This window comes from Vigna umbellata, chromosome 1, assembly GCF_029865625.1.
Source record: "Vigna umbellata cultivar VRB3 chromosome 1, Vumbellata_1.0, whole genome shotgun sequence".
NCBI classification, from domain to species: Eukaryota; Viridiplantae; Streptophyta; class Magnoliopsida; order Fabales; family Fabaceae; genus Vigna; species Vigna umbellata.
This window is the reverse complement of record NC_142165.1, coordinates 67,782,750-67,843,697: the sequence shown is the minus strand read 5'-3', so window position 1 is coordinate 67,843,697 and position 60,948 is coordinate 67,782,750. Positions and strand designations below refer to the sequence as shown.

Here is a 60,948-nt window from a genome sequence, read left to right as displayed (position 1 = left end):
AGTTTTGGTAGAGAGAAGGGAGAGCTGTTTAGAGAGAAGGAGGAGAAATGAAGATCAGAGTTTTGGAGAAAAAAAGTACATGCAGAGAGAGTGACGCGGATTTCAGAAAGATCAATTTTATTTTAAACGAACGTTCGCTCTCCTGCCGACACCTGCATTCCACTATCTGATTTTCGGATCCTCGTTTCTTGACACTTGGCGTTCGCGCAGAGGGGTTTTCGGTGCGTTTTTAATGATTCTGACATGAGAGGTTTGGGTGTGTTTTTCCGAGGTCTGACAAGTAGGAAAGTGAATTCTATAATTTTCGTATATTTATTTTATTTCAATTATATTGTATCTTTGTTTTTATTTTTTTCATTTTTATTTGAATTCTCATCTGATTTTTAATTTTAATTAATTTAATTTTATTCTTATTTTTATTGTAATAATTACAAACTTAAATAATTATACATTTGTGATTTTCACGCATAAGTTTTTATGGTCACGTTCTTATAATCATATCATTGTCCGATGTACGGGAATGGATCGTGTCAATTAAGTTTAATAATCTTTTACTAAAAGACCATTTCTCTAACAAAGTTGTTACTGCGTATAATGACTTTAATACAATAAAATTTTATATAATAAACGATATCATTAAGAGAGAATTCGTGTTTATGTGTCGCCACTTGACTTGGATTTTATGAAAAAAAATTCAAGTTTGACAAGTGAGTGATTCTTCTTACACCTCTTTATTTTATTCCTTAACCTCCAAAATTTCAATTTTATTTTTTTATTAAGAATTAATCGATTTTAAAAATTATTAAAAAATTTACATATTTCGAAACTTGTTAAAACTAGTTGACAAGATTTTAATCGGTTTTTTAAAAGTTAGTTAAAAAAATTCTTTATACTTTTGAAAGTTAACTAAGAAAAAAAAATTAATCAATTTTTGAAAATCGATTAAAGTTTTTTCTTCAATTTACTTTCTTATTTATAATAATAATAATATTATTATTATTATTTTAAAATATTTTTTGCTTTTAATTTTTTATATTATTATTATTTTAAAATATTTTTTGCTTTTAATTATTTATATTATTATTATTTTAACATTATTATTAATTTTTTTTGCTTTTAATTTTTTAATATGTATTATTTGTTATTATTTAATATTATATTTTATAAATTCAAATATTAATGTATATTAAATTATATAAAAAATACATAATTAAATAATAATTTATTAAATTAAAAAATATTACTATTATTATTATTACTATTATTATTAAATTAGAAAAGATTATTATTATTATTATTAGTATAAAAAAAAGTAAAAACTAAAATAAAAAAGTTTAAAAAAAAAATAAGGAACCTTAACCGGAAATACTGGTTAAGAAATTTTTCTTAACCGACTTTCAAAATTCAGTTAAGATAGGTACTAACAAAGTATTTCTTTTTTCAAAATTGAGTAAGTTTTTGTTCTATCTTTTTTTAGAGTTAAATATGTGTTTTCAAATTTTGTATCCTTTGCGGTTGCATGTAATTCATTTTTTTTTCTTAAATGGACTTCGTGCATGTTGGTAAATTTAGTCCTCTACTCAAATCACTTATTTGATCTCTTTTGTGTGTAAAAATAGTGTTTTTTTTTTGGGAAGGGTTGCGAGAAGGTATTTAGGATCTTAGAAACTTCAATTTTTGGTGAATAAGCTAAGTTTGTCATTATTTTTTTATTTTTTATTTTTTATTGTGGTATTGACTATTGCATGTTTAATGTGGTTGAAGATGTGGGTTGGTATTATGTAGACAAATTGAGAGTTTATTTGATATCTTAGTATTACGGTGTTTCATCAATTTATATTATGAATATGTTTTGAGAAATGATGTGTGAATTTTGATCATGTAAAATTATAAGTTTGAGTGTTGTTGTAATTATGTTGTTCTTGTAGATGTGGTATGTTATGCTAAGATTTTGTTTGTTGATCAAGTGTGGATTAGCAGCAGTGAGTTGATGTGAATGATAAGGAGTGAATAAGAAATTTTGGTTACTGAAATTGATCAGCGTAGTATCATTTAGAAAATATTTTAAAATAAGTTTGAGTTGAGAATTGTTAAAGATGTCAAATTAAGTAGTTGAACAAGTTATAATCTTATTTTCATGAAACATTTGATGTGGAGTTGAATAGTGGTATGGTGGCGGTGAGGGCCAACTTAAAAATCCAAAATTAGTGGTAAATTTCGTGACAGGATGTTAAGCGGTGGTTTTTTCCACTAAGCGATGGTTTCTGCCATTAAGCAGGCTCAAGTCAGTTAGCTCCAATGACCTTGACGTTGAGCATCAGTTTTCACTGTTGAGCTCTCTCAAATTAGAGAGCTCCAGGGGTTGCTAGGGTTGAGCATCAAGCAATCCCTAAACAGTGAGCCTTTGTGCACACTAGCCTTAAGCGTGCCCTAGTATAATTGATTGTCAATTTGTGTTGTGTTATGCTTTGATGCTTTTCATTGTCTATGGTTATGTAATCTTCTGATTTATGATTTTCATATGATTATTGGTGTGATTCAAGGTTGAAATGTATGATTGATAGTGATGTGGGATTTCTAGGAAAAGAAATCAAATCATATTTGATGTAATTAAGTAATGTGTGCATTGATGTAAGGAGTCAGTATTGGAGGTTTATCCTGATACTCTATTAATCATTCAAACTCATATAAAATATAATATGTGGTGAGAGTGACAGGATGTCCTAGTTTAAGACTTTACTTTGATTATAGACTGTGTGTGGTAGGGTGAAACCCATTGACAATGGTTCTACATAGTAGTAGAGGTCACCACACGTGCGAGACCACTAAGAATCATACGTCAATGCAATATCTGGATAATTGAGTCTAAAATTTTCCTTTGTTTGTGAAATGTATGTCTTCATGAATGTTTGGTGTATGAATGTGGGATGAAAATGTAATAATAATAATGTTTGATGTTATAATTTAGTTTTGTTGTTAATCTTTTGAGAGACATTTGTACTACTTTTGAGAGACATTTCCTAGAGTTATAGTTTTTGACATATGTTGTGATGTTATGGTGGTACATGGGATAACTTGATAATTGATAATATCATTTTTTTTTTGTTTATTTTTATCTTTTATTGGTATTTTTATTATTATGTTTTTAAATGATTAAAGATTTATTAAATAATTGTAGAAAACATAAGTATTTTATCTTTTATTAATATTTTGATTATTATCTATATAAATAATAAAGATTTTATAGATACATTTGGAAAAGATGAGTATTTGGTTCATAATTTTGTAGATAAGTGAAAATCACTAGAGATTAAAAAATATATCAACAAAATCAGTTATCAGCGGAGTTGGTTACTTTAATTATAAATTCAAATACAAATTTTAAGCCTAGTCTAATTTTGAAAGTCTTTAAAGAAAAGACTCTAGGAGTTCAAAATTAACCTCTCTTTTAGGGAAGAGATCTTGATCTTTTTTTAGGGAAATACACATTATGGAAGCTCGAGGCATTAATTATTATTCTTTTTCTAGTGTTTATGTATAGGAGTAACTAAGTCCCTTGTTTATGGGGTTTGGATGCAATGTATCTTAATTCTTTGTGATTTCTGCTATTTAATATATTTATTTTCTATTGGTCTCATGTTCTATTCATTGATTGCATATTTGTGAGTATTTGATAATTGGATACAATATTAAAACCTAGAATAGAATAGAACAAGGTATCTAGACATAAAGTTCATTATTAGTTATTTTTAACATTTGAACTCATTGCTTAATGATGACTATTCATAAAAAAAAATATTTAAGACATTAAATATTTTATTAATAAGTTTAGACTTGTCTTTAAGACATTAGGACCTGTTAAATAGTGGTGTGAATACTAAAGTAGGAATATTAGATGTATCTATTTTAGTGTTTCCATGTATAATTGGTGAATGAAATCTAACCTAGTCAAGTCTTTACTGAATTTGTTAATTTCATATTTAAATGCTTTCTATAATTTAGAATTTAGCTTATTAAAATTTTATTCCTTTTATTATTTTAAATTGTCTGAATTTATATTATGAAAAATTATATCTGAATTTATATACTATTTGATATACTTATCAATATTATAAGTATAATAGAAATTTGTAACTTATGAATTGTAATGGACCTATAAGATAAGATTTTGTTTTAGTATAAATACTATGTTAAGATGAGATATTACATATATAATTTCAATGTATCATCTATTTAAGTTTGTATTATTTAAGTTGATATTAAAATTGACTTCATACAGATAATGAAAATCATTTTTACATTTATCATAATTTATATATTTTATCAAATACTTATAGTTTGATAATTTCTGCTAGAAATTGGATTATAGTAAAAAAAATCCTAAAAAATTCAACGTAACTTAATACAGGTTTTTTACTTAAATATGAAAGAATAATTCATATGTTAGTAAATTAAAATAAAGAAAAGTAAAAAAGTGAAGTTATCAAGAATTGTGACGATTTTCTTTAAAAAAAGTCATTAGAAAATCATAACTTTAAACTATATTTGATTATTCTTTTACTTTTTATGACCTTATACCTGCATCAATGTTTATTAATTATTTTAATTTCTCAAATAAATAAAAAAACTAATTGTTACATCTATAAATAAAATAATATAATCATGTTTTAGTGATTATTAAAGAAGAACTTGTTTATAACTATTAAAAAAAAGAAGAAGCAGAAGCCAAGGTATGAAATTCTTCGTTATCATGTCCTTCCATACTGTAAGTTATTCATAAGATGAGTTAGGGAGATGTAATTAGTACAATGATTACAAAATAGGGTTGACTATCCTTCAAAGCTCCACACCTTTTAAAAAATTATTGAATAATTTATTTTACATTTTTCTAAAAATGAAATAAAATTTAAAAATAATTTTATTGATAAAATAAAATTGCGTGATCATTTTCAAATCTCAAGAAATCGGGGAACATGTCGGAAAACAAATAAACCCTACCATTACGTACCGATTTATCCCATATATATATATATATATATATATATATATATATATATATATATATATATATATATATATATATATATATATATATATATATATATATATATATATATATATATATGTATATATATATATATATATTTTTTAAGAGTGAATAAAATTAATTGTATTAAACTGTTAAAAAATATATTAAACTCAAAAAAATAATTTTGAATTGAAGATTAGTTCTCATGATGATCTGAACTAGACTACATTTCATTCTAACAAACTAAATTATTATTTAAAATTTTAAAAAAAAATTAATTAAGTTGATAAGAAATATTTATCTTTACTTAAAAATATAAGTTATCTTAAAAGTAGAAAAAATTAAAAACTTGAAACGTATCAAGTCAAGCAAAAATTCAATCAAGTCAATTTTGACTAAAAATTAATAAATTAAATTAAAAAATCGTAAATAAAACTCAATCAAATTAGTTACCAAAATTTAATCGTGTTAACTCTATTAAAAATCGAACAAAATTTGATTAGAATGATAGTGACTAAAACTAGATCGAGTTAGTTTTAACAAAAAAATCAATCAATTTTAACGAAATTAAACCCAACTGATCGATTGATTTCAACCAAAACAACTGTGATCGAAACTTAACTGAGTTAATCTCAATTGAAATCGGCTAACCGAATCCATTCTGATTACAAATTAACGAAATTTGATGAAGACTACCACGGATTATCGAGACACTTTTTATTTGGAAGAAACGAATTCATATCTTGTGAAAATTGTTTGAGTTTTGTCAAAATCTTGGAGAAGAATAAAGTTTATCATATATTTTATTCTTTCTTAATTCATGTTGATGGTAGGATAGACATGTGATGTGGTTTCTGAAAAGATGTATCAGCTTTTTCTGTTCGTAAATGTCATTGATGTGTTGTTTTCTTCTGGATTTACTTTACAACTCATGCATGTTGTACATCAGGCCTTGTCCATTTGTGTTTGTAGGGTTCCTTTCTCACATTTCGAATTTGTTGGTTAGTGCTAAACCAAGACATCTGTAATAAATCTTGAAATTTTGGTGAAAAAAAAAATTAAATAACGGTGGTCAGTGCTATGAAGAGTGAACCCACTGCATTAAATTTTCTTAATGGTACATTTTTTTATTATTACCAACTCTCTTCCAAATGCTAATTTAATGAAAAGAAGTTTAGGTTATATTTAATAAGCAAGTTAAATGTTTGTTTAAATATCAGATCTTACTATGAGAAAATATATTTCTTCGCATATTAGTAATGTTTTTTTCTCATTTACTCTTTAAGTATATTTGCACTCTTATTATACTATTTTATTTATTTTGAATGAAAATTTAATTGTTGTAATAAATTTTGTTATATATATCAGTTTTAAATTTAATATATATTTTTATGATGTTTTGTTTAATTTTGATATATCAGTAATAAATCATAAATAATTCTACAGCGGTTAGACTTTAAATAGGTATGAAAGTTCATTTTTATACTGACTACACTTAAAATTGGTATGGAATATTCTGGCGCGTTTTCACACTGTGCACATCTTCACTTTCACAATGAACTTCTAATTCTTCCTCGACAAGCTCCTCTATTTTCAGCGCAGAGTTCAAACCGTCAATGTCTGCAACACCGTGACCCTTTCCAGTTCACCAACTGATTGCTTCACTTCCGCGCCCGTCTTCACTTTCACGCTGCACTTCTTCTCCTTTGCTTCTAATTCGCCATTATCATCGAATGCCACCACCGTGCCTTCCAAAACGCAACAACAACAAGCACAAGAGCATGCCTCTTTATGCGAAGAAGCTTTTAGAAAGTTCCCTTCTCTCATCGCTGAATCCGCGATCGTCACTAAAATCATCCATGTCGACGACACCGTCCCCCTTATTAGAATTGCTGCAACGAAATTATTAGCGTGGAACAAACTAAGAGGGGGTGAATTGGTTATATACTTTTATTGTGCCTTTTATTATTTTTCTCTTAATTTTTCTTACTGGGCAGATAATTAAATATAAATGACAGAGTAAGGGAAAGAGAAAAATTGCACAGGTGATTTTATCACTACAAGAAAAAACGCAATTACATACGACCAAAATTCGTATGTAAGACCTAAAATCCGTATATAAAATAGTGTTACATACGGATTATATATGGACAAAAATTCGTATATAAAATGATCGTAGCTAAATTATATACGGATATATCCGTATATAATTTATATACGGAAAAATCCGTATATAATTTATATACGGAAAAATCCGTATATAATTTATATACGAAAAAATCCGTATATAATTTATATACGAAAAAATCCGTATATAATTTTTATATAATTATATACGGATAATCCGTATGTAATCCGTATAAAACTTTATAGTTTTATAAAAAAAAAATTAGATAATTCCACGTTTACACCTAATACCTAAAAATTTCATATAATTGATAAGAATCAAACATAACTCTTAAATTGCCAGAAAAATTGCCAAATATATTCATAATATATAATGTATAATATATAATTACAAGATTACAAATGTAACAAATTTACATATGATTGTGCTTGAACCAAATAATTAAAATATGAAAACTTTATTAGATAATTCTATAAATAGAACTAAAAAAATACAACTCTTATTCATAAAGACAATTACAAGAATGATTTTACATTTTCTAACGATTTCCTGACTAAGTAAACACTAGCTCCTATAGCCTTAAGCAGTGCCTGAACCAAAAATTAACAAAAAGTTTAGTTGAAACACATTTCAATATATATGGACAAATAAAATATTTAAAGAAAATTTCAAAAACCATTAAAAGTTCTCTAACAGATGATGGCTTAGAATTAGGGGATAAAAAAGATCAATCAAATTGAACCACAAATCTCAGCAAATTTCAGAAACCATTAAAAGTTCACTGACAAAATCTTCTTTAATTTCTACTATCACAAACCACAAATCTCTACTTCCTTTCTCTTGAAATGCTACCAACAGGCTAACATGGTTGCTATAATTGAAACATAAATAAATATAATATAAATATACCACTGGAAGGATTTCTACGCCCCTCAAAATTTGGATCATCACATACAATTGCTTCAAGTCCCATGAAAGCTTGCCACCAAAAATGTTCCAAACACCATTTGGACTCTGAAACAAATAAAAGTTGTTGATTTATATAAAAGTCACTTGATGGTCTTCATTATGAACTGTGACTTTAAAAAAATTGCCCCAAATTTCATACGCCAATGTAGTGCTAGATACAAAAATTGCATAATACTTAATATTAACAAATATAAATATGGGCATATATAGTAAACATTTACTAAAAAGTAAATGCCCAAAGGTTCTATAATATGAGGTAGCGGAACCCACCTTGATTACAAGTTCCTCGAAGAAGCTTTCAAACATATCCCTCTTCTAAGATCACGTCTTAATGATAGTAAACTAAAAAAAAAGCTTAGTATTCTGAAGTTGTATTAATGATTTAAAATGTGATTTAGGAGAAATCAATTAAAAACCCAAAATTTCAAAACAGAGCATACAAGAGTATAAGATATAATCAATGCTCAATAAATGGATGAAAATCAATGTGTAGTAAGATAAACACATATAATGCAAAAGTACTTTTGGAACTACTGTAAGGGATAAAATAATTAAATTCTAACAATTACATTCATCCCAAGCCAATATCTACATTCATATTTAGAAAGGCATTCTCCCTTTAAGTATTAAAACTAGTTATTGATTTTCGTTAAAACTTTATTAAAACTAATTTGGAAAACATTATACAAAGATACAGCTGAAGTTAAGACATTAAATTTTAGCAAAGGAAGTGGAAGACAAGTACTCAGTGGGATTTTATGAATTCAAAAAAATGGTTCCTGCATGTTATCCTTTTATCCATTTAGCCAATATACAAATTTGAAATTAAATGATAATCCAAAATACTTCAAACTTAGGGAAATGCTTCCAGGTACAATATGAAGGATTTTTTTAAGAAAAGTCAAAACACATAACACAAACTATGCAATGTATCATTGACTCTTAACCAACCCAAAGATCCATGGCAGGAAAATTGAACCCTTTTTTCAACTTTATAAAGAGTTGATCATCATAAATTTCATGAATAAATTCCTTGTAGATACCCAAAATAATGTTGTTAAACATGCCATTGTTCTAACGCATATCATCTTGCAAGAAAGGATATGGAATGTGTGAAAGTGTATGCGTGGCCATATATTATAAATGGTGTCATGATGCACACAAATTGGCTCTAAACACACATACACCTTCTTCCTCACCTCTTTGCTTGTTCTCTGCTTCAGCTTCCACAGAAAATTGTGCCCTCTTCTGTGATGTTGCAGGTTCTGCTCTCTTTGAAATCCTTTGTTGCGGATCTCACAAATGAACTTATTTATGGCCAGAAGACTCTTGGGGGACAAGGCCATAACTTCAGCATCAGGGTCTGAATAGACACATTAAAATTCATATAATTAAAATGACTGCTTTCATCTCAACGAGTTCCAGAAATTTGAATAATTTAAAATACCTCCCAAGACTTCTACTAAACAGATTTAGGTCTTCTACAATTTTGCAAATTCATAAACTCCTAAACACACATATACAACCAATACGAACCAACATCATGAAGAAATCACACAAATGGACACACAAAGAAATAAAAGGGAAAAAAATTAAAAACAAGAAAGATGCTCCAGTCACATCGCAACAACAATATATTCTACATAGATGCAAATAATGTCTCAAATTTAACCACATTTCAAACTTAAAGCATAGAAATCACTTTATGTAGATAATGAACCCTAAACCAAAACAGTATCACTGATTGATATGATGAAAAGATTGATGATTCAATATTCCTCAATGTTCATACAACTAACTAACACATCCAGAGCATTGATGTCTTCATCTAGTAAAAGGATTGATGGATTCTTAACTATGGCACGAGGTATTGCAATCCTTTATTTTTGTCCCCCGGATAGTTCTATCCCCTCTCACCAACCTGCAAAAGAAATTGAATATCATGTGAATTTCCTTAGTTCCAGGATCCTACTAAACAATATTCTTAAAGCAGGAAAAGAAATTTCTTTATGCAGAGACAGTGAATAAAATTGATAAAAACTGGCCTCGTGTCTTCTCCGCATTGCAAGCGATCTCGTGGCCTCGTGTCTTCTTCGCACTAACCCTAGACACAAATAGAAGAGGGAATTTGAAGGAGAACAAACCAAATCAGAGATAGGACTCACAGAAACCCTAAATAGAGTAGGAACCCTAATCTGGACCGAAGGAACCCAAGAAAGGGAGGAAACTCAAAATGAACCGATTAATCGGTTCAAAAACGAGATTGAACGGTGGAAAAGAGTTTTCAATCGGAGGAAAAACTTTTAAACGGAGTAAAAGAGGATTTAATCGGTGAAACTTCAAGAAAAAGGTGAAAGGATGACGAAACCCTAGAAGGAGATGAAAATAATCGGTGGAAGAGGAAATTTGTTGTTGAGTAGGCTGAGGCAACGAAGAAATATGAAATAAGATGATGAATTTGTGAAGAGAAAGGAAGCTTACGGTTGATGGTGAGCTCTCGAGAAGAAAATGCTCTTGCGGAAGAAGAACGCGAGAATGAAGCTGCTCTCTCCAATGCGCAAGAGAGAAAATGGACGTGGCTGATGATGGAGTCTGAATGAAGACGTGGGAAAGGAAGAACGCGTGGCTACAAGGAGGGAAACAAAAACATGTGAGGGTTTCTTCTATCCGAGGAAAGAAAGAAGAAAGGATTTGTGGGGTTTTTCTTTATCCGAAATGAAGGAAGAAGGAAGGGTCACTGAGTGAGTGAGGGATTTGTTCAGGAGAGTTGTACTTAGGGTTTTTATTTTCAAAGTTACAAGAAGTTCCAGGTTTTTTCTAAATTTTTCTAGTTAATAATTAATTAAAAATCCGTATATAATATCTGTATGTAATATGTTTAATACATACAGATTAAAATCCGTATATTATAATCTGTATGTAAAATGCAATTTTCTTGTAGTGTATCCTGGTTAAGATCACTCGGATCCTAAGTCCAGTCGCTTATCTCAAACAAGATAAACCTTTTTCACTAACACAAAACAGTTACAAATATTAATTACAAAGAAAAACAATTTGTAAGAGTTTAAAAATACCACCTCTCTTGAAACCACAAGAGACGAACTTACACTTCCTTTGAATCTGCACAAAGGATGACCACCTCCTTCGAATGCTTCACGAAGGATGATTCTCTTTCAGGCACTTCCTCGGATACACTAAGGATGAACAAGCTATTCCTCTGTCACCGCAGTAGCACTTCAGGACTTTGCAGACAAGAGTTTCCTTAGCTTCAACAATCTCACAGAGTTCTCAAAGAGTTCAGAGATGTTTTTCACAAGGGAAGAGTTGTTTTTGAGATGAAGAGTGAGCCATCTTATAGACTCAGCCTAATACCCTTCCATTCTTCGAAAACGGGCCATCTAACGCATTTAATCGATTAACACAAGTATTAATCGATTAAAATGAGTACAACGGCTAGTTTTTCAAATCTGAAACCCCCAACGGCTAGTGTTAATCGATTATTCTCAGGAATAATCGATTAACTAATCGATTATTATTAGCTTTAATCGAGTATTACAGGGGCAATTGGGTTTTCAGTGCCAGCCTCGTTTTAATCGATTAAAACTGGGTTTAATCGATTAAAACAGCTTGTGGATGATTCTCAACAGTAAATAAATCAAATATAAATTACAAGAATCAACCCTAATACATATTTGAGCACTATTACATCAACTTTGATTATTATAAAAGCTTTATAAAATACAGAGATCTTCAATTTGTCTTTATGGGTGTGAATCCGCCTGTCCGACGGATTTCTTAAGTGTTAGAGTTTATTTATGGCATGAAACAACTCGAAGCATGGGTCTAGCTTATTGATACGTTTCAAAAAGAACCGCATACAAGTACTTTTTTTTTACTGGCAAAAATCCGGGCTAAAAATATTTTTTTATTTTTAGCCCGGGTTTTTGTAGTCTAAGTATATCTTATTTTTATCACGAATTATTTTCCTTGGTTAACAACAATTGTAGTTTTGCCAATAGTCGGAGGTTCTTTAATTGTCTTATTTCCCCATAAAGGAAATAAGACAATTAAATGGTATACTTATTGTATATGTTTCATAGATCTCCTTCTAATAACCTATGTATTTTGTTATCACTTCGAATTGGATGATCCACTAATCCAATTGACAGAAAATTATAAATGGATCCATTTTTTTGACTTTTACTGGAGATTCGGAATAGATGGACTCTCTCTAGGACCTCTTTTATTAACGGGATTTATCACTACGTTAGCTACGTTATCAGCTCAACCAGTTACTCGAGAATCTAAATTATTCTATTTTCTGATGTTAGCAATGTATAGTGGTCAACTAGGAACATTTTCTTCTCAAGACATTTTACTTTTTTTCATCATGTGGGAATTAGAATTAATTCCCGTTTATCTACTTTTATCTATGTGGGGTGGAAAAAAACGTTTGTATTCAGCTACAAAGTTTATTTTGTACACTGCGGGAAGTTCTGTTTTTTTATTACTGGGAATTCTGGGTATGAGTTTCTATAGTTCTAATGAACCAATATTAAATTTTGAATCATTAACTAATCAATCATATCCCGTGGCACTGGAAATAATCTTCTATATGGGATTTCTTATTGCTTTTGCTGTCAAATCACCAATTATACCCTTACATACATGGTTACCTGATACCCATGGAGAGGCGCATTACAGCACTTGTATGCTTTTAGCCGGAATATTATTAAAAATGGGAGCATATGGGTTGGTTCGAATTAATATGGAGTTATTATCTCGCGCTCATTCTATATTTTGTCCATGGTTAATGCTATTAGGTTCCATTCAAATAATCTATGCAGCTTCAACATCTCTTGGTCAACGCAATATAAAAAAAAGAATAGCTTATTCCTCGGTATCTCATATGGGTTTCTTAATTTTAGGAATTGGTTCTATAAGCGAGACAGGGCTGAATGGGGCTATTTTACAAATAATCTCTCACGGATTTATTGGTGCTGCCCTTTTTTTCTTGGCGGGAACTAGTTATGATAGACTACGTCTTCTTTATCTCGACGAAATGGGTGGAATGAGACTTATGCAAATCTGTTCATCATCAAAACTTCATCTTTGATTTTTGCTAACACCCCTTTTCAAAGGCTTCAGAATTTGGCTCTCCGAACCTTCGATGCTCTCCTCTTCTCTCTTCCCCGGGTTCGATTGTGTCGGTAATCACCATTATGTTCGAATTGATACAGTTCATTTCCCTCAACACAAATAAATCCCTAGGGTTTTGCCCTTCTTTTAATTAGAAGTTTTTGAGAAAATTATGTGGTTTGAAGTCGTATTTTATGATTTATTATTGTTTTTGTAGAATCGCGATGCTCAGTCCCTGCTTCTCTAATAGTGAAGCAAATATACGATGCGCTTCAAACAAACGATGATAAAGCCAATTTGATTGTTGACGGTGTGGACGTTAATAATGTACGTTCTCCTTGAATCTCTGTTGGTTAATTTGGTTAAAGTTTGGACGTTCTAACAATTGGAGTCCAAGTTACTCTTATAGGAAGGGTATGCAACAAAGCCGAACGAGTTACTGATGTTACGTTTGTGCTTGATGATGGTACTGGAAGATTAAATGTAATAAATGGTAATTGTCGTTAAATTTGTTATGTCTAGATCATAATTATTGTTTTAATTTTTTTTTTCTTTTGCGCCATTTCTTTTGGCAATGACGAGTTTTTGTTCATGTGCAGGTTTCATGAAGCTACTGATACAAATGAAGCAGAGGCTATCTTGTATGCTACTGCAATATTGTATTTGCTTTGTATATTTTCATTTTGTATTTAGGTTCTGTTCGAATAAAATTCTAAAAAAATACTTATAGGAAAGTAAAATAAAAAAGATGAAATTAATTGAATTTCTTTTACTTATAGATGATAATTTGTGTTCTTAATCTTAGGCATACAAGTAACAAATATATCAGACTTGGCATTTGAAGCAAGATTTTGCATGGTGAGGAATAATTTAATTGATATGAGCTCTGTTTTGTGAGTTTAGCCATGAAATGGATTATATGAGAAGTATAAGGTGTGGTCTGATTTTATTTTATTTGTTTCTTTCCAATAGGAAAAAGACTACCCCTAGATGGCATGTATACTCTGTAAAAGGGAAAGCCTTTATGATAGATATCCATTGGTAGTTATGATAAAAGGGAAAGTCTCAACTATCTTTTACTTTGAATGGTTGGCAGACTAAAGCAACTTTAAAACAAAATAAAATCTCCATCGTAAAGCATTTTGATAGCACTGATTCTGTTTTAAGAAATAAGCATTGACACTATCTTTGAATTGAGATTGGTAATTGAAAACCAGTTATTCATATATATATATATATATATATATATATATATATTCTCTTCTTTGACTTTTATATTAAGGGATTAGATTTATTACAGATATCTATATATACCAAAGGAGTAATATGCTTCCAATTCGGTTAGTATCTGGATCTCAGTCTTACATTCTTCTCACCTACAACTTTAAAATATTTTGGTACATATTTTCAAAAGGGCACAATTTAATTATTAATTGTTTTGTTGTTAACTTGATAACTGAATCACAGTGTCAAGCTACAAATAAGGAGGAAGTCTTCAAAATTCTAAATGAAAGATCCCTTTATCCTATAGGATGGATTCATGTATGTCTTCCTATCTTTGGAAGGGTTTGTGACTGTCTTTATCTCTATAGGAGTAGGATTTGGTGTGATTGATTACAACTTGTCATCTATATTGAACTCGTCATCTATACTGAAAGACTAACCCGTGCATTAGAAATTTTGAAGAAGTTAATTGTAGACTCCAGTGGACACTTTATTTTCGTTAACGGCTCAGATGTCTCTCCATTTCAATGGTCTAATGAGCATTCCTTTTTTGTTACTATTATTCTATTACACATTACTATTAAAACTTGGTGTTGACAAAGTTGAAAATATTGTTCTAAAGGCATCCTTTTTCTAGAATTCACAGCATAATCAAAGAACCCTGCAATCATTTGTGAGGGAAAATTCCTATAGAGGAAGAATTACCACTCTAACATACCTGTAAGTTTATAAATAAGCTTGCTCATTTAGTTATTCTTTGAAACTAAATGTATGGATCATATTTGATTGTGTTTGTCTCCTTATAGTTTATGAGTACTGATGTTACTGCATAATGAGTTATACCGAAACTAATATTCCTACTCTGTATTTTGTATTGTCAAATCTTATACTACACTTCATTGCTTTTATTTTGATGTGAAGAGACGATAATGAAGGCGGGGAGTGAAAGTGCTGGTACTGCCTGCCTCACCTTTTCAGATCCAAAGGTCACTGCATATAATAAAGGTCTACGAATTTTCTATGCTATAACGTGCTTCAACTTCCTTCTATTCTGTAAAATGTCACTACGCACACTTTTTCAATTTTTAATTTTAACAAAGAAATCTTTAAAATCTCAATTTCATAATAAAAAATTATCCCTTTCTTAAAATTATTATAATATTAATTAATTTTTCTTCTCAGTTATTAAATTTCACTTAATCATTACGAGGTTATGATCGGTTATTATTTTTATATCTCATATTTAAGAAATAAATAAATTATATCTATTAGTTTTTTCAAACGATGGTTTCTCAATAAGCATTTGTGATTATCTATTAGTTTATAATATCTATTTTAATTGTAATGGATGCAGGGGAGATGCTGGTTTCTCAAGTCAAATTTGCATTTGTATCTGGATTAGCAATAACCATTTTGTTCATACCAGGTAGAAATATCACTTAGATTTTTTAAATTACTGTTTGGTGACATGTTCCAAGTTCAACTTAAACATTTCCTCGGTGTTATAATTTGGTCAGATATAATTGTTCTCTCTCATTCATTTGGACCAACTCAGTTTTGGGATTGACGCCACATTGTAATCTTTATTTATTATTGTAGGTAGAAGATGTCGAATATCTGTTTTGTAAATTCAGTATCCAAAATGGCCTATAGATAATATAGTACTTAGGGTAACACTTTGATTTGGTCTTTTTCTTGCAGGAAGCTTAAAAAGTTAACGTAAAACATGTAGCATTGGAGATTGGCATTTCACCATATACATTAAATGCAAATACAAATGTAACAAGTGGAATTTGTCATGCTTTCTGTTTGGAAAATTATCATTCTTAGTATAATATTAGTTTATTAATTTTATGTCCCAATCCTTTTTCTGGTAGGAAGCTTATATGGCCCTGATGTCCGATATAAAATAGTCAATTGGCTAAAAGACCATGTATATTATGGTGCATTTCAGAAGGGTTTAAAGGTCAATACCTTCACACTTTCAATATGTATAATTAAAATATAATGCTTTTTTAAACTTTCTTTTTCTTTATATTCTTCTACTGTTTTGTTTTACTACTCTGACCCTTTTGCATATATAGAATCAACATTCGGTGCTTTTTTATAATTTTATTTCTACCTCCAATTTAAAGGTCTAATAGAAGTGGAAAAGTGGGTGATAAAAGACTGATTTGAACTATTGACATGGCTGCATTTGAGCTTGATCTACTAGAAGAATATGATTCACGTTTTAAGAAGTTGAGTCTAGGTGATAAATTGCCTATCAAATTCTCCAAGTGATTAATTGTTAGAAAGACAAGTTATTGAATTATAGATAATGTAATTGTTAATTTTTTAAGTTGGATGACAAACAATGTAATTTTCAATTTCTCTGTATAATCCTTTCTAGATGATTAGATGTTTTAATATTACATTTTAAGTTGAGGAACTATTTTATGTGTAATTATGTTATATAAATATATTTAGGAACTTTGTTCGGTAAATATTACATTGAGGAACTATTTTGATGTGTTAATAATAGAACCAATATTGATTATTTTTTTTGTTATTGATTATTTAGACTGTATTATGGAATTGAATTTTATGTAGGTCTGAATATGATAGTGATACATACAAATCAAATATTCAAAAACAAAACGTCACTTTTATACTTGTTAAAGCACAACAGTTATAAAAAGTCTTATTTTTATACTAGTTATAATAACGACATGTATAAAAGTGATATTCTTCTATACTGTTGTGGAATAATCAAGTATTAATAGTGGTTTTTCTGATGCTTTTTTATACCTGTTCTCGGAATGGCAGGTTTGAATACAAACTTTTATACCTGTATAGATAAAATCGGTGTAAAAATTTGAACTTTTTACACCTGTTATAGATTGAATCGGTGTAAAAGTTGAACTTTTTACACCGGTCCTAAAATTGGTGTGAAAATTCGAAAACTTTCTATACCCCCCACTTCTATTCCTACTTGAAAATAGGTATAAAAAGCTTTTTTTTAATAGGTATAAAAAACTTATTTTGCACTAGTGTGGGTGATATAAAAAAACAAAAAATTTATAATATCATAATTCACAAAACTAGCTCGTTCGAATTCAGGCGTCTTCACACAGAAAGGAATCTCTGGTAGAAGTTCCTCCAAAGCATGTGGGCCCAATTCATTAATACGATAGGGTCCTGCAACATTGAATAAAAAAATCAGATTTTGAAGATCACCCAGAATTCAAAACGAAAAGGGGGAGTAAACCCCAAAATCAATTCCCCCGAAGTGATCAAAAGAAATGCATGTGACAGAGTAAAGAATTCGAATAAAACAGAGTGAAGATGCAAGAAGTTATTAACCTTGACGTTTTTGGTTTCTGAGTATACAAAGAGAAAGAAGCCCACGAGGACTTGAATCATTTTTGGTTTCTGATTAGACCTTTATACCAGAGTCTCATTTTTTTCTTGTTCATATGTAAAATGTTAAAATAAAATAGATGCTACCTTCTAACTAAGGACCTAATGGTGCGCTAGCTCATTTTTTTCTTGCTCTCTTAAAGTCACTAAGCCTTCTAAACAAAGTGTCTTTACCAAATACAAGGCCCAAAAGTGAGCTATATTCCATATTAACAAAAATTGTTTTAAGATAAAGAAGAAGACTAAAATGTGATCCTTCACAGCAGTAGAATCCTTGAAGTTTCATCTTCCTCTTCTATCTTCTTTGACCATGACTCTTTATGAGAGGTTCTATGTCTTCTAAGGCTTAAGGGAAAGCAAGAATAAGCGTTAAAGTTCTTCTTCTTCTTCCAATCTCCTAGCCTTAGTGATAACTCCCTAGTTTTTCACTTTTATTTGTGTTTAGAAGTCTAGGATAGCATATTTTTGTCTTTAATTTTGTAGAATAAGATTAGTTTTAGGTTTTTCTATTAATTCTTTAGTTTTATAGAATTTTAGTTAAAAATAGGTTTTTAGATGTAATTTTTAGTCTTTGTTAATAATTAGAAAATATATTTTTAGAAAATCTTTTAAAAAAAGTGTTTTTCTTAATTAGGTTTAATTTTTCTTTATTTGTAAAAATTTCCCTTTCTTTTGTTCTAATTGCTGATTGAATTTTTCTGCAGATTGGGCCATTTGATAATTGGGAAGTGCTGAACTAGGCTATTGTTGACTGGATATTGGGCTGTGGAGATATGGGCTGCACTTTAGTTGAACGTTGCCGTTTTGGCTGGGATTTGCTGCTGCCTACGATTGGGCTGATTCTCCTGGTGACTTTTGGTGGCTGGAGTTGCTTTTGGGGGTCTATCTACCAAGCAATTCATTTGGGGCAGAAGCACTCTCTTGAGCATTTGAGGAAAAAAAAAAGGAACGCAGAGCTAGGGTAGAAAGCGAGAAATGGGCGAAGTGAGAAGAAAGGAGAGCTCCACTGGTGCGATCTTCCCCAGAGAAGAAGAACTGACCGGAGTTGCCACGTGGAGAGAATGAAACGGTCAGAGGAAAGCAAGGATGCAAAGTGAAGAGGTTGGTCCGATTGAAAGGGAGCTTGAAGCGTCGAAAGCAAGTTTTCTTCTTTCTTTTTCCCCTTTCTTTTCTTTTTTCTTCTTTGACCCTATAAAAGGGCACATATATACTTTTACACACACACTTTTACACTTTCAGACGCTATGCAAATTTTACATTACTCTTTAGATTAGGTTTTACACGCTTTCCATAGAGTAGGTTTTCGTTTCTCTAAGCTTTTGGAGCGAACACTCACAGTGGTGACATCCCGTGGTGGCTTCGATTGCGTGTTTTGTTCGGTACCTTTTCTTGTACTTTGTGTTTTTCATTAATAATACGTTTTTTCTTGATGTTTCTATTTGTCGAGTGTTATATGATTATGTTATTTTGATTTTTTTTGTGTTCTTGTGTGATTGTGTTTCTTGTTTTTCATTGAAAATGAATTTGGACTCTGTAACTCTGCATTTCTATGGTTCCTTTGGGAATTATACGACCCCGAGGTGGGTGTACATTTTCGAGATGTCTTCTCGAGTCAGAGATGAGTTCAATGCATAAAGATTCATCCAGATTTATGTTTCTATTCTTTTCTTTTTAGTGTATATCAGATTTAGATTTGCATTGATTGAGAATTAGTGAAATTGCCATTGTAAGTTCTGAAATATGAACTATAAGACCCTGTGATGGGCTTACTTTAGTCAGAATGTCTTTCTGAGTGTAATTGAAGCTTTATCCTCAATCATTTGCACATTTAAATTCTGTTTGTGAATTTTAGATTGATGAATAGGCAAATGAACATTGGTTGGACAAATGAGTGGAAAAAGTTAAATTAGGTTTTGAAATATGACCTGTATTGGGATTCAACTTCATAGGATGTCTTCCTAAGAACTCTTTTATTCACTCCAATGTACATTCACCTATGAAATCATTTTTGTTTTTGAGTTTGTTATTTTGCTTTTGACTAGTTAGGATTTAGGCACTGATTTTACTTTGTTTCAATTCTAAATTTTGTGCTCATTTGCTTTTTGATGATAGTTGGACTAGGTTAGATTTAATTTTTGGTACTACTTTTTTGATTGATTTCATTTATGATTTCTTGAGAGTTCAGCGTAGTTCAATGTATTTCAAATTCATATTGTAGTGTAGCATATGCATACTACTCATTTGTAGGTTTAGTTGCATCATTTAGATTTTGCATTTATAGCTTTTAGGTTCTGTTAATAGGTTGTATAACAATGTTCATTAGTTTATAATCATTTTGGTTGCATTTAAATTTTCATATTAGCTTAGGACATGTTCCTGTTTCTATCTTAGGAAGTTTAGATTTCTACTTTCTTTTATTTCCTTTTATTTCATATTCTTTCCTTAAACATATTTTGTTTTTAATTCTTTTATTTTTCATTCCATTATTTTTAATTTTCCCACCTTGTCTTTTAGTTAGTAAATAGAAAATAAAAGTAATAATTAACCAAACACTTTGAACTTAATATTACCGAGTCCAAGGATTGATACCTAGGTTGTCTCTATACTTCATTAGTGGGGAAACTTAGTTTGTCTGATTTTGTGCGACCAAAATGAGTTTAACACTCAGCTTAAGTTGATGCTCCCTTCACGGATCTTCATTTAGTTCTCAAAACAGATTCCATCAGATACCCTTACCCCTATGACTAGGATTTCCTCCATTGAGTGTTGTTAGCCTTAATATTTATCCTTAAGCTAGTAATACATCAAATGGATGTTAAAACTGCCTTTTTGAATGGTGATTTAGAGAAGGAAATTTATATGACTCAACCTAAAGGTTGTGTTGTACTTGGTTAAGAGAATAAAGTATGCAAACTTTTAAAATCTTTATATGGGTTGAAACAAAAACCAAAACAATGTCATGAAAAACTTGATAATGTATTGTTATGTGATGGTTTTTCACCTAATGATGTTGATAAATATGTGTATTTTAAATCTGAAAATGGTGATTGTGTGATTTTATGTTTGTATGTGGATGACATGCTAATTTTTGGTACATGCAATAAGATTGATTGTCACTAGAACTAAATTATTTCTAGAATCAAACTTTGAAATGAAATACATGAGTGAAACCAATGTAATTTTAGGTGCTAGAATCATAAGAAAAGAAGATAGTATATTACTATCCCAAGAACAATACATTGAGAAACTTCTTAAGAAGTTTAGGCATTATGACTTCAAACCCGTGAGTACCCCTTATCGCAACCGGGGTCGTGAAGGGACGGCAAACTGAAAATGAAACGGGTTTAAGAAAATATTTTGGGAGTCGCAACCATAATTTATTCTGGAAAAACTGTGAAAAACCATAAAATAAGACATAGTCTACGAAAACTAGATTTTAGGTTCAGGAATTGGTTACGCGTAAGAAAGGTATTAGCACCCTCTACCCAAAAGCAGTACCTTTAATTAAATGTATAAAGTTGACATCGTTTTTCAAAATATTTAATTTTCGCTAAAAAATAATAATATAAAGAAACTATTAAGAAACAAAAAAAATATTTTTTTATATTATGAATCCTACGTATATCCATTTATGATGGACAATCAGGGATCACATAGTTCTTTATCTAAAAAACGGATTGTGAATTTGTTTGAAAATTATTATGGATTGTTTGAAATTTTTGAAAAGTGAATCCAACAAGGATTGACATTTTTTGGTTTTAAAGATTTTGTATTTTTTTTATTTCAAGAACGGTGAGAAGGAGGAAAGAAATCAACCATAGGCCGATGCGTACTTGTACTCCAAAATTTATGATTTAAAAAAAAGACGTTATTTGTGTGTAGTAAAAATAAATAAAACCTTTAGAAAACCTTCAAAGTACAATAAAAAGAGAAAAAGAAGGTGGTGACATACCTTTTTGGCTTTTAGTACATCCCTAGTTCTTCCTTGGTAGTTTCTGTTGGCAGAGTTCCTCTAGCGTGAGCGTAAGAACTTATTTTCCTCTATACTCTCTCTCACCCTTTCTATCTATTATTTTTTAGTATCTCTCTATTTTTTCCGTCCCCCTCTTTCTATGACAGAGTGCGTATTTATATACACACATTGTAATATTCTGGTAATCTTGCCTTAATTGTAAATTAATTGACAATTAACAAAATAGGGAAAGAAATGGTCTTTGCTGCAAGAAAAATAAATCAAAGAATATTCAAGATATTGATTATAATTATTGTTAGAAAATTTTGTCCATTTAAAAATCATAATTTTCTCTTTAAAAAGAAACTAACGCAACAAATTATATCAATATATTATTTTAATTATTGGCATAATATTGATTCAAATTATTACCATATTAAACTAATAATTCAAAAATACTTTAAAGTTTGAAAATTACATATACATTGTTTAGGAAATTTATTTTATTATTTTCTTCTTCCTTTTTTTTCTTTACCCACCATTAATTATTATTCTCTTATTCTTTATTTTTATTTATTTACTTACCCAGACGAAATTGAGTATTGACACCCCTTATGATGCTAACTCTAAATTAATGAAAAGTATAGGAAAATTTATATCTTAGCCTCAGTAGGCCCAAATAATTGGGAGCTTACTGCATTTGATGAGCTTTTCTAGACTTGATATTGCATATGCAGTAGGTAGACTAAGTAGATACACTCAATGTCCAAATCCAAAATATTGGGATGCACTTGCAAGGCTTATGAGATACTTAAGAAGTTCAATGAATTATGCCATTGAATATAATGAATTTCCCGTTGTACTAGAAGGGTACATTGATGCTAACCGGATCTTAGATTCAAATGAGACAAAATCATCTAATGGTTATGTATTCACAATTAAGGGTGGTGCAATTACATGGAGATTAGCCAAGTAAATAATTATTGCAAGATCAACAATATAATTTGCGTTTGTTTCTCTTGAGATGACTGATAGTGAGGCTGAGTGGTTGAAAAACTTCTTAGTGAACAATCAACTAAGAATGAAGCCATCCTCTTCTGTTTCAATACATTGTCATTATCAATCGACAATAGTTATAGCTAAAAACAAGAATTACAATGGAAAGAAAAAATATATATAATTGAGACACAATTTAGCTATGTCGCTGCTAAAGAGTGAAACTATTTCATTGATTATATGAAGTCATAACATAATCTAGCATATCCTTTAACTAAACCCTTGGGAAGAAATTCTTAGAAACATTGAGGGGAACGCGACTTAAAGCACTAGCAAACAAACAAGTGATGATAACCCAACCTTTGTGATTGAAGATCCCATAAATAAGATTCATATGGATAAAAAAAAGTCACTTGTTAGTTCTAATATACCAATTGTCAGAGCGGCTGCAGCGAAATTGTTAGAGTGGAATAACAAACCAAGAGGGTTTTTAATACGAACGTGTGCCTTTTAATTTCTACTCAATTAAACTTACCAAGCAAATAATAAAGACAAATAAAGAGAGTAAGGTTGAGAGAAATTTGCATAGATGATTTTATCCTGGTTCGGATCTTACCAATCCTACGTCCAGTCGCTTATCTCAAAACAAGATAAACAGTTCACTACTCACAAAACAATTACAAATTACAATCACAAAGAAACAATTTGTAAAAGTTTAGAAACCACCTCTCTTGATACCACAAGAGATGAACCTGCACCGCCTTTGAGTCTTCACAAAGGATGAACACCTCCTCCGAATACTTCACGAAGGATGAACTTCCTCTTCCGAACACCTCCTTAGACACACCAAGGATGAACCGACTATTTCCTCTGTCACCGTAGCAACACTTCACCAGCTCCACAGACACGAGTTTCACAAGTCGAACAAAAACACACAAGTCTCAATGATTTCTAAGTACTAGAGCACAAGGGAAGAGTTGTTGTTGATGGAAAATGAGAGCCTATTTACAGACTCACATAAATACTCTTCCGTTCTTCGTTTCCAGCCATTTAACGCTTTTAATCGATTAATACAAGTGTTAATCGATTAAAATGAGTACAACGGCTAGTTTTCAAAAGTCAGAAAATTCCAACAGTCATCTTTAATCGATTATTTTAAGAATTAATCGATTAACTAATCGATTAAAATAGGTATTAATCGATTAAAATAGGTATTAATCGATTATTTCCATGCCAGTTGAGTTTTCAGCACCTGCAACGTTTTAATCAATTAATACTTGATTTAATCGATTAAAACCGTGTGTTTCTGATTCTGAACAACAAGTACAAAGTATGAAAGTACAAAAATCAAAACCTACTACAAATCTAAGTTCTAAACCTTAAACTATAATTATTACAAAAGCTTTTTATAACAAAAACAACTCTTCAAAGGATCTTCATGAATCTTGATATATCTTGACTTGATTTGGACATCATCAAAACTTCATCTTCATCATTTTACTAACGTAATTGATTTTAAATCAAATGTCTACTCCTATGGTGTGTGTGTGTGTGAAAGTGCTAGAGACTACATTATTGAGATGTTAACTTTGTAATTAAATTTTATGTAGTGAAAGAATTTTAGTTTAAACAAAATTTTTAATGATCTTCTTATCGTAAGGGTGGTGTATGATTTGCAACATACACTTGATGAAATCACCTATATGAGTGTCAAGTGGGGCCGCTTGCTTGAGATCTTGACATGATGTCTAAAGCACTCATGAATACCGAACACACACATGGCTTAGTAAGCGCAACCCAGGGATAATAGAAAAGATTGTGGGAGTGTATTGTGATTGATAAACTTCTAACACATGTCAAGTGTCCTTAGTTCATATAATTTGTTATACCAGCTACATTGTGTGTTAAGTTCTCGATCTAGGACTAGTTCATGTAGCATGTTATACCTGCTCTGATGCACTACATCTTATAAAATATAGGAAATTTCTTCTTTTCTTTCTTTCCATCTTTCTTTCTCATCTTTTACAATATGTAGGGGATTGTTATAAAATTTGAAAAAGTATTGCAAAATCGTGCATATCTTTTGCCAAAATTCTCAATGATTTGTTATTTGGTTGACGACTAAAAGTCTCAGTAGTAGTTAGTTATGTGGTTTTGTGAACGTTGGTGGCTAGCTCACGAAACTACCAATTTGTACCCTAAGTTTTGTTTCTTCTCCACTTTCATAGGGTCTATAGATAGATTTTGATTTACTCTTCCAAATACACACTTCTCTCATTTTTCTTTCTTCTTTTAATTTCTTCCTTCTCTCTTTTCTTTCTTATATGAGGTTATTATTTTACTTTTTTTAAAGTTCTTTAATAGTTTTGATATCTTCTAAAATTTTTGCAAAGTTTTTATTATATTACGAGGGGATTATGCAATACAATGTGAATAAATTTTTAAAGAAAATAGATCCACACTTTAAGTAATTTTGTTTGTAATTTTATTATATTTTTGTTCGTAGTTTTATTTCGTAATTTTATTATATTTTTTGTCGGCACTTTCAACCTTAACATTGTGCAATTCCATTAGACACAAATTTAAAATAAGTTCTAAATTCATAGTGACATTAAAATTATGATAAACAATTAATCGATTATGTTCGAAATCTGTGGTTATAATTGATTATAGAGTAGACACATTCAATTACTTTTATCTTACTTTTTTTCTATTTTATTATTTTAAAACTATTCTTTAAAATAGTATTATAATTTTCAGCTTTTTGTTAGTTGTTAGGATTCTATTAACTAGTACTTTGGTAAACCATATTATTTTATAAAAATTTTAGTTTATTCCTTGTAAATATATCCTTTTTTTTAGTATGTCTAGTATTTGTTTTAATTTCTAACTCATTATTCACCTCAATAATTAAAAGCCACAAAGTAACCGGAGAGAATAATGCCAAAAGGAATTGGATACTATATGTGCTAAAATCAAATGATAAGTATATTATAAGAATTTAAACCATATTTTTTAAATAATTTTATATTATAATTTAAAATATAATTTACACATTCGAAATTTGGATTTATTATAAATTTTTAGTTATATCTATAAATAATTATTTATTACAAATTTTAATTGTATTAAAAGTAGTGGTTTACTAAAACACTATACTTTTTGTTAAATTCTAAAAACAAACCAACCAACCAATAATCTGTTTAAAGCAAAAGGGGTCAGTTTATGACATAGGATTTAATTATCTAAATAAAACTGTTCAATGTGTATTTAGCCATAAAAACCATAATGAAAAATAGAGTTGAACTCGCTGTAGCAGCTAAGAAGATAGAAAGAATCTTATCCACATCCGCAACGTAGGAGAGGATCGAAGTTTCATCTTAGAGACACAACATAGCATTACACACCACAAATATGCAAAAGCAGTAACCAGAGAAAAATGGCTTGTGTCTTTTCTGCATGTTCAGGTTCTGCTTCTCTTTTTCAAGGCACAAATTTCTTCCCCTTTGCAACCAAAGGGTCTTCTCTGCACCTCAAAAGATCACTCTCTGCCAAATGTGTAGCTTCTCTGGGAACTGAGATATCAGTGCCTCCAGCAGTTGATACTTTCTGGCAGTGGCTCAAGGAAGAGGGTGTTGTCTCCAGCAAAACACCAGTGAAGCCTGGTGTGGTGGCAGAAGGCTTAGGACTGGTTGCACTCAAAGACATTTCTAGGAATGAGGTTGTCTTACAGGTGCCCAAGAGGCTGTGGATTAACCCTGATGCCGTGGCAGCTTCAGAGATTGGGAAAGTGTGTAGTGGATTGAAGCCTTGGTTGGCTGTTGCGTTGTTTCTGGTAAGAGAAAGGTCAAAGGATGATTCTCTTTGGAAGCACTACTTCAGTATTCTGCCCAAGGAAACTGACTCTACAATTTACTGGTGGGTTTCTTTTGGTATGCTTGTTTAAACATGCTTAATGGGTATTTTGTTTGTTTTCATATGGTTGGTTGATTTAGTTGGTGTTGGTTATTCCAGTGCAGGTCAGAGGAGGAGCTCTCTGAACTAAAAGGTTAGTTAGTTACTTAATTGTGTCAATGTTTTAATGCATAAGCATGTAAATAAATGATGAAAAGATTGTGTTTTGGAGTAGTTGCCTTTGGAAATGCTTGTTTTGTGCTGAGGTTTTCAGCACTGCTGATTGAACTAATTTGTGTAGGGACTCAACTTCTGAATTCAACACTGAGTGTTAAAGAGTATGTGAAGAGCGAATTTAGGAGGCTGGAAGAAGAAATTATACTCCCTAATAGGAAGCTTTTCCCTTCTCCTATTACAATTGATGACTTCTTCTGGGCATTTGGAATTCTAAGATCAAGGGCATTTTCTCGCCTTCGCAATGAAAATCTAGTTGTGATTCCATTAGCTGACTTTGTATGGTCCTTTTCATTTTCTCTCTTTCTGTCGTGTAAACAGAGATAAACATCAACATATCAATTGTTTTGAGATAAAATCAAGAATAAATCTGTCATTTTAAGAGGATTAACTGTCAAAGCTGTAGATATTACCGGAATGCCAACTTTTACCCCTTAAAACGTGCACACTTTACTTGTTTTGTGTATGATATTGTCTTTTCCAAATTCAATTTCTGGATCAGATAAACCATAGTGCCAGAGTAACTACAGAAGATCATGCTTATGAAATTAAAGGAGCAGCAGGTCTTTTCTCCTGGGATTACTTATTTTCCGTAAGGAGTCCCCTTTCTCTCAAGGCTGGTGACCAGGTGAAGTGCCCTTGCCTCTGATTGTTTTTCTCTTCTCACGTTCCGCATGTATCTAAGAAGTTTATACATGAACTAACAAGCCAGTTCTTATTGATCAAAGCGTGTTATGAATTAAATAAGAACATGTTGAACAATCTTTTCCGTGAGAACTTTTAGGAGGAAAAAGTAAGAAGAAAATGAAATGAACTTCTTCACAAGTTAAAATTTGATTATCCATGAACTAATTGTGAAAGTTCTATCATTAGTTTCTCTACATTTTTAATGTTTTACTAGTTGCATAAGCTATCGAGAAATTCATTCCATTTTTTCTTTCTTTTTATTTGTATTAGTCCTTTCGGAGAAGTTTCTCGACGTTGTATTTAGAAGAACAAACCGTGCAATTGGTGACATAAAATACAATGGTAATATATGCTTACACATAACAAAGGGAGGAACTTTTTACTGCAGGTGTATATCCAATATGATTTGAATAAAAGCAATGCCGAGCTGGCTCTGGACTACGGTTTCATTGAACCAAATGCAGACCGGAATGCATATACCTTGACACTGCAGATATCTGAGTCAGACTCCTTTTTTGGTGATAAATTAGACATTGCTGAGTCCAATGGTTTTGGTGAGACAGCATACTTTGACATCTTCTACAACCGCCCACTTCCACCGGGGCTGCTTCCATATCTGAGACTACTAGCTCTAGGGGGCACTGATGCTTTCCTTTTAGAGTCAATATTTAGAAATTCCATTTGGGGTCATCTTGAATTGCCTGTGAGCCGTGACAATGAGGAGCTAATATGCAGAGTGATTAGAGAGACCTGCAAAACTGCCCTTGCTGGTTATCATACAACCATTGAAGAGGTATGATTTGTGTATTACTTTACGGGAGGAAAACCATGCATTAAAACATTTCCCTCTAGTTTATAGGTATAAAGTATCGATATATCCCATTTATAGGTATAAGGTTTCCTTATATGAGTATCACGGATTCTAGAGGAACCGCATGAGATCTTACAATGCACATTAATAGTGTGTGTGGAAGAGAGGAGAAAACAATGTATTACACAGCATTTTCATTTGTTTGATGCGAAAGAATATGGAAGAAAAAGGAGCCAAAAAATTGTCTTTTAGAAACAAAACTTAAAACTTTACTTCCACTTTCTCTCCAATTCAAATGCATTTTTTTTTTCACATATCATTTTCTTTCCTCCCAATCAGAAGGAGCCTAAATTGTGAAATTTTTTTTGTGCTGATTGAACTCAACAAATAAGTAACAATGCACGTGAATGGCAGGATCAAAAGTTGAAAGAAGCTAAGCTAGATTCAAGGCTTGCTATAGCAGTGGGAATTAGAGAAGGGGAGAAGCAGCTCCTGCAGCAAATTGACGAGATCTTTAAGGAGAAAGAATTGGAATTGGCCCAGTTAGAATATTATCAGGAAAGGAGGCTCAAGGACCTTGGACTTTGCGGGGAAAGTGGTGATATCCTTGGGGACCTTGGAAAATTCTTTTAGGAGGAAGAAGCAGAAGCATTAGCAGCAGTTAAGGACAAGCTTTTGTCTACGTTTCCAAAGGACGAGAAAACCTAAACTCTTAGTAAATCACAGAAGAAGGCTTCCAAGACCAATCTATGGCATGCATCCAGTTTATCTTTGAAGAGGATCATAATCAAGTTTTTTGACTCGCCCCCGTTTATTACTTTGATTGTTTGTGTAGGAAGATGCAATGAACTTTTAGAATGCCTAATCTGAATTAAAGACCGCAACATGAACAATTGTTATATAACTATACTGAACTCAAATTTGGATAAATAAATAAATTAAGGGTGAAATTGAAGATACATCTTTGCATGCCTCAATAGAAGCAGATATTTCCCTTTCTTTTTTTCCTTTTTTTTTTCCTCGTTACTTTCTTTTCCATGGTTCTCTACAAATTCATGTGTACATGATATAATTAAAAAGGCCATCATCATGTGTACAGCACTCGAGTAATTAAGTGGGAAGAAGCACTTCATAGATTCCTCTTTAAACTGGTTGTTGGAAAGAAAAGTTCATTTTGACATTATGCAGCTTGTCCTCATTGTATATGACTCGAGTTAAGAGCACCTAGCAAGTCATCACACTTGGATACCTCGCAGAGGCACTCGTAAGGGTTGGCATAGAAATAATCCTCTTCCTTTGGCTTGTCTGCTTCAACTCTACGACGAGTTGGCTGTCCCATTTTTCTTTCATGAACCTTTCTCACAGCATTTGCAAACTCATTCCATGAAAAGGTTCCATTTTGATGCATATCAAGTAATTCTACAAGCTTTTTCCGATCCAATAAGATGGACTTTTTAAAGCCAGAAAACCTGCAAGAGGACAAATTAGAGATTATTTTGTGGATTTTTATCAAGGCCACTATAGTGGAGTAAACCATCATTTTGACTCCTGGAAATTGTATTACTGATCACATTAGTCCCTGAAATTATAGAGATTCCAAATAAATATGAAATTTCCAGTTGTTTCATTAAAGTACTTGAACTTAATCGCTTCCTGTTGATTTAGTTCCTAAAACTATGTTTATGTTATTACTCAAGTCCCATTTTCTTAAAAAAGTTTGGGTTATACACTTTTAGGGACCCAAATGGTGGTTTACTTGCTTGGCCTTCTAATATAAATCAAATTGCAAGTAACAAGAGAGAATGCATGCACACCTGCGGTGGCCTTCAACAAGTTTTGCCATGTTACCGTAATATGTCGGAACAAAGGTGTTACTCGCTACAGAAACAATAAAATCCAAAGCTGCCATTTGTGATGAATGATTCCGAAACTGCAGCAACTCATCATTGGCCAGCAATGTCTCTTTCCTAACCTAAAAGTCAAAAGAATATTGAGACCAGAAGAAACCATTGTAAGAGAGAAATGTAGATCAGGCAGGTAAAGAATATTAAAATTTCTTTCACAAGTATTTTATTGAATTTGTAATATAATTTTTGTTATATGAACTGTAAATGGACAATTCTGCAGAATCCCCTGGAATCCATTATAGCATTTTATTAAATCCGAGTTAAAACACGTGTCAAATCATAATATATCACTATCTTTGCCACGGTTTGCAATCCTTATCTCAGCTTAAAGCTTCTGGTGAATCAGTGGGATTGTCAAGTAAAATAGTAGGATTCGTGGGGTCGTGTGATCCTACTGTGTTACAATCTGATCCACTTTTTTCACTGAAACTGGAAAAATCATGGGAAACCTGTTTTTGACCCAGTTCCACTGAAACCCGAATACTTTAGGCCGCGTCTTTCTTCTAGTTCTTGTGTCTGTCGTTCTGCCTCGTGCATAACTGCTTCTGTCTCTTCTCTCTCATCTACTCTCCTTCATTCTTTGATTCTGATGATATTTTGTGTTTAGAGTTGGTAAATTAAGCTGTTACTAGTTTAAATTTTTTTCACTTATTTATGTTATTTTGTAAGCATTACATATAAATTCATGTACACATACATATATTACGGATTTGGTAGGTTCTTTCAAACGGTGTAATGATCCAATGATTTATGATCATTAGCTCCCTTCTAGATCCTAAGTAGCTTCTCAATTTCAACTATTTAGATTATATCAAATATAGAACAACAAAAATAAAAACAGAAATGACGTGGGGATAGGGTATTGGTGAACCTACAATTCTTGGAAAAGCAGCTCTCAGTTGTGCTAATCTACGTTCACCACCATAAATTTCACCAGCTGCAATATATATTGGTGTCTCCCTAGCAAAACCCAAAGCTTGCAGAACTAAGGCTGCCTCCTCTGGTGTCAAAGGACAGAGACCCTGTGATCTCCTTTCTTCAGACACTATCTCCTTTTCTCTCCACGAAGGGAATGCATACCTGAATTACACAAGCAAGATAAAAAATTTTGAGATTGACCCTTTTTCTGCCAGCTCATTATAAATAACACTGACAACAGGAATATTTATTTTTTATGGAGGTAACTAATGTGTATTGTCAAAGTATGCAAAAACCAACATGTCAGGTTACTCGTGAACTACATAGACAGTTCCTCCATCAGCCCATGCAAATAGCATAAGGGGCTCTCTAGGATAGAACTGGAGGCATAATTAACTATCTAGAACCAATGACAACAGCTGTGATAGAGTAAAAAAAATTCTAGTGATCAACATCTTCCCCAGCAACTCTCAGATAAGAACCTACCTCTCACAAAAACCTATCCATAAATATATGCATAGTAAAACAAGAAAAATATGATACCTCATCCGCTTGAGCTCCTCAGCTTCTTCATTAGTGCAACCAAGCGTACAACCTGAGAAAGCCAGCATGTCCATTTCATATCTCAGATGCAAGGCCACAAAGGGTCCATTTTTACTAAGTATCCGAATCAATTTTTGGCCCAAATTCTCAAGTTCAGGAGTGAATTTAAGTGCCTGGAAATTCACACGACACCTAAGTTTCTGTAGATCAAGTGGGAGACCATTATTTGCTAGACGCGCATCTGTTTTGTTGAAATGTACCACCTTATGCTTGTCAAAAAGCGGAAGAATCTGCAGTGAGGAGTCAAGAGCACCAAATTAAACACAAAAAGACATGTACAACTCAATGAAAGAGGGAGGAAGAGAATATAATCATGATTCTGATAGTACAATCAATACAACCCTAAATCTGTCTACTGTATCCTGCATTTTCCTGTCCATATTTTGTTTCCTCTCTAAAGGACAAGTCAGTAATAATGCATCTAGTAATTTACAAATTACCAATTCACAGTGAAGAAGATCATATAGCCAAAAATCCAATGGGTATTGATAAAGAGAAACAAGAACTTTAAAGTTGTAACATGGAAGAAAATCCTTAGTTACCTTTTCTCCATTCACCCACATGGACATGTGTAAAAAATTAGAGAATCAATTCATTACTGAGAAAAATATTAGCAATTTTGTGGAACTCCTATTTTATATACAAGTGATCCCTGCTTTTATAGTCTAGAAGCATCTAATAACAAAATCAACAGTACAAATCTACAACATAAGTGCATAACTGGCAATCAACAACAAAATTATAATTCAGATTACACATCCATAATAATAGATACTCCCATATTTAATTTGGCAAGAATACAATTTCTGACATTTGTCATCTGCCTTACAATCATGATCATATAATAAAACTTAGAAATAAGATGACCATTATGATAGAACTGATATTGGAATAAGAAAAGATACAATCTTGAATTTTATTACCCTGCTTAATTCCAATCTTGTACCAGTGTAGTACAAATAGAGTCAAACGAAAAAAAAAGAAGGAAGACTGTAGTACACAAACAATCAGAGGTTATTTGAGAACCTCACTCTCCAACTATCGTTCTATTTCTGTTTTCTCCAAAAGTCTTTCCTCCTAACTCTCCTAGAACTATTATAAATAGTTCAGATACAGTTATAGTAACTACAATAACTTTTCCTTCTTTTATACTACCATAAGTTCTCCTTCTTTTACACATTACCGAACCTACCACTACACCCTCCATGAAGAATCATCTTGTCCTCTTAATGCAGGCAGCCCATTCCCAACTATTCTCACTTTCTCGAAGTTGTTTCCAGTTGAGAAAAACTTCTAACTCCCCTTTAGTATTAGTCCAGGTGTCCTATAGTTGTTCAGGAGTCACTTCAAGAGTATAATCTTTAGAAATCATAGGAGGTGGGGTTGTGAAGAGGTGGCTGGTCGTATTGCTGGTTTAAGTAAAGATACATGAAAGACTGGATGGATATGAATGTGTTCAGGGAGCTCCAACTTATATGCAACCAGCCCAATGCGTTCCACTACTTGGTAGGGTCCCTAAAAATCTTGGACTAAGATTTTCATTAAGCCTCCTTGCTAAGTAAGGATCAAAGTCATGTGGCTATAATTTCAAGAAAACCCAATCCCCTACTTAATATGCCACATCATGTTTGTCTTTATCACCTTGTACCCGATTTTTATCTTTTTCCTTCCACAAATTTGTCTTCGGTTCCCTTCAATATTTCATCTCGTTGCATCTACATCTGATTCACACTTTCCACTATAGATGGGATAGTAGTTCCCTTCAAATGTATAGGAGGATTACTCTCATAAAGTGCTTTAAAAGAGTCATTTTTGTTGAGGCACTATAGTTTGTATTAAACCATAATTATGCCTAGGGTAACCAATCTATCCATTGCCTAGTCTGAGTTTCAAGTCAGTGATTGACAACTTTTGTTTGATTGATGATGGTAAGTTGTCGTGTACTTTAATTTATTCCCAACCTGTTTAAACAATTCCCTCCACATTGCTTACATCTTTGGGAATTGGCCACCTCCACATTGCTTACACCTTTCTTGGGTCAGCTTATACTCCTTGACTTCAAATAATATGACCCAAGTACTCTAGACTAGGTTGACCCAAACTACGTTTCTTTTATTTATCTTTAGTCGTTTTTCTTGAAGCACCATTAGTACTTTTATTAAGTGTTGAACATGAATTTCAAAAGAGTGGCTTTAAACCAGAATATCATAAAAAAAAACAATACAAACATTCTTAAGAAAGCCCGAGTAACTCATTCATCAGTAATTGAAATGTGGTGGGTGCATTTGACAACTCAAATGGCATGACTAAGACTTCTTAATGACCATCACGAGTCCTAAATATGGTTTTCTCAAGATCTTCTTCTTTCATGAGGATTTGATGATATTCAGATTTCAAATCCAACTAGAAAATATCATTGCTCCTGTCAATTCATCTAACAATTCCTCTATAACTAGAATGGGAAATTTGTTACGAATTGTTAATACAAAACCTCCATCCACCATTCTTTTTCTTTAGCAAAATAATAGTGCTTGAATAAGGGTTCATATTGGGTCTGATGATTCCAGCCTTAAGCATGTCATTGACCAACTTCTCAATCTTATTTTTCTGATATGGAGAATACTTACAAGGTTTGAGATTTGGAATGGAAACTCCCTCATTTAAGTGAATAAAGTAGCATGGTCAAGTTTTCTACTTGCGGATAATCCAGTTGGATCCTGAAAAACTTCTGTATACAATTCCAACACTTTTACTATCTTAAATGGTATTATCTGGTGACTTGCTGCTTCCTTTTCTCATATCCATTCTACCAAATACCCTGTACCTTCTTGCTTCAACTCACTCACAATCACTTTTGACAAAGTTTCAGTTCTGGATAAAGTGGGATCTCTTATCAAGGACTACTCCATTTCACCCTTTCCAATAGTTAACCTTAATTTCCAAAATCAACCTTAACTTCCCCTAAACTTGCCAACCACTACAAGCCCAAGACCACATATGCACCACCCAAATCAAAGGTGAAAAATATGATTGAATATTCAACCCTCGTAACATCAAAACAAAACCTTATAACATTCCTTGGCAGCGCACCTTGTGTCCATCTCCTACTTCAACTACATAAGGAAGAGTTTCTTCCATCTCTAGCCCACACCTTAGTTATAATTCTTTAGAAATGAAATTGTGAGATGCTCCACAATCTAAACCACCACCTTCTCATTCTAAATTCTTCCCCATACCTTCTAAGACTTCTTGGTGGTATGACCAGCCATAGTAAACATAGATAGCTGCAAGCCTTTCTCTACTTCGCCATCTCCATCTTCTTTGCCCATGGTGTCATCAAGAATTTCGTCATATTCACATATGTCTTCCTTGATTATAAGGAGCATGTGTAGTTGTTTGTTTCCGCAAACATGGTTAGGCCCAAACTTCTCATCACATCTGTTAGGTTTCTTGTTAAAGAAATCCTATCTCTCACTCAACAACTCTCGGAAACAGTACAGAAAGTATGTATAACCTCTGATATTATTGACTTTCAAGAATGAATGCAAGAATAGGAAGAACAAAGGAAGCTTAACCTTCCCCAACAAGGATAACCAAATCCTGTTTTAAAACTACTAACAGTCCAAAAAATCCCTCCCCTTATTCCCCTTAACTATTTATACAACAATAAGTGTTCCCCCTTCCTAACTGTCAGACAGTTAGGCCAGCTAATGCAACTAACTACTCACATACTCTTCTTTCTCCTAACATACACCCTCATCATCCTATCAACATCTGAAACATAATCCTTTCTTGATCTTATCTTGCATCTCTTCATCAAATAATTTCATAACTAGCCCCACGGTTGCGGTTCCATCCCTGATTATTTATCAAGCTATTGGTTATTTATGTTCTTTCCCCTTTTCCTCTACCATTGTAAATGGTAGTAATTGGATTTCCATCATCTCGAGAAAAGCTACCAGTCATCAAATACGGCCTATACCCATTGCTTCCTTTGTTCTCAATCAGCACTCCCCCTTTTGAATTAATAATGATTTTGATAGGTTTCCGAACAAGAAACCCAACCCAGAACTCCCTCACAATCTCTCACACCAAGAAAACATAGAGATATATGATGAATTGTGTATTATTAACAGAAAGAATAGTATGTGTTTACAAGATGCAGAGGCATAACCCTCTTCACAGGTCTAAGGCCTGTCAACAAACAATGTACTCAAAAAAACTGCTTCTAACTATCCAATCAATCTATTTATACAATTCCTCTCCTTCTATCCTAATCCCCTTTCCCATTATATCCAAATACCCTATATCCTAACAGATTTTCTCTTCAATCATCTAAGCCTTCGTCATCAATTCAGCAAGATTGTTGGGTTCATTTATCTTCACTTCTGCATTGATTTCCTCTTTCAAGTCACTCAAGAATATTACTATCAAATAATCTTGTTCAATGTCTTTTGAGAATCCTGCACATTGTTCAAATTGCTCCACGTAACTTTCTACAAAACCCGTTTATGTTAACCCAATCAAGATTTCAAGAGAATATTTTAACATATTGGATTCGAACCTTCTTACCCCTGCAACTTTGGAAGATTCCCATGTTGGATTTGGGTTACAAGTCTCCCACCATTCCAACTAGTTTAATGCCTTTCCCTCTAAAGCAATCCTCCCTGATTGCATTCTTTCCTCTTCTATTACCTCTTCCAAGCAAAAATACTACTCCAACCTATTTGTCCAGCCATATGCTTCTTCTACCGAATAAACAGAAGTCTCATGTTTCCGCACCGTGAATGAGGGTTTGGTTGCCACCTTTCTTCCCTTTCCCCTATGCCAATTCTTTCTTCCACCATGTATGGGGCATCCATTGTTTTCTTCTCACATGCTATTTTTTCCACAACAACTGTGAGACTAATTATAAAATCTTCCAATTTATGAAAACCTCGTGTTGCTCACTCTCCGTGTTCTCTCTATCATGAATAACTTCTCGCAACATCCATTCTAGCCAATCCATTCCTGCTTCCATCATCATGTTCACCATACCCCTCAAAATGCATCACAGTGGCACTGTTCCAAGACATTCTTTAATACTTCCTTACCATGTACACAGAAAGCAATTCAGGGAAATGTTAGGAAACTGGACAAGTATAATTATATATTACACTAAAACTAGACCCTCAATATAAATCTGACGGGTCTGGGAGGAAATATACACTCAAAAGCAATCTGATCACACACAGCCCTCCTCTAAAATGTTAAAGAAGCAAACAGTAAAAAAAGGGTAAATATTCTTGTCTTAGAACTGAATAGAGGTTAAGGTGAAGAATCATTAATCAATCCTTGTATCAAACCTTAAATTACAAAGAGAAAGCTTGATTAACATACAGTACATAGTTTTAGCCCAAATGCAGTTAATACAATCTGCTGACCTGCTCCAAGTAATACTTTTCATTTGACCAGCTAACAGGAGGCATCTTCAGGGTAGTCTGCCCAATTTTCTCACTAAACCTTTTGGGAACTCTTTTCACTATTCGCACTTCATCTCGTAGAGAATCAATGAAATGTCTCACGTCAAAAATTTCCTCAAAATTGCTGAAAAAAATGAAACTACAAAACTTTAAAATGATATGGAAGCCAGTAGATAATACTCTTCATTTTAAAAACAAATGATATACCTAGGGTCTGCCCAAAATGATTTCTTATCAAGCTCTGGAACAACCAATGTGAGATTCAAAAGTCGAGAAATGGCCACCATGTCACAAATCTGAAATGCCAAATCTGCTATATGAATATTTAAGATCATCATAGAATAGGAACAGAGAAATAACAACATGGAAAATACAAACCGCTGCACGCATTTGATTCAAGCCCCCATTGCAGGACACTCTCAGAAAACCATTACTTGTATAATTTCCTGAAAATTTCAGGTCATGAGGTTTTATATTTACAGGAATGTGTAAAATGGTATAAAATTCAACTAATACCCTATCCATTAAACCATCTATTAATATGCATTGATTTATATTACATATACTTCACATATACTTTATTAGCATAGTCTTTTTCAAAATTAAGAATACCCAATATTGGAAATAAAAAATGAGACAATCAGATGAGCAAAGGCGTGGGAGCCCATCTAAAACAAGGCACAATTTTCATCCAGCAATTGGGCAACTATCAATACTATTAATATCCAAAGTGCAAGTCAACACAAAACTGCCTCAAGTGAATAGATACAAATGTATCACAATTAATATATAAAGGTTCATTTTATAAAATAAGTTAAAATGGAAACACAAAAGCTAGAAGTTGATTTTTGTGTAAGGTTAATGTGCACTTTAGTTTCACCTTATAATGGTACAAGTAAACAATCTTAGATGTGAAATTGGCTCCTCTAAAGTGAGAAATTCAATTCAGAGAGTACAATGAGATGCTAACCTGTTGGTTAGAAAAACAACAGGAAATATTTGAAGAAGTACATAATTTATTATGCATTTGCAAGTATTAAATCACAATCTTAACTGTTGGTTTCTCATTCAATGGCCATAGATTCTCACTTCTCTCTCTAAAATGAATCGCTCACTTTATTGGAGTCAAATCCCATACAAGCATGTCTTAAAATATGCAAGTCTAAAGAAGGGAATATATAATTATAGTCTCCTTTGTTTTCCAGTTTCTGTTAAGCCAATGAAGATTGTTGCGGACATCACATTCAGAATTCAAGCTAGGTAAGAATTTGATATAGACTTCATTGCAACAAGTATAATTCCTGATCACACAAAAAGGCCATCAAGTTAAACAAAAATTCTACTGAGAAGCTATAGAATCAGAAATGTTGTATGGAGGTGACGGCCGGCAGTGAAGAGTCAACAAGTGCCAAATTTAACTGTAGCTGAGAATAGAATAGTGAGGTCGATCACTTGATATATAAGGAAGGATATGAAAGGGATATTAGCCTAATGTGGATCAGTTATGCGAGAAGAAAACGCAAAGATGCTTCAATGAGAATATTAGATCAAATGGAAAATAATTAGACAGGGATAGACTGTGGAGGAAGAGTCAAAATGTCAGGTTTACCAAACTTTTGGTCTTGGATAGAACCCAAAGGCATCAATTGATCGAGGTAGATGACTCACATAGAAGAATATAACCGGATTGTTGTTTTCTAAGGGCATAAACAGCATAAACTATAAATCAATTCATCCTTGGCAGGATTCCTCAAAACATGATCGTAAATGCCAAATTAATATTGATTTTATAAATCATAATTCACTATGATATCTGCATCTAAAGTTGAAGGGATAAATATTTCAATTCTTCTTCCTCATAACTGAGTGTGAAACCCATAAGTCTACTAAATGACAAGCACCAATCCAAAAAACCAAAAATATTTTTCTAGAAGATCCTACAACACATAAACATTCAGTACCGACTTTCATCTAAGCCCGATCATCACCTCCAGACAACAAATACAACTCAGACTCAACAATATGGATTTCACTGCTCAAATAATATTGGAAAATCTGAAGGGGAGAAATAGCGAGGAGATCTTCACGTATGAGTCACACGTAAGGTTGCATCATCACAGTACCGAAGCTATAGTTGTCCAAACCCACATCCATAATCACTTAAACAAACCAAAACTATAAGCATGAAGTAAAGAAAAACTAACTTGGAGGAAGAAAAGCGGGAGGCGGTTGAACAAGTTCATTATTTGTTTGGAGAGGACTTTGAATTGTGTGATGTATTCGACTTGAAATCCCCAAAAAGAAATGGGAACGCCATAATTCACTCACTGTCACTAGCTGAAACAGACATGTCCAAAGCACAATGCTCGAACACGCTCGAATGAACCAAACCCGCAAACGGCTCCTCGGATTCGCAGCGCCAGCACCCTGAAGCTTATCGCTCCTCCCGTGAACACCCTCCATTCCTCTGCCACAAACCTCATTGCCACGTCATCACAACAACCTTCACACGGTTTCCAACAATCCAATTACAACAAAATCAACACAACACCTCTCACAAAAACAAAACAAGAGAAAGGAAAAAATAGGCAGTCATTCATAAACATTGCATTTAAAATACCACAAATTGAAGACTTACCCCAGATATAAACACACTACTTGCCACCTTTGAAGAAATTGAAACCGACCCAGAATTGAACTTGAAGTGGGTGATTGCGGGCAAGGCTCAAAATAAGATCTTTCTGCGCCCCAATTGGTTTAACACAATTTGAAGCTTTTATTCAAGAATCAGAGACAGAGAAAGTGGGAAGAGGAAAACGGAAGACGTAGTTGTGGAGGACGAAGACAGGGAGAACAGGGAGGGTAAGATAAAAAAGAAGGACGATGACGATCGAATCAGAACGGTCAGACACAGAAGATTCATGCAAATTCCTTCCCTTTCCTGGGAAAAACTTGTTTCTTTATCCCTAACGCTCTCTCCTCTTTTTTCTTTCTGTTATTTTGTTCCACCGGACAATTCCAATGGGAAATTAATGTTGTCTATATCTAGACAAAAATGTTCATTTTCTCTCTCACACTGGCTTATCAAACTTTCCAGGAATTTGAATTTTGAAGTTGCCATGCTTTTAATATCGGACAAAAATTAACTTTTGTAATTCAAATCACATTAACTTTTATATTCCCATTTAGGTCTCTCTAATTATTTTTCTTTAAATTGTTCACTCACCGCCGTCTTATTGATACGAAGTAAATATAGTTATTTTTATATGAAAAGATGGTTTTTTTAGTTAAAAGACTAATTTTAACTCCACACCAAAGTACGATATCTTTGTTATAAAATTTTGTGACCAGGAAGAAAAAGGAAAGTTTGAGCTTTTAGGACAAAGAGATCTACCGGGTTTGTAAAAGATTGATTGCGAAGTAAGTCTCAGATTTATTTATGATAAGACAAAGTGATAAATGACAGTGCAATTTTTTTTTTCTCGTATACTCTTAGCAAGAATATTTTGATGAGAATTTTGTTTGCTTTTGCCTAAAAGGATGTTTATACGTAAAGGAGGTCAAGAAATAAAATCAAGAGAGTGCATTAGCCGAAATTAAATTCATGTTCACTCGTGAAATAGAAATGCATGTAACTTGCGAGGAGATGATCATTGAAAAAGTTAAGGAAAAGATTCTATAACAGAACAAAGCCAAAAGGAAAGTCATCCCAAGAGAAATTTAGCTTTCATAACAGTTGTTGTGATGAAGATATGGGTCAGGTTTCCATTTCATGACAAATCTGCCACTGTCATCACAATTTGAAATAGAAAATAAAGCCTAAGCACAAATGATATGTAAGAGCAAAGATTTATGTATTGATTAAGCCAAACTCCTCAATATTATGCAGCTTAATTATTAAAGGACCATTTAAAAGGGAGGAATTTGGGTTTACTAGCTATGAAGATAAAGACTTGCTTTAGTATTAAAAAAAGACTTAAATGCTTACTTCGTCCTCATGTTAAAAGGTAAATTTCAGTTTAATATCCGGTTTTAAAAATAAAAACATTGGGTTTCTATGTTATGAAAAGCGTATAAATAAGGTCTTGTCCATTAAGTTGACAACAACGGCGTTAAGTCTATGGCGATGTGGCCGTACTTTTTCTCTTCTCTCTACTGCTGTCCAGCTTTTTCTATCTCTTGTTCAGCTTTTTCTTTGATGATTTGTTGAATTTGTTTTTTCTTTGTGCACCTTATTCATATATTTTTCATAACATAGAGACCAAATGTCTTCATTTTTAAAATTGAATACTAAACAAGAAATTTAACTCTTAATATGAGAACGAAATAAGCATTTATAAAATGGAAGGGATTTGGACATTTCACCCTCAATATTTCATGAATAAAAGAAATGAGATTTGATTTCATTGTTAATGACTATAATCGTACTGAGAATATAATCATTTAATAATTGATCATTGTTAGACTTGCATGTTGTTACAAAAATTGAACTTTTAATATAAGCATTGCTAATATATATCTACTGATAATATTTCTTTTAGAGTTAACTGCGTTTGTACATTTCTCTCTTAATTACGTTTCTTTTATTTGCATGATTCAAAATTAAAATCTTATTTAAGAAAATAAAACCTTATATATTACTTGAACCATATTGTTAGAGAGAGATATACAGTTTTAGTACATGTACTATTTTAAGAAATAATAGTTCATTAATATTAAATTTGATAGTAATACATATTATTAAATAATACATATTGCTAATACAAATTGATAACGTTTATATTGTAATTCATACTAACTAATTACTAGATGGTTTAATAGCCAATTTAGTCCCCACTTTGGTTGAAAAATCTCAATTTAGTCTCTCGTTATAAAAGTGTTTTACATTAGTCCTAACTTTTAAAATAGTGGGTCAGATTGGTCCCTTTCGTTAAATATAAGTTAACGAAATTAATGGATGATGATGTGACACAGCTTAAAGCTGATGTGTTAGATTGGTCCCTCGTTAGCTTTAAGTTGTGTCACATCATCATCCATTAATTTTGTTAACTTATATTTAACAGAAAGGACCAATCTGACCCACTATTTTAAAAGTTATGACTAATTCAAAACACTTTTATAACGAGGGACTAAATTGAGATTTTTCAACCAAAGTGAGGACTAAATTGGCTATTAAACCTTACTAGATAAAAGCTTGCAACATCTTAAACAAACTCAATGAGAATATATATAGGAGAATTCTCAAACCAAACTCTCACCCTAATTAACATTTTCAGTTGAAAATCTCTTACATTTTGCAAATAATTACATTATTTATCTTATCTTAAGTCATTTGAGTATTATAATCACGTATTTAAAACTAAATTCTTTTATTTTCATATCTTTCATTTATTTTATTACATTGTTTTTTATTGCCTTAAACGTTTAAGAATCTTTTTTAGATAGATATTTTATCTAGTTACTTTTCAATGCTTGATCTAGAATACTAAATTGTCTAACATTCAAAAGCAACCACTTAACCTCTCAATAAATTCATTTAAAAACAATTATGAATATGAATAATTACAAATATGTAAAACACACACACACATATATATATATATATATATATATATATATATATATATATATATATCTACAAAAAAGAAAAATTAATTAATTTCAATTTTTAATCAAATAAAAATTATTTATATAATGCTCGAAAAAATCTTAATTTTTCCTCCTCTTTCCTACGTGAATGTTTCAATCACTATTAGAATTTTATCTATTCCTAAAAATACATCAAAAAAGAAAATAGAAAGTAATTATTATTGATCGAATTGAAATCAACACTCAATAAACTATATGTAACATTCCAAAAATATAGCATAAAATTATATACAGGTGTCATCATTTAATAATATGATAAAACAATTACTGGAAATAGAGTTAACCTTACAGTTATTACAAAATAACCATAATATTTAAAACTTTACAAAAGACCTATATTATTCCAAAACTATGTACCTAACCGAACGATTTTTACAAAACTATTCACAAGACCGAGCGGTCTTGTACTAAGCCGAGGGGTCCTCTCCTTCCAAAGACTGCACCACCGAGAGCTCCTCTCCAACTGCTCACACCCATAGGGTGATCATTGCAAAAGAAGAACCGAACAGGAAACATGGACAAAACAAGAAACAAGGGGTAAGCTAATGTAATTTAATTGTATACACATACATACATTTCGCCCAAGTCCAAACAATGCAATACCAAACACTACAACATACCAAAACTGAATACAAGCAAGCATATACAAACCAAACAATATACTCATGCATAGACCGAACACCAGAATTTATGCATAGTCCGAACACCTGACTTGACCATCCGAATTGTATGAATGTGTAGCTACAAGCGTTTTTGCACTTGTGGTGGTGAAACAGCAAGACCCCCATCAAGCTACCCTACAAGGTTAATCCAGTGAAGATTACCTCTTTACCCTGAGGTTAAAGGACCTCCTGCCATTCTCACACATGAGTTACTCCTCTCTACTTGAGAATGAGTAATCACAGAATGTCAGGATAAACACCACCTTAGCACGATACCCACATTCATACTTTACAATTCCAATACCATCCATGAGACATTCCTCCTTGGAATTCTCTTCCACATTACTTAAAAATATAATTCTCATCAATTAACATAGCATATCATTCATCAATCATATACTCACTCAAGAGACTGAAAACCCTGTGAACTTTGGAGACCGAGCAGTTTCTCACCACTAAAACTAGCATAACTACTAGTATAAGACCGAGCGCTAACACTAGCATAACTGCTAGTATAAGACCGAACGCTCCTAAGAAACCACCCACCCACCTAAGACCGAACGGTCATGAACGGGTAAGACTCCAAAGATATAGAACCAGTTAATGATCGAGTATTTGAACATAGCCGAACGGCCAATCAACACATGGCCGAGCGGTTAACAGTGCACACTTCGCGTTCTGCATAATTCTGCAGAATTACGAAGAACACCGGAATTTACCTAAAACCCAATATTCTTCCAACTTCTAATCCTCCAAACATGATTTCTACACCACTTCAAACCTATCTAAGGGTTCCTAAACATCTCTAACCTCCCTTCACCAAATTTCACCCAAAACACACCCAGAAATCTACATAAACTCAACTCAAGGACCCAAGCTCAGATTTTACCACTTTTATACATTTTTCACCATTTTAATGATTCTAACAAGTCACAATACACTTTTTCAAACTCACCTCACTGCCAAAAACCACTCTCGACCTCTAACTCTCATTTTCACCCTCTCACTTCCTCAAATTGAGACTGACCGAACACTTTTTCTGCATAATACTCCCCACATCCAGTTCACAGAGTTCAGTTCTCACATTCAATCAAAAACAGAAATTCAACATGCATCTCAATCAATCATACAATTCATTACAAACATATAAACATACAAGTTAAATTATTTAGCTTCCCTTAGCTCTTAACTGGACTGAAAGCTCACAGTTGCCGAAACTCGCTCACCACCAAAAATTCTATAAACCTATGGTTCACCGATTAATGGAAATAGACCAACCAAAAGACCATAAATGTGATCAAAATTTAAGAGAAAAATATGATAAACACATGCGACCAGAAACTTAGCTTGCATGTGTCAAAAAATAGAACTTCTAAGAAAAGAATGAACTTACCAGCTCAGAACAACAACTTGATCGATTCAAAAGAAAGCTCTTGACACCAGGAAGACTCAGGAACGACCTGATTGATGATCAGATGAAGAGAATGTGAGAATTTCTAGAGAAAATTTGTAGAGAGAAGGAGGAGAAAGAAACAACTCAGAAGTTTGGAGAGAAGAAGTGCATACAGAGAATGACACGAAATTTTGAAAAGTTCCTTTATATACTACCGTCAAAAACCGATCGGTCCAATCAGCTGCATACATTTGTCTTCCACTTTCTCTGAATTTCTGAATCCTTACACTATAAACTAATGATTTGTTAACACTAATAACATAGTTTTATTGTGAAGTTATCCACATCTGTAATATATGAGATTTTTTTTTAATTGTTGATTCTTTTATCTATATATATATATATATATATATATATATATATATATATATATATATATATATATATATTCAATATTATATTTTAATATCACGTTTATAATTAGAGGACAAAGACTTGTTTTATTATTTCATTTATAAATAAAAATTCATACTCGTTCTTATTTCTAAAGAGTATAATTTGTTTTATTATCTTTATTCTCATCGACGAGTATGTTCATACACATATTCATATCTTTTTCTTTTTATTTCGTTATCAATTAATTAATTATTATAAAAAAATTACAACAAATTGAAACATGATATTATTAAATATTCAACATCAAAATAATATATTCAATGTCAAATATTTTAGAAAGGAATGATAATTATATAATTTTAAATTAGAGTACCAAATAATAATTAGATAAAAGTAAAAAAATTATATAAAAGATTATGTAATTATACATAAATAAAATTTTACAACAACCAAAACAATTGTTTCAGTTCGTGGGATTGAGGTTTATTAGTCTTCCATGTTTCATTCATCCAACTACATGTTTTGGTGATCGTTCGTCCTCCACCCCACGCGGTCGTACTAGTAGATTATCTACAAAAGATACTCTGATGTCAAAGTTAGGAAAGATTTAGTAATCTTAACAATAAATGCGTATTAAAATGTAACTAACCTACCACACTATGACAATCTTGTATTTATAATGAGCTTCAAATTAGAGTTGGCATAATTACGACCTAAATAATAATAAACGTACTTTGATTTAAGTTAATCATCATCAATTCTAATTGTGGTTTAAGATCGACCACTCGGTTCATGTTGTCCAACCGATCGATCTACTAAATATCAAATCTATAAATACGTTATAATTGTTTATTCTTCATTTTATTTAAAATATAATCTCTCTGAAGTTCAAATTATTTAAACTCTCAAAATTTGAAAACAATTAAAAAATTACTATGTTGACATAATATAATTTGGAGAAGGCAGAAAAGTAATGATTAAGTTAAATTGATACAAATTTTAATATAAATAAGTAATTTATTTATTACTCAAAATTTAATTTTTGATGAGCACTCCAGCATATTTTTCAATTATTCCTCCAAATACACCAAACTTACTCTTAACAAATCAAACTTTGATTATAAATATAAATTCTAAACATTATGATATTTCTTGTTATCACCATAATTTTTTAACTTTACCTCTCAAAAAACTAGAGTGCTACAAGCATATTGTTATATATTAGTTTTCAATTCATTGTTTCCTAATGTAAACCCTAAAAGGAAGTTTTTCTTTTTAAATACCTTTATCAACCCACTTAATCCTTCTCTTATATATAGTTCTAATTGTTAGCTTCAAACTGTTAAACGTATTTAATTCTTTTGATAGACTTTCGTTCACTATAAAAAAATACACAATTGGATATCAAAGACTAAAGAATCCATTTTTCACAAAACCTAGTCTTTGAAGTATTATATATAAAAAAAATCTAAAATATTTATTCGGATGATAATTTAGTAAAAAAAATATCTCTAAAAGTAAAACTCTTTTTTTCATATTAAAAAAGATCAATTTTAAATAAAAGAAAAAACTTATAAAAAAAAATAATTAAGACATGTTATTCTTATTTAAGGGTTAGAGACAGTCTTATGATATAGAAAAAGGAACACCCGAGTGTCTATTATATTTGAAGGATTAATATTAATATTCAGAATAAATATTAAGAGCAAAACTTTCAGGTAAGTAATTTTGGATCTGTGGCGCAATGGTAGCGCGTCTGACTCCAGATCAGAAGGTTGCGTGTTCGATTCACGTCAGGTTCAAATTTGAGTTATTTTGTCATTCATATAACATTTTCTATTAATTACGTGAAAAACCCTAATAGCATATATCATTTGTATTATTTAAGGATTAGTATTAAGATTTAGATTATGAATTATTAGACAAGTTTCAAAATAAATAAAATTGGATCTGTGGCGCAATGGTAGCGCGTCTGACTCCAGATCAGAAGGTTGCGTGTTCGATTCACGTCAGGTTCATTTGTTTTCAATTATTTACCTCTTTTAATTCATTTTTCATTGCTCAAATTAATTTGACATTATCTAACATTCATGAATAAAATATAATCAGTGTATTAAATATGAGAAATAATAAATAATTAATAATATATATATAAAAGGAAAAAGTAAAAAAACAATTCTATAATCTGTTTCAATTTGTAAACAAAGATATAAATAATTAATAATATTTTTACACAAGTTTCAATTTTCTTTGTTGTTCATTAAATGTTAAGAAACTGTGATTATATAAAAGTATGCATCATGAAATTACTACACTTTTCACAATTTAGTTAAAGTCGTTTTCAAATCTTTTTTATTTGACGTAAATGAAATAAGAATTTCTTTTTCAAAATTTAAGTTCAAATAAACGTAAATTTCTCCCCTTTTCCTTCTTTCTTTTTGTTGCAAAACCCTGAGAGGAAAGGAGTAGCAGGAGGAAACCCATTCCTCCCCGTAGAAAGGCGTTTCCATTCGTGAGTGTGGCAGCAACAACGTTGTCTTCGTAATAGTAGAGTTGCGGCTTCTTCACAGTGAGTTTCCGGTAACTCTGATGAAACATTCTTCATGATCATTTTAGGATTCGAATTTGTGGTTCCTTTCATCTTTCTGATTTGTGGTGATCTGGGGTTTAAAGTTTTGAAGAGGGTTTCCTTCCCGCGTCACGTGATCTTGGGTGTTGCCGTGAAGAAGAAGAGTTTTAGGTAAGGGAAGCTAGTTTTGTATCTTTCAATTACGTTGATTGTTAAGTTTGATGCTTGCATGTAAGATAAATTTATTTAAATAGAATTTCACTGTGCATGTTAGCATTAGTTCATTTAATGGCTATATTTGGTTAGTTGATGATTGGTTTCTGATAGTATGTGATATTGATGTTATTGTGATGATGAACCGTGTGTTATGAAGTTGTGTTGATGATGTGAATTGACTAAAATGTTTAAGGTGCAGTGAGCTATCAAAGTTATGAAATTTTGTAGTTAAAAGTGGAGGTTTGATGGGCAAGTTTCAAAGAGAAGGGTTCGAGTTATATATATGGTATTTAAGGTCTTGTTTTATGTCATTTGAAACTTGTTAGAGTTGTCTTCTAATTTAAAATTTGAGATGAAACAAAAGGAGTAATTCATTGGGGGAAGTTTTGTAGCGGTTTTAGTGTAAAAGTGGGGTTTTGAGGAAATGGTTGTGAACGGTCTTAAGGAGTTTAAAGTGTATTGTTAGACCTATTATGAGTTGTCTAGACCTTTAAATAAGTGAAATCTGGTGTGGAAGAGATAATAGTAGATAATAGCATGATAGAATTGAGTTTAGGCACTTTGGAGTTGTTGAATTGGTTTGATGCATCTAATTCCTATCCAAATAAGCAGTATAGTACTCTATTTCATCTATAAACATGTTTTAGTATCAATATTAGTGCTAGAGATTCTAAATTGATCATTTGGATATGTCTAAGATGCACCAAAACCATAAAAATCAGGTTGCTGTAAAAAACTGATAAGAATAATCAATTACCTCACTTGATAATCGATTATTCCAGTCATAGGGTCATATTTTCTTCAAAGCTCTCGGCAATAATCGATTATCACATATAGTAATCGATTATTGTCGTCAGAAAATCATCCAGGACAGTTTTGGGTGGTTTTCGAGGTTTTGGGTGTCATTTTTGGATGTTCTTTAGGTCGTTTTGAGGGGTTTTGAACCTTTCCGGAGTTGTTGGTGATGGTTTCAAAGTTGTTTTCCTTATCTAAATGAGTTCTGTAAGGTGCTCGTCGACCAGGGGAGTTCTGTAAACATCCTTTATTGGAAGACGTTCATGACGATGGACTTATCAGAGGATCTGATAGTCCCCTATAACGAATAGATAGTTGGCTTTGTCGGGGAGCGGGTGGACATCAGGGGCTATGTCGACCTTTGCACCCACCATAGTGTCGGACGGGATAGCAAGGAGAAGAGGGTGAGGTATTTGTTGGTGAAGGCCAACACGTCTTACAATGTACTGCTAGGCCGACCCTGTGATGACAAATTTATGAACACCGAAAAACGACGCCAAAAACTTGTTTAACCCTCGATAAGTATGATCGAATCGTATCAAGTAATAAACTCGGTAAGACCAAGTATCGTTCTCCCAAAGGAATCACGGCCTAGTTAGTTATATGATTTCTTGATTATTTAAGACTTGTGAACAAATTGTTATAAGTTTCAAATGCAAAAGACAATAAGTAAACATGTATGCATGAGTTTTGATCAATGGAAAAGAGGAACACAAACATATTGAACGAATTAGATGGATGAGTATGTTGTTGGGGTAATCAATTTCATCTTATCCACTCTCATATACTTTTAGGAATTCATCATTCTTTTCATCCATGTTAATGCCACTCTCTAAATCACCTTGCAAGAAGGCCTATCCTTAATTACGAGTTCATACAATTCCTAGCATCCCTAATAATTAATTCTGAAGCACAGAAGCTTAAAGGCAACCAACTCTCATATTCCTATGTCTAGGCAATATGCTATTGGGAGAAATTCCCCGGATCTAGATTTCCCCGTACGTTCTCATATTGACAAAATCAATAATCATGACATCGAATGAGTTAAACAATGCATGCTTTGAGCAAAGAGGAAAAACCCTAACTATGATGAAAGAAAGCATGTATCTCAAATAAGATGTTTAAATACAAGTTCCATATATGAGAGCTTCAAAAGATTACATTGATTCCCCAACAACAATACAAAGTTTAGTTCACCATATTCATGGTGAAACTAGATGAACAATAATGAAAGAATGGAAGAGATAGAAAAACCCTAGAAAGAGAAGAGGAGAGTCGTCACCATTTCCCAATCTACCCCCAAGGGGTGAAAAGTGTGTTTCTGCTTCCTCCCCGCCAAAGATACAAACTCTAGGACGTCCTAAAGCTTATATACTATTCTAAAAAATACAGAAAATTAGGCCCAAGCCCATAAAATTAACAGAAAATCGATCCAAGCCCATTTAGAATGGCGCTCAACGCTATTTTACCGTTAAGCGGTACTAGCGCATGATTCATTTTGCCCCTAGTTGCTGTTTTGCCCCTCAGCGGTGATTTCGGCACCTGAAAACTGCCGCTCAGCGCCAAATTACCGCTCAGCGCCACTTGGTCACACTTTTTCTGCATTCTGGTTGACTTTTCAGCATTCTGGTTGACTGGTTGACTTTTCTGGGTGATTAGTTGACTTTTCTGGTTTTTGGTTGACTTTTCAGCACTCCAATCATTCGATACTTCAATTCTTCTTTCAAATCATTCAATTAGCCTACAAATTCAAGGGAATCTTGCACAAAACCATTAAATTCACTTTCAACTCTCTTATTCACAAAACTAAAGCAAAAATATGAGTTTAAGCTAGTTTCTAAGTCTTAAAGGTTGCTTTTGGTATCAATTTTAAGCATAAAAATAACGGTTTTTCAACTGTTATCACCCTGCCTAAACACCAGTCTCCACCCCGATCTGACTATGAAGTATCCGACGGAGAAGGAAACTGTATGCACCGTTAAGGTTGACCAAAAGACAGCGCGAGAATGTTACGCTGCTGGTCTAAAACTTTATCCCCACTCGACCAGGAGGAAAGTGTGCCACTTGGAGGTAGCCATGGTGGACCTTGACCCGCAGACTAATACAGAAGATCGGATGGAACCACTAGGAGAGTTACAACGGGTCATCGTGGGAAGGGATGACTCCCAAGTCACAACTATGGCTGAAAGTCTAGAGAAAGAGGTCGAGCGGGATTTGCGCTCCATCTTGGGGCTAAATTGCGACCTCTTTGCCAAGATGGCGGCCAACATGCCGGGGATTCACCCCTCGGTCATGTCTCACAAGCTGGCATTATTCAAGGAGGAAAGGTCGATCGCTCAAAAGAAGAGGAAGGTGGGAGTTGAGAAAAGGAAGGTAGTGGAGGAGGAGGTAGGAAAGTTAAAGGAAACAAGCTTCATTAGAGAGGTGAAGTATAGCACGTGGTTGGCGAATGTGGTCATGGTAAAAGGGGCTAGTGGAAAGTGATGCATGTGCACCGACTAAACTGACCTAAACAAAGCTTGCCCTAAAGACGCCCATCCGCTACCCAACATTGACGGTCATGTCGTTCGGCCTTAAGAACGCTAGGGCAACATATGACAAGATCTTCGCGGACCAGATCGGACGTTGCATGGACGTGTATGTGGACGATATGGTGGTCCGTTCAAAATCTGGCCACGAGCATATTAAGGACTTGGAAGAAGTCTTCAAGCAATTCCGACGGTACAACATGAGGTTAAGCCCATCCAAATGTACCTTCGGGGTGGCCGTCGAAAATTCCTAGGATTCATGTGGACGAAACGAGGGATATAGACTAATCCGAATAAGTGCACGACGATCCTCGAGATGAGAAGCCCTTCTAACCTAAAAGAGATTCAATAGTTGGTTGGGCGATTGACCTTTCTTTCCCGGTTCATCCCTAAGTTGGCAGAGCGCATTCGGCTTGTGTTAAAGAAAATGAAGAAGGGGTCGGTCGAAAAATAGGATGCAGACTGTGAGAAGGCGTTCAAAGAAGTAAAGGCGGTGTTGACTCACCCTCTGGTCATAAATCGACTGCACGAGGGGAGGATTTGCAGATTTACCTCAGGGTATTGATCGAGGCCATCAGTGTCGTGTTGGTACAAGAGAAGCCGGAGCTGAGGCTTATCTATTTTGTCAGCAGGGTCATCGAAGACACAGAAACTCGTTACCAATAGGTGGAAGAGGTTGCGCTGGCACTACTGAACGGAGCTTGGAGGCTCCACCTGTACTTCCAGAGCCACCAAGTAATCGTTTGGATGGACCATCCCATCTCCAAGATCCTCAGGAAGCCCGATTTGGCAGAAAGGATGGTATGTTGGGCGGGTGGAGTTATCCGAGTTCGGCATGCGTGATGAGCCCAAGGGATCTGTTAAAGAGCAACACTTGGCAGACTTCGCGGTCCAATTGCCCCAAACAACACCCCTTACTAAGTGGAAGTTGTTTGTGGACGGGGCATCCAAACGAACGGGTGGAGGTGCGGGAGTAGTTCTAGGCGGACTGAACGGGTTCATATTGGAACACTCTCTGGTATTCAAATTCAAAGTCTCTCACAACTAGGTGAAGTACAAAGCTCTGGTGACAGGTCTGGAGTTAGCTCGTGACATGGGCGTCCGTAGAGTATAGTGTCAAACAGATTCCCAATTGGTGGTGGGCCAGATGAATGACGACTTTCAGGTCAAGGATGACCACCTCCTCAAGTATTTCCATAAGGCGTCCACCCTAGCTAAAGGATTTGAGAAGATTGAGATAGAGCATATCCCTCGCGAAGATAATCTCCGAGCGGATATGTTATCCAAACTCAGTAATGGCCGGGAAAAAGGGCAACTTACCACCATAATTCAGTAAGTTTTGATGGAGCCCTCAATGGAGTTCTTGTGGGCAGTGTTGGCAGGCGGAAGCGATTAGAGGACAAAGATCCGTAAGCTTATGGAATTGTAAGACGCCGAGCAAGCTATTCGTCCGACGAATGTGAGAAAGATTGCTCGGTATGTAGTAGTGGGCAATGATCTTTATTGAAAAGGATTTTTCAGCCCCTTTCTCAAATGTTTGTCGGAACCTGAAGCACAATATGTGTTGAATGAGCTGCATAACGGTATCTGTGGATTCCACACCAGCCGACAAACTTTGAAGGCTAGGGTCGTCCGAGCAAGGTACTTCTAGCCCACCATGGAAGAGGATGCCAAGAATTTCATTCAAAAATGCCTTGCTTCCAAGCTCATGCTAATGTTACAAACGCCCCGCCAGCTATACTACACAACATGGTCTCTCCCTGACCGTTTGCCTAGTGGGGAATGGACATCGTTGAACCATTCCCCTAGGACGAGCACAAAAAAAGTTCCTTTTAGTTGTTATTGACTATTTTGCCAAGTGGGTAGTAGCGAAGGCTTTGGCCACGATCACCGTCTAACAGGTGCAAAACTTCGTCTAGAAACTGATCTACGGGTTCAGACTTCCCCGAACGGTGGTAACGAACAACGATCGACAATTCATCGATAAAAAGTTGGGCAAGTTCTACGCAGGATTGGAAATTAAGCACATGACTAGCTTAGTAGAACATCCCAAGACGAACAACCAAGTAGAAGCCATGAATAAGATAATTGTAGTCAAACTAAGGAAAAGGCTAGGGGAGAGTAAATGAGCTTGGGTGGAAGAGCTCCCAGAGGTCCTATGGGCATATAGGTTCACCCCGCACGGGACGACAAGCGAAACGCCGTTCAACCTAACATATGACACTGACGTCATGTTGCCCGTTGAGCTAGGAGAACCGTCCTTGCGAAGGCAGTTGGAGGACATGCACTTGAACGAAGATGAACTTAGGGTGGAACTGGACACGATGGAAGAACGAATAGACCGGGCAGTCTTAAGAGCGGAAGCCTGCAAACGAATGGTGGGAAGAAGGTATAACACCAAAATGCGACCATAGAGCTTTCAAGATGGAGATCTTGTATGGAGAAAGACCAGAGAAGCGCGGCGGACGACCTCTCATGGCAAGCTGGCAGCTAAGTGGGAAGGACCCTTCAAGATTACAGAAGCCCTTGGAAATGGAACATATTGCCTTAGTCATCTTGACAGGCGACCAATTCCAAATACGTGGAATGCATCTCACTTAAAATTTTATTTCAATTGAATTGTTACATGTTGTACTCTTCTTTTCAATGTTAATACAATACTTTATGGACAAATTTATGAACACCAAATTATGATGTCACAAACTTGTTTTCAATCGGCAAGTATGACCGAATCGTTCAAGTAATAAAACTTGGTAAGACCAAGTATCGTTCTTCCCAAAGGACTCACGGCCTAGTTTAGTTATGTGATTTCTTAATTAACTAAGACTTACAAACGAATTAATTGGGGTTTAAAATGCAAGACAGAAAATAAACATGTATGCATGAATTGTGATCAATGGCAAAAAGCAAAAGATAAACACTTTCAATGAAATTTATGTATGGATATGTTGTTGGGGTTCAATTTCATCTTATCCACTCTCATATATTTTAGGAATTCAACGATCAAATCACCATTGTTAATGCCACTCTCTAATGTACCTTTCCAGAAGGCTTCTCCCTAATCACGAGTTCATACAATTCCTAGCATTCCTAATGATTAGTTCATAAGTTCAGGAGCTTAACGACAACCAATATAAAATTGGGAGAAATTCCCCGGATCTAGACTTCCCCGTACGTTCCCGTATCGACAAAACCAATAATCATGCATCGAATGAGTTAAACCATGCAAGCATTAAACAAAGAGGAAAAACCCTAACTAATGATGAAAGAAAGCATAGATCTTAAATAAAAGATGTAAAAACAGATTCCATATATGAGAGTTTCACAAGACTACATTGATTCCCCAACAAACATAAAGAGGTTAGTTCACCATATTCATGGTGAACCTAGATGAATTACAATGAAAGAATGAAAGAATAAACCCTAAAAAGGTGAAGCGGAAGCCTCAGCATCCAAGATCCTCCTTCAAAGGGGTGGTAGAGAGAGTGTTTGCCTCGTTCCAGCCAGAGATACCAACCCTAAGACATCTAGTTCTTTAAATAGGACATAAAAATAATAGAAAACGGGTCCAGGCCCAAACAGATCATAAAATCGCATAAAACTGGCCCAAAACTCGTCTGGTTGACTTTTTTCGTATTCTGGTTGACTGGTTGACTTTTCTGGTTTCTGGTTGAGTTTTCTGATTCCATCTCTCTCCTTCTTCACTTCTTTCACTAAATTCACCTTAAAACCTGCACAAAAACACTGAAATCAATCATAAACCTGTCCAGCTCTCTTATTTCTGAAAATATGGATAAAAGCATGATTTCACGCTAGTTTCTAAGTGTAAAGGTTGCTTTTTGTGTCAATTTTAAGCATGAAAATAACAGTTTTTCAACTGTTATCAATACCCATGGTTTCAATCTCCAGTCAATCTCTTAATACGTCACCCAGGACCAGACGGATAAAAATAACTAATAAACCAAGTTGATGAATGGAGAATTCCGAAAGGAATCACTGTCAACATGGTTGGACAGTGAACGACGAGTTCATTGATCGAACCACTACCACACGGTATCAATGGAAACTAAAACCAAGTTGATGAATGGAGGATTTCGAAAGGAATCACTATCAACTTGGCTAGGCGGTGAACGTCGAGTTCGTTGATCGAACCACTAGCACTCAGTATCAATGAAAACTAAAACCATATTGATGAATGTAGTATTTTGAAAGGAATCAATGTCAACTTGGTCGGGCGGTGAACGACGAGTTCATTGATCGAACCACTGCCACTCGATATCAATGAAAAATAAAACAAAGTTGATGAACGAAGAATTCTTAAAGAAATCATTGTCAACTTGACTGGGCAGTGAATGACGAGTTCGTTGATCGAACCACCGCCACCCAGTATCAATGAATACTAAAACCATGTTGATGAATGGGGAATTCAGAAAGGAATAATTGTCAATTTGGCCGAGTGGTGAACGGCGAGTTCGATGATTGAACCACTGCCACTCGACATCAATAAAAGGTAAAACCAAGTTGATGAAAGGAGAATTCCGCAAAGAATTCACTGTCGGCTTGGCGAGATGGTGAACAACGAGTTCGTTAATCGAACGCCGACCGAACACAACAAAGCAATAAAGAAACAATGAGACAGAAAAATAAAAACCATTGTATTCAAAGAGTATGTTTGGGGTATACATCAGAAATGTTGCATGGCTGGTGGAGCAAACACTGGCAAAACCTAAAAGTGCTTGCCGCCGACCACATAACCAAAAAGTATCCTAAAGAAAAACAAAATATTCCTCGCCCCCCCAACATTAACAAAATAATATCCCTACACTACTCTCCACCAACATCATCTTTATCACCTGCCGGTTTTTCTTCCTCGCCCGGCTGCCTTTCTGCTGCCAGAATTTCTTCACCGACCGGCTCACCCTCCTCGAGTTGTACCAATTCCCCGTCAATGACATCTTTCACAATATCGAAACCTGCAACGAACGGATCGGTAACCCCTAACAGGAAGGACGCTTGGCGCAAGGCCTTATTAAAACCTTCCTCATGCTTGTACACGACCGAGTCATTCAGGGCACCGATCTCCTTGCCTGCCTGTTCGAGCCCACTCTAAAGGGCCTTAGTCTCCACGACCAATTTTTGCTCCTTCTCAGCTTGTTTGGTGGCCGACATCTTCAACTGGCCGCACTCTTCAGTTAGACGATTATTCCTAACCCGAGCATCTTTTAAAATTTCAACGGTCTGGCCTAGTTGTCGGTGGGCCTCATCGAGCTCAAGTTGAAGGTCACCTTGCTTTTTCTCGCACCCCTCATGAGCGGCCCTTAACGCTTCAACCTCAGCCCGAAGGTCGGTGGAGACTTTCCTCTCAGCTGCTAGCTCTCCCTGCACATGCTCGATTTTGCGTCGGTCGTCGAAGTCACAGAGATACCAGGCTAGCATAGACGCCCGGTTGACAGCTCCAACATGGTGTTGGTTACTTCAACCTTGGGGTTGGGGCTGAGTCACCTCGACGACCCCGATTGTCGCTGCAATAGTAGCCGATGAACGACTAGTTGCGGCCACGGTGGCCTTGATAAGTTCAAAAAAGTAGTAAATTTTCATATGGAATTTTGGCACTTCTGTGTTGAATTGGGTACATTTGTATCAATTTTCCCCAATCTAAGAAAGATGAAATGTAATCACATTGTTTTTGAGTTGTTGATTAAAAGGAAATCATTTGATCCCTATTTTGTATATATTTCAGGTAAATTAAGAGAGAAGAGTAAATCCTGCAACATTTCGCCCAAGCTAGAATGATCTCACTTAAGTTAGACTCATCCAGGAAGCCATTACTTTAAAAGTCATTTTCGCTTAAGCGAGAATGACTATCTTCTCCAAGAAGTTTCATCTCGCTTAAGCGAGAATAATTTAGCTTAAGCGAGAATGACTATCTTCTCCAAGAAGTTTCATATCGCTTAAGCGAGAATAATTTAGCTTAAGCGAGAATTTGGGCAGTATATATACTCATGAGTTAGAAAGAAAAAAGGGGGAGCGCAGAGAAAAAGTCACAGATCTACCGAAAGAGTTGTTCTTCCACCTTAGTTGTAGGATCTTCTTCTTCATCTCTTAGAATGTTAATGGCTACCATGAGTGGCTGATATCTTCTCTTGGGATTGAATGTAATCAATTCGAACTCGGATGTAATCTGGTGATATTTATATATAGCATTTTTATTTTTATTCAATATTGGTATTTTTGTTCTGCTCTTAGTGCTTGATTCTATCTGATCAATAGTTTCATGAATGTGGGTTTTAGATTTGACTGGAAAGTGTTTCTAAAATCTGATCTGAGCAAGAATACTTGATATTTTGTGATGCTAGGGATATATTTCAGTTTATCAATTTCTTATAACACCAGACTATAATGCTGGACAGTTTGTTGGATATGTGAGGAATCAATATTCAAGGAACTGATCTTATGAATTTTATACGCGAGGAATCGGTATAAATGATTTTTGTGTGTTGCATTAATATTGGTAATTTCAATTCCTATATGTTTGTATTCACCCATATTGCAGACGAGTGAGATAGATAAATTCAATCCCAACTTCTCATATTAAACTTTCTTTAACTTATCTGTTGTTACTATTCTACTTTTACGCAACGTAGTATAAATTGTAAAAATCCATTATGAATAAGACTGAATACCTTTGTACATATGCTGTTTCAGATAATCTTATCTATTTAATTGAAGTTGTTCCTCGTAGGATCAACACTCTTACTTAAAAAATCATTATACTACAGTTGACTATTGGTACGCTTGCCAAAAGTTTAACAGGCCTTACCAAGGGGAGTTGGCCGGGGAGCTCTGCTGGACGAGGAGGTTCCGCCCGTCTGTTTCCATGAGAACATGAAGTTGGATTTGCGGGGAACAGGGACCGACATGATATCTCAAAGGGTGACAAAAACTTTGCTAAGTTAGCATCAAAGCACTAATTAAAGTAATCAAACAAAAATACCATACCGAATGCCAATTGGTCAGAATCCTCATGGCCAAGGAATTTAACGAGGCTGCGGGCAGAGATGCAGCAGGGCAAGCTATTGATAATCCTCACGGTCTCCAAGTCCGTCGGGTTCAAAAGGCCGACTGGATAAGCCCTTATCTTTCGTGGATTCCTCATCCAATAAAAAGGGAATAGGGGGTGTCCGGTCTCGTCATTGAATTCTGATCAGTCTGCCTCTCTTATTATGACCTTAAAATATTGGTCCTTAAGATTCTTAAACGAATCAAAAAAGAGCTTAAGCAAACATCTATCCTTGATGGACGTCAAGGACACCCAACCTCGCTTCGCAAGAGGGCAGATGTCAAAATCATGTAGAAGAATAGGGACGATAGGAGTTATCCCTAGGGCGGAACACATTGCTACGAATGCTTGAACTAAAGCCCATGGGTTCAGATGTAGTTATGTAGGGGCGACATTGAGTTCGCGGAGGACGGTGGACTAAAACGGTGTGAAGGGACCCGGACAAAAAGCTAGTCGAACAGATAGGTATACACGAAAAAAAAGTCGTCCGCGCTCAACTCCTTCCCGTGGAAGACCCGTTCGTTCCCCTGGCTAACACCCAATCGCATTAGCTGGGCGTCCTCGATATCCCTAGTGATCCATAACCGGTCCACCCGTCATTTCAACTGCCTTTTCGTACCATATTCCGATATGTAAAGACTTATGTCATGAGACGCCCAGTCATACCCCTGAACGACCGACAAGCAATCAGTTGGCACCGGACCCACGTCGTCAATATCAGTGCCCTACTTTAGCAGATGGATGACCACTCCGTTGACAACTCTCTTTGTAATATATACAGGAGACTGAGGTTCTGGTTCCTCTTCCCCACTATGTACAGGTGATGGAGGCCGTGAGTCACCGTCTCCATCGGACCTCTCGAGGTAAGAGGACGACATCGAGTCAGGAGAAGAAGGTCGACTGCCACTGCCCGTTGCACCCCCGCTGCCTCTGCTCGACGACTCCAACGACGACTCGACATCAACGATTGCCATTTATTACCTTAAAGAAAAGAATCACACTTTCGATTGGAAGAAAAAGAAGTTGAAGTGGGAAAAAAGTGAGAGTGCCAGCAACCCCACTCGTCTATTTATAGGAAAATTTTTGAAAACCGTTGTACAATCATAGCCGTTAAAAACCGCCACGTCCAACGGCCCAGATTCGAGGGCGTTTCAACTTCCCAAATCCAAAAACACGCAAGCTTGCGACACATGTTTTCCCGCCAAAAGTCACTACGAAAATAGTCGGACGACCTTGAATGACCCATAACACACCAAAAACAACTCAGTTCAAACCCAACATCAATTACGTTGCTTAGGGCTTGTGGGGCCTGTGTACCATGAGGGCCGATCGGCCATGACATCACCCTACAGTTAAGTACGCCCGAGTTGAGCCAATAATGTGCACTACATAACGGACGGACGATCACATGAATACACCAAATGTCAAGTCAAGGCTAGGCACCTTCGGCAAACAGGAACGCACTAAGGCAATTGGACTGAGGCAGTACGTATGACCGGACGGTCGTAGGCAGGACGTCTGGCCTCCTATGTAGATTAAGGTAATTAGTACTTAATGGTATTGGGCTGAGATTGGTTGTGATTAAGATCTCACTAATCTAAAGCCCATACCAAAAACTATAAATACAGGTCAAAGGTAAGTGGTAGGTGATCGTATTTACTATGCATTTATTACTACTGCATTGAGCTACCGAACGGACAACTTACTGACTTTAGCATCGAAGAACCTTTAGCAGATACACCTCCAGACGATAGATCGAAGACGAAGGCTCGAGTTAAAGACTGGACGGTTTTAGAACAAATTGTGTAGGTGTTAGAAGTGACTCGACCTTACATCTGAATCATATACAACGAAAAATTTATTAACATTTATTTATTTATTTCAACACATATATAAATTAAGTGTTCAATTACATTACACATGTATACATGTGACGATTTATTGTTTCAAAATTAAGTAAACTAATACAAATTCTAATTAAGATCTAAAACTAAATTATCAACATGAATTCTAAGACAATCTTAAAAGCAAAAATCTGAGTTGAAGAAAAATAGATGAATACAAATTAAAAGAATAACTATTAAATTGCACATATCGCTACATTTTTTTTAAAATATATTATTAGACAGGTCTAGGTTGGTCTATCTCGACTTTTAGTTTGAATAGACCTATCTCGGTTTTAGTTTAACCAGCAGAATTGACTTTTAGCTCAGTCGGTTCACCTCGACCTTCGGCCTAAATTAACCGTTTCGAACTTCAGCCTAAATCCATCCAAGTTGACATTTGGCATTAGTAATGTTGACTAGTCTTGACTTTCGTCCTAGA

The 60,948-nt window shown here is 33.9% G+C and overlaps 4 protein-coding genes and 2 non-coding genes across 43 annotated transcripts; 4 read left to right on the top strand and 2 right to left on the bottom strand.

Annotated features, from left to right (window-relative positions):
• Positions 1-7,672: 7,672 nt before the first annotated feature.
• On the bottom strand, positions 7,673-10,031 carry LOC148206136 (zinc finger protein GAI-ASSOCIATED FACTOR 1-like). The gene is made up of 4 exons (XM_088106745.1): positions 9,983-10,031; positions 9,326-9,489; positions 8,067-8,171; positions 7,673-7,747 (listed from the first exon to the last, which is right to left on the bottom strand). The coding sequence occupies exons 2-4, from the start codon at positions 9,470-9,472 to the stop codon at positions 7,673-7,675; spliced, it is 327 nt and encodes a 108-aa protein (XP_087962871.1). The 5' UTR covers positions 9,473-9,489; positions 9,983-10,031.
• Positions 10,032-12,317: 2,286 nt separating this feature from the next.
• LOC124828747 (uncharacterized) lies at positions 12,318-19,329 on the top strand. 38 transcript variants are annotated; one of them, XR_015783498.1, is made up of 9 exons: positions 12,318-13,336; positions 13,483-13,592; positions 13,675-13,758; positions 13,865-13,906; positions 15,127-15,209; positions 15,411-15,494; positions 15,844-15,915; positions 16,191-16,455; positions 16,625-16,923. XR_015783498.1 is itself a non-coding variant. In XM_088104106.1 (7 exons), the coding sequence occupies exons 4-7, from the start codon at positions 15,419-15,421 to the stop codon at positions 16,628-16,630; spliced, it is 243 nt and encodes an 80-aa protein (XP_087960232.1). In that variant the 5' UTR covers positions 13,306-13,336; positions 13,483-13,592; positions 13,675-13,758; positions 13,865-15,418; the 3' UTR covers positions 16,631-16,923. The 38 variants fall into 38 exon arrangements, 1 of the variants encoding a protein (XP_087960232.1); XR_015783499.1 differs by lacking the exon at positions 15,127-15,209 and adding an exon at positions 14,071-14,123; XR_015783495.1 differs by adding an exon at positions 14,071-14,123 and having other exon boundaries at positions 15,127-15,494.
• Positions 19,330-26,150: 6,821 nt separating this feature from the next.
• Positions 26,151-29,424, top strand: LSMT-L (Rubisco methyltransferase family protein). The gene is made up of 6 exons (XM_047298775.2): positions 26,151-26,757; positions 26,859-26,887; positions 27,035-27,246; positions 27,470-27,595; positions 28,043-28,447; positions 28,880-29,424. Exons 1-6 carry the CDS (start codon positions 26,279-26,281, stop codon positions 29,096-29,098), a joined length of 1,470 nt encoding a protein of 489 aa, XP_047154731.1. The 5' UTR covers positions 26,151-26,278; the 3' UTR covers positions 29,099-29,424.
• On the bottom strand, positions 29,376-40,461 carry LOC124828741 (rhamnogalacturonan I rhamnosyltransferase 1-like). Its single transcript, XM_088104105.1, has 9 exons — positions 39,994-40,461; positions 39,560-39,858; positions 37,734-37,801; positions 37,563-37,651; positions 37,317-37,479; positions 31,834-32,123; positions 31,248-31,452; positions 30,280-30,437; positions 29,376-29,934 (listed from the first exon to the last, which is right to left on the bottom strand). Exons 2-9 carry the CDS (start codon positions 39,816-39,818, stop codon positions 29,661-29,663), a joined length of 1,506 nt encoding a protein of 501 aa, XP_087960231.1. The 5' UTR covers positions 39,819-39,858; positions 39,994-40,461; the 3' UTR covers positions 29,376-29,660.
• Positions 40,462-47,185: 6,724 nt separating this feature from the next.
• Positions 47,186-47,257, top strand: TRNAW-CCA (transfer RNA tryptophan (anticodon CCA)). Its single transcript has one exon. It is a non-coding gene; the product is annotated as a tRNA-Trp (tRNA).
• Positions 47,258-47,401: 144 nt separating this feature from the next.
• Positions 47,402-47,473, top strand: TRNAW-CCA (transfer RNA tryptophan (anticodon CCA)). The gene has a single exon. It is a non-coding gene; the product is annotated as a tRNA-Trp (tRNA).
• Positions 47,474-60,948: the final 13,475 nt, after the last annotated feature.

Excerpts from the sequence above, each read along its gene's own strand:
- LOC148206136 (XM_088106745.1), bottom strand. The coding sequence starts at position 9,472 with ATGGCCTTGTCCCCCAAGAGTCTTCTGGCCATAAATAAGTTCATTTGT. Across the intron at positions 8,172-9,325 it reads AGCAGAGAACAAGCAAAGAG|AGTCCAAATGGTGTTTGGAA; the intron begins GTGAGGAAGAAG and ends TATTTGTTTCAG. Across the intron at positions 7,748-8,066 it reads GCGTAGAAATCCTTCCAGTG|GCACTGCTTAAGGCTATAGG; the intron begins GTATATTTATAT and ends TTTTTGGTTCAG.
- LOC124828747 (XM_088104106.1), top strand. The coding sequence starts at position 15,419 with ATGAAGGCGGGGAGTGAAAGTGCTGGTACTGCCTGCCTCACCTTTTCA. Across the intron at positions 15,495-15,843 it reads GGTCACTGCATATAATAAAG|GGGAGATGCTGGTTTCTCAA; the intron begins GTCTACGAATTT and ends TAATGGATGCAG. Across the intron at positions 15,916-16,366 it reads AACCATTTTGTTCATACCAG|GAAGCTTATATGGCCCTGAT; the intron begins GTAGAAATATCA and ends TTTTTCTGGTAG.
- LOC124828741 (XM_088104105.1), bottom strand. The coding sequence starts at position 39,818 with ATGGAGGGTGTTCACGGGAGGAGCGATAAGCTTCAGGGTGCTGGCGCT. Across the intron at positions 37,480-37,562 it reads TCATTTTGGGCAGACCCTAG|CAATTTTGAGGAAATTTTTG; the intron begins GTATATCATTTG and ends CATTTTTTTCAG. Across the intron at positions 32,124-37,316 it reads AAAAGTATTACTTGGAGCAG|ATTCTTCCGCTTTTTGACAA; the intron begins GTCAGCAGATTG and ends TCCTCACTGCAG.
- LSMT-L (XM_047298775.2), top strand. The coding sequence starts at position 26,279 with ATGGCTTGTGTCTTTTCTGCATGTTCAGGTTCTGCTTCTCTTTTTCAA. Across the intron at positions 26,758-26,858 it reads ACTGACTCTACAATTTACTG|GTCAGAGGAGGAGCTCTCTG; the intron begins GTGGGTTTCTTT and ends ATTCCAGTGCAG. Across the intron at positions 26,888-27,034 it reads GGAGCTCTCTGAACTAAAAG|GGACTCAACTTCTGAATTCA; the intron begins GTTAGTTAGTTA and ends TAATTTGTGTAG.